The sequence below is a fragment of the Dicentrarchus labrax genome, unplaced genomic scaffold, assembly GCF_905237075.1.
Source record: "Dicentrarchus labrax unplaced genomic scaffold, dlabrax2021, whole genome shotgun sequence".
NCBI lineage: Eukaryota > Metazoa > Chordata > Actinopteri > Moronidae > Dicentrarchus > Dicentrarchus labrax.
The window spans coordinates 319,759-390,602 of record NW_026136702.1 but is presented as its reverse complement, the minus strand read 5'-3'; the positions used below and the strand labels follow the sequence as shown (position 1 = coordinate 390,602).

Below are 70,844 nucleotides of genomic sequence, written 5' to 3'. Positions count from 1 at the left end.
GGGCTGTTGCTCTGAACACAGGATAAAAGGTCAGAGTTCACCAACATCATTACTCCCTCTCCCATTACTGACCATCAATAAGCTACGATGGAGCCACACAGCGGTTCTGTCAGACCAGGAGCGGCTGATATACAGTGTGTTGAGAGCTCTCACCTTTAGGGGCGAGGTTGAGCATGTCTCCAGCTCGCACAGAAATCTCCTCCTCAGACGCAGCGGAGAAGTCGTACTCTGCTCTGGCCACCACGTGGTCGTCCTCCCCGCTGGCCCAGTTAGTGGCTGAAGAGAGAAACACAAACCAGCTTTTAGAGTTAAAGACTGCATTCATTCACCTTTATTGTTACAGCTGTACGTCTGAGGGTCTGATGACACTTCACTCTTCAGATGCTCCATCAAAACTAAAAGCAATAAAAAGCCAAAAAGAATTATATATAGTGTCCACTCAGTGTGAATTATACATATATATATAAATAATCTGACACTACAGCGATGCAGTCTTTGTCGAGGAAGAACTACAGACTGTTTGAGAACAAACTGCAGGAATTAATTCACATAAAATATAAAGTTCACAAGTAGAAAGTCCCGAGTGTTCGTCCCACCGTTCTCTTCGGCGCCGGGGTTGGAGCTCAGCAGCTTCCAGATAAGGTAGGGCCCCCCCAGGACCACAGCGAAGAACAGAAAGATGGGCCAGGACTTCACGGTCTGCTCCTCCATCCCCGCCCCCGACCCTCTGGACGCTCCCGTAGCCAGAGCGTCACTCGCACTGTCGGCCCACAAGTCCTCCGCCTCGCCGTCCGACCTCCGGCCCAGCAGCCTCTGCAACCGTCGGTACAGGTAGCGCAGAGTGCGTACCAGAGCGAAGGCCGACAGAACCCGGGTGAGGTGAGAGCGCAGCCGCGTCAGGTGGTTGGCGACGTCCAGCACGGCGCGGAAACTGTTGTACACGGCGGAAAAAGTGGCGTCCAACATCATACTGACGGAGGCGAAGGCCTGGACGATGCTCTCGATGGACTGGAAGGCGCCGCGGCTGCTTTCCTCGGCCTGCTGCACGAACCGGCTGGGGGCCACTTCCTCCGTGTGGGGGAGCCGGCCGTACCCTCCCAGGCCGTAGCCGCCGCCGCCGTAGCCGCCGCCGCCGTAGGGGCTGTACCCCCCGTACATGGAGCTCCCATAGGGGCTGTAAGAGGAGGCGAAAGAGCTGTAGGGCGGACGGTAGGTCTGCTGGACGGGGCGAGGAGGCACTGGGGGCGCCATCCGGGTCAGAACCGGAGGGCCCGCGGGAGCAGAGGGGCCGGCAGGCGGGCCGAAGTTCACAGACCTGTTCGGTGACAAAGTCCAGACAAGACAAGACGGGTCAGAACCTCTTCAGTGACTCTAATGATTCTGGTTTATCATTTCTCTCTTAAAATAGAGTTAAAACAGATTTTTATATTGTTCTATTTTCTATATTTATTGTTAAATATTGTAATAAAACACATATTTGTAACGTTATCATTATTATTATTTCTGTTTCTTTAATGTCTTGTGAGCAAGTATTTCATATATCAGCCAATAAAGAAACATATGGATCAATCCCTAACCAGGAAACGATTAAAACTTCATTTATTGGTATTTAATTACTAACAACAGCAATCAGTGATAACACATCAGTGAAACAACACTTTAAGTTATCAGTGTGGAGCAGAAAACGGAGAGAAGGAGCCCGTTTTATTTAGTATTTAATCGTTTTATTTAGTATTTAATCGTTTTAACCACAATAACAATCACTGTGAGCACACTGCGCATGCGCATAGGGCTGGGCCTCAACGTTAGCTCGGTGGCTAACGACTTTATCCTGCTGCTACGTCATTAAAATGTCAGTCTGACGCGGCTGACGCGGACTCACCTGTAGTTCCCAGGTGCAGTCATCGGCCCCGCGACCCGCCGCTCCCACGGTTTCATCGGAGGTTGTGAATCCATGGCGGGAATCGAACAAACAGCGAAAACTGAAGCGGAGCTCGCCTCCTGCTGCTCCTGCTGCCTTCCGGGACGCCTCGTAATTTACTGCTTCCGATAGCGCCGCCCGTGTGTCCGTGGTCGGATTCATCCGCACCCAGAGCGACTGAACGCGATATTAAACGCTGTTTGGGTTTATTAAGAACGTATCTCTTTGTTTATAAGTTGGCAAGGCCTCTGTGATATTTATCTGCAAACAGATTTCATAGAATTTGTTTAGTTTAAAAATTTCCCGACAGATCGTAAAGGCACCAAATGTCCTCAGACCAGAATAATTGATCGAAGATCGATTGAGCTCTAAATGATCCACAATCAGCAATATATAATCGATTGGCTCATTAGTTTAGATAAATATGAAGTTCATAAAATAAAATGTTCTTCTTCTTGAAGATCTGAACATATATTATTATTATTTATATTTACAAATAAAAACTAAAACAATCAATTTATGAAAACTCATATTTCATATTAAAACTGTTGAGTTCGTGTTTCTTTATTTTATATTTTATTTTTGTAAAATAACTAAATCTGAAAACCTCTTGTAAACAACATTCATGAGATATTTTGCGGATGCGACTGGTAAAAAGATTCTGTAAGTTATTATTGAGAAACTTTCCTGAAATATTGATTTAGTATCTTAAAATAATGACTTTGTGATATTAAGTCTTTATTTTGAGATAAAACAACAAACTTGTGCTCAGACCAGAATAATTGAGAGAAGATAGATTTGGTTCATTCAACAAAATCAATCTAAAGACTTTAATAAAACATTAACATTCAGGATAAACATTTGAATTAGTTTCTTTATCTTTATAATCTTCACTCTCCTGAGTGTTAAACAGTTAAACGCACTGTTTCTGTGCAGCAGGGGGAGCTGTGACTCATCACAACACAAGAGTTCGCTGCAATATTACTGGAAAAAGGGGAATTTCCCTCCTCAGTAGCACATTGTGGTTAAACAAAGAACACAGATTGTAATTAGTATTTGATTAATTTACGTCCAGTCGCATTGTTAACGCTCATTTTAAATCGTTAGCTGTTGGAGCAAACAGAAACATTACAGCGTGTCTCTGCTCCACCTGCAGCAGCAAGTTCACATTTCAAATGTCAGCTGAATAAACAAACTGTTATCAAGTAAACATGACAAACAAGAAAAGCCTGTGCTCTTCTTTTTACGAGAACACGGTTTGCACATTGCACGGTTTCCTCCTTTAACACTCGACTGTGAGGCGCTGACTGCTTCTCTGAATTCTGAGCTATCTCAAACAGAATCAGTCACACAATCAGATCGCTGGCAGCAGACAGAAAGCTGCTCACAAAGCATCAAAACTATGAAAGCGACGCAGTGACATCAGCCGGGGCCGAGCAGGGGGGGGGGCGCTGTCACTGCTCCTTACGTCAGTCTGCTTTATTGCTGACATAGCAGCTCTCACATTTTACTTACATTTGACATGTATGACTTTTGTTTTGAGGATGGATTCCCCTCTGAGCTTTCACTAGCTGTCAGACTCAGGCCTCATTGAGTTAACCCTGTAGGGGAGGAGGGGGTTGGTGACTACGCATGTGAGAGTGAGGGAAAGCTGCTGTGGAGCTGTGATGTGGGTGTGTGAGACTGAGGCTGCCGTTTGTGACGTGGCGTCGAGGATCCCGGGCCACAGAGTGTCGCACTGTGTGGGCAGACGCCTGAGCTGATGATGGTCCTGGTATTTGAGGGTTTGTGCTGAGTACCTGTGACCTTTAAGGCTGTGATGTCGTAGGAAGGTCACAATAAAGCAAATGTAGGAAAAATGAGCATTTCGATTAGAGAATATGGTTAAAAGTAATGTGACTCTAGCTTCATTTGATCCCATTTCATCCTATAATCAGACTTTCTGCTGCGATTGAAGCAACTCAAATGAAATATGACTCTTTGGTTGGACTGTTGGAAGCTCATACAGATGTTTCCTCTCACGTCTGTCCGTTAAATACGGTTAGCCTGGCTCTTCCTAAAGGTTGAAGGGAAAAGCTCACTAATTAACACATTATATAACATTATAAACATATTTCCCAAATGTTGAACTATTCCTTTAATTGAAACAAAGGCAGCGTTCACACTGAAGGCCCAAATCTGATGTTTTTTATGTGTGTGTGTGTGTGTGTGTGTGTGTGTGTGTGCGTGTGTGTGTGTGTGTGTGCGTGTGTGTGACTCTGATTTAGCTGCTCTGTAATCCAGATCAGATTTCAGGTCTGAGTGTGTGAACAGTCATATCAGAATTCATGTGACTTTGACGTCACTCTAGATCGTCATCACTTCAGGACCGTATCCTGCTCATACTGGAACCTGACACGGGCCACTACCACACAGAATTACTAATATAACAAATAGATAAATAAATTACTAATATAACAAATAAAGTGAGATCTGAGCTTTAAGGCTGGATGAGACTTTATTGATCCCATACTGAGGATATTGACTCTCTACAGCAGCTCCAGATACAACACAATGTACAACTCTTTTATTCAAATAATGGTTATATTGCACATATTGTCTCTATATTTATCTTTATTTATATTGTCTCTATATTTATTGTAATGCACCATGTCAATAAACCAGATTCTGACATTGAGCAGTACAGTATATATACAGTATATAAAGCACATTAAAGCTTGTGGACATTGTTGTGGTCGAACAGTTTATGATATTAAGATAAGATGAGGCACTGAAATTGACCTTTAACAGATCGACGTGCAAGACGTCGCTCACAATAAAGACACGGATGAGTTCTTCAGCATTACATCAGCACTTCAAACTGTTGTTCATTAGATATAAATTTGCCGGGGCTGCCACAAACGTCCCCGGTATATTCCGGCCTTACACAGCCACGGTAGGTTGGTCATCATAAGATAGCTCAAACAATCCCTCAACAGACCTGCTTCTGTTTCTGAGGACAGATTTAGCCTCCAGCTCCAGTCGGACCCACCAGCAGCATTCCTGCACTCGCTCTGAAATTCCAGCGTTCCTGACTGGCTGTACGCCGTGTTTTTGGCGGGAAGCACGCGGGATTGGCCAGAAAGTGTTATGTGTACTTTTCACAGACTCTAGCTTCCTCCTTGCTGTGCGGTGTGTGTGTGTGTGTGTGTGTGTGTGTGTGTTCATAGCGGACAGGAAGATGGAGGCCGATACAAAAGTGGAACTGCTGAGAGAAAATATTGGTGGAAGATACAGAAGTTCAATATGTTTCATGGCTGCTTTTAAAAAAGGGAAATACACCGGAGTTATTCTGGGCTTAGGGTCAATATTATTAACTATTAACTACTTCAGTTAATAACAGTTATATACGTTGTAAATAACTTTTTTAATATGATTATATTAGGATTAAATACTGGACAACCTAAAGAGCAGCTAGGCTAATGAGCTTATCTGGTGCTTTGTGTATAACAAAGTTAATTAATAAGATAATTAACATATTGGAGCATCAACATTTATTTTTCAACTATAAGTAGGAAACATATTGAATCAGTGAATTAGATTTAGCCAAAGCTAGCTGTGATTCTACTGCAGCTGCTGGTTCAAGCTGCAAAAATGTTCATTTCATACATTTATATGACATAATATATAATAATAAAGTCAAATATCAGCTCAAGTTTGACCAAATACGTAGGTACGGTGGTAATACGGTGGTTCCCAACCAGGGGTTACCAAAGCTTCATGGGGGGGTCGCGATGGCATTTTGACTTTATGGGGTTACAGTAGACACATTTTATAGATTATTATTTATGTCTAAACCTTAAAGACCTGAACATAAAGTATATTAACAGAACCTCAACGATCAACAGCCTCGTCCTGCGAGTTCAAACAACCAAAGAGCCGAATCAAAGAGTGAATTAGTCACAAAGAAACCTTTTAAGTCTGTAAAAAATAATAATAATACAAACAGAATTGTATTAAAAGTTCACTAAAATGAGCAGAAAAACTGTAATAATCTGCTCAACATAATCTCAGATTTTAACATCCGACAGTTACTGAGTTCACTGTTTGGGTCTTTCTGTTCTGTTATTGTTATGCATTAAATATAATAAGAAATATCCATAAAATATGTCAGTTTACTCGATGATAGAAAAGAGATTCCTTGAGGAAAAAGGTTGTGAACCTCTGATGTGGGTGAAGTTTGTAGTTGTTTCTTTCCACTAAATATGTCTGTGTGTCTTTTTTCCTTTATAGACAGCTGAAGGTGGACAGGAGAGGGTCACAGGTGGGGCTTGAACCAATAACCACCGCAGTACGGAGCTCAACCAGGTCTCTAAATCTCTGCCTGGAGCACACAGGTATACGCCGTCCTGGTCAAAGATTACACACACAGAGAGCTGCGTGGGATTTTCCCTGCTCTGAAACATGAGTTAGGTCTTGCATGAGGAGCCTTTCTAGCTACACAGAAGGTGCAATACCTATAATTAAAATGTGCTGCAGGAAGTTTGCAAATTGTAGGATCAGGAAAATTGCTCGCAGAGAATGGAAGTAATAACCGTTCTCTGTGTTTCATTGAGAGGCCTCAGTGATTTTACAGGTGGAAAAGATGACTATATGTACGTGTGTGGTTATGACATTGTTTGGGCTTCGTTCCATGAGTCGATTCAGGAGGAGATTGTTTTAAAAAGGTATTTATAAAATTCACTCAAGTTTTGGAGCCTTTTTGTTCCTATAAAAGTGAATTACTGTATTGATATTAATCATTCATTTAAAAAATGTATAATTTTATAGCCTCTGTGGGGCAGATAGACAAATACAATGAGACAGACAGACAGTAATGTTTGTGTTCATATTTATGGTCACACTGTCAAAAGAAACAACATTATTTTTAAGGTAAAACACTTATTTAGATTTAGATATTAGTACTGTTGATTGTAAGTTTTATATAAAAATAACTGTATAAATTCCGTATAAATAAAGTTTTTTGACTGTTACAGAAACTTTAACCTCTCTAGAGTTTACGGTCTTTTACTGTAACAGTGTATATGCTGTAATTTGAAACCCACAGATCTGATTTAGATTAGATTTAATGTGAATATCTACATATAGCTGACAATGGGCTGAATATGTGATATCAGATAAATCACCATAGTTTTAAGGGAAGTGGATAAATATCAGTTAAATCTGTTTTCAGTCCTCAGCTCTGTTGGCTGTGACGGCCGTACAAACCCTCTGTGAGATAAAGGCGGGTTCATTCGAGTGGAGCGTGACCGGATGCCGCCGTTGTCAGCAACCATTTGCAGTGAGCGACTGTGTGTGTGTGTGTGTGTGTGTGTGTGTGTGTGTGTGCGAGCTTCAAAGGAAGGGGGGAGGGTGGAGGGAGGAGGGGAGTCGATGGTTAGGGGGGAGGAGACAGCGCAGCAGAGGAGAGGCCTTACTGGAAACAGGTGGCTAAACAGGTCTAGCTTGTCTCTTCCAGGACATGGTTAGGAAACACTGAACATACTTTCACTCTGTCTGCGCAGACATGGCTGCACACACACACAACATACAGCACATGCAATGTGTGCACACACACTTCATGCAATGTTCGAACAGCGAGATCTTTCTGCTCTCGAGGTCCCGACGCGGCTCCTTGCAGAAATGAAATGTCCTGACTGTCAAAAGCATTGCTTCATCTGTGTCTGTGAGGACATGAGGTTCTCTTATTTGAGCTATTTACCAATAAAGTGGATCTGATGTTGCAATATCTTTATTACACAGCCCAGTTCTTCGTGTTACCTCTTTCCACATGTGTGTCTGATACCTCTGGACCACCGAGTGCTGCGTTCAGGTCTCACACCTAAACATTGGAGACTGCTCCCCCCTCCCCCTTTGTGAGCCCCAGAGTTAAAACAGCAGGTTTAATTGCTCTCTTTTACTTTTAAAGATCTTTATTCATCGATATCAAAGCTTGATATTGTCATTATTGGTCTTAAAGTGAGGTGAACAATGTCATTTAAAGGTCCAGTGTGTAACATTTATGAGGCTCTACTGGGAGAAATGAATGAATAAGGAATAAAGGAATCATCGTGGGTTTGTGACCCTACACACCTTTCTCATTGTGTGTTGATTCTGGCGGACAGAAGCAGAAGTGTTTCCAGCTCCTTGTTTCATTGATTTCAAGGGGAAACCGACCCGGGTGGCAGACGTTAAGAATAACTGCACTGTAACTTAAATTAATCCTCCAAAAACAAAACAAAAGAACATTAATTAAACAAACTCAAAAAGGAATTGTTGAAGCAACTCAGTTGTTTTGAGTGAACTTAAATTTGTGCCGTATTTTAAGTATTTAGTGATATAATTCCAGTTTTGTTCCATTGACTTATTTTGTCCAAGTATGTATATAAAATGTATGTAATTATAATTCTGTACAGCTCAGGATTCTTCAGCTTTTGTATTTATTTCATATCATCAATGTGCATTGAAATAATTCTTAATTATCCCCCAAAGTGTAAAGATTTGATGTTAGTCACATAAAAAAAACTTGTTTTAATTGTACGTAAGCTGTTGCTTCAGTGGAAGGAAACTAAGTACATTTAAACTCTGTGGTAACATTTGTATAAAGAAGATGAATTTAAGGGACTTTATTCAGATAATTAAGATGTTAAATAAGTTTGGAGAAATGCTGCATATGAGCATAACTTCAATTAACTGAATGGAATTTGTACAATTAACTAAATAAACCCAAAGTTACCTGAACAATAAATATTTTCATAGTTTCATTGTGTATATAAAAAACAATCTTCTCTCTGCTGGTTTTGTTAGTTTATGGAGGTAATATATTAAACTGAGACTGTTAAAATCTCCTTTAATTGAAGGTGTAGTGATGCCACAGCGCTACATTTTGTGCTTGAGCCTTCAGACAAAGAGAAGTCTACGTACAGTAAGAGTGCTTTACCTCAAGTGAACTCCGACGTGACCTCTGACCAACGTAAAGAGAGAAATTTCACCAGTTCAGATGTCAAAACATCAGGGTTGTGTCAAAAGGTCAATGTAGTAACAAATGTTACAGGAACAAACACATTACCATCATTTCATCTACAGATTAAAAGAAAGAAAAGAAACACACACTGACCTGAAACTTACCCACTGTTCCCACAAACGTTCTTACACAAAACCTGAGACGCACCTGCATCGGTCGGCTCCCCCTGGCACACCACACTGACATCGAACATCTGACGTCATATTAAGATCTCTTTCCTAGATCTCTAATAAACTCAGTATCTCAGAATAATGACTTTGTGATACTAGGTCATTAAATATTGAGAAAGTTTCTCATTATAGTGACTTAAAGAATCTTTTTTCCTGCTCACATTGGCAGAAAATCTCTTCCAAACAAACATGTTCTTTTTATTTATCTTTAAGATTTAAGATTTTTGAATTAAAAACTGCGTGAGTCAAAACAACAAATGTAGATTATATTGAAAGTGTAAACGTCTGTCTGCAAATGAACTGGGACCAGAGAACCAAAACCAAAAGCCTGTGAGCAGACTGTTGTTAGTATCCTGTGCGCTGAGGTTAAATCAAGGGTTCACTGCGGTTCAGAAAGGAAGCTACATTCAGCATTTCACCTCAGTTCTCCTAATACGAGAGAAAACAAACATCTCCAATGTAGCACATCCTCAATTCCTCGGTAATGACGCTTCAGGACACTCTGCTTGTAAAAGTACCTTGCCAATAACGAACGCAGAATTTTTCAAGAAACAAGATTACAATCACGATGTTGATTTCTCACCAAATCGAGATCCATCGCATATTTATGATGAAAATGTGAGCAGCACTGATGTAAATATGAAACTGTACAAACTGAGCAAACTCACAGCTATCATGACTGGCATCACCAGCAGTATGTACTGACATACAGAGGGGGGGGGGGACAAGAACCTGCAGACTTAATGTGCATTATGGAGTTTTTATTGGCAGTGCTGGTCGGTCACCACTTCTTCACGGTCCCCAGAGGATGAAGGCTAATGATTTGGGTGATATCGCTTCCTCTAGCATCATAGTATTTCATTCAGGTTGCTCAATAAGGTGGAACTTTATCTCTAAAGTGGGTGTGATATCATGTTTATATGAATAGGTCTTAATAAGCTTTGTGGAACACTATCTATTACTGTGTCTTCCCTGTTTGCATCATTACTGAGCAGTTAGAGTCCATAAGGCCCCGTATTAAAGCGTCTCTCTTCGGGGACGTCACGGAGACTACGTCCATTTTGAATTATACAGTCTGTGGTCTTAACTTGAGGATTAGATGTGTGAGAATGCGTGACAGGAAATTATGTGATAGGTGTGAGTGGAAACGTCTATTATAGGAAGCATTCTTTATTATCTTGTAGCGGAGAGATTCATGTTGTGGCTTCCTTTTTAAAGATGTTCTATTCTATATTTAATTAAATTTACTATTATTCATTTTTAGTTATTTCGTTTTATTTTGTAGTATTTTGTAAGTATTTCCACTTCCTGTCTTACACAGCTATATGTAAGTGTATTTATATAATATGTATAATCCATTAACTGTATTTTACATGCTGGCTATACATGTATATGTCGTTATAAGTGTCTTTTATTGTTCATCTGTTGCTGAACTCAAATACAATACGAATCATAAAAAATGTTCAAATACTTTTGTTTATGATCAATAATAAAACTAATGACATTGCCATCAACCTCAACTGCACCTTTGTGTTTAGTGCTTGAAAATGTTCCACGCTAACATGCTAAGCTAAGATGGTAACCCCAGTAAACATTACACCTGCCATTTATTTAGCATTTAGATGTTTGTGAAGTTTAGAGTCTGTCCTTCAATCTGTGCCCTGCTGAAGTGCCACTGAGCAGCACACTGAATATCCAGAAGCTCCAGCGGTTGACTGAAGATTTTACACATTTCCTTCGTGCCACCTGATCATTGAAGCTTTGAGGTAAACAGTTTCACATGTGTCAGAATTGCACGTCATTTCACGTAAAATATGTACAAAACAAAACTTAATTTGAAAAGTTTAAAGTGTTGTACACAAAGTGACTTCACCATCCTATACGTTTATCTGATGTAAGTCATAACAAAGGCAAGAGACAGATTAACATCTGTTTTCGCTTGCAAACACGAGGTAATTAGAAACAAATACAAAAGGGAAACGATAGATTTCAAGAACCACATATTGAATTATTATAAGTGGAATTAAAAGTGGGCTCTAAAACAGAGTAATGAGTAATGATTAAAAGAAACCTTTAATACGCTGTTAGTGAAAACAGAAGTGTATGCATGTGTGAAACTAACAAATTCAACCACAATTTGTATGCAAACTTAATATTAATATATTGGATACTCGATATGCACAATACATGATTAATATATAATGCCATATTATCCACTACAGCAGTAGTGTAATTACAGTCTCTACAGTTCCTTTCTTGGGCAGCTGGTGACTTCTAAAGTCGACCGTATTCTGTACAGAAAGCTGATCATTTACAGTATTTAATAAAAGACACACAGCGTTCTCCAAGTATCCAGTCGGCTGTGTGCTCAAACAACATTTACTGAGCATATCTGAAAGTTAGATACGAATATCGATACCACTCTCGTGTCTGTACGATGAATATAAAGCCAGGAGACGGTTAGCTTATCTCTGGTTAAAGACTTATAGCTGGGAGGAACAGTTAGCCTACCAGCACCTCTAAAACTCACTAATTAATATTTTGTTTGTTTAATCCATTAAAAAAAGTGCACGACAAGTCAGATTGTCAGACATGAGTCATGCTGACAGAAAAAAGATGCATTCCCCAAAATGTCAAACTGTTCCTTTGACTGACAAATAATATAGAAAGTAATGCATTACCTAATGAGCACCTGGTCATGCTTTATGACGATGTATAATTGTTATGCATGCCTGCAGGTGAAGATCATGTATAGAGTATATAGAGATATATATAATATATAAAGAGATAATATAAAGATGATCATTAAATGACAAAAGATGTGGAATTAGACAGCGTCTGTTTATTAAGAACTGATCCTTTAGAAAAATCCAAAAATAGCAAATCTTACACATTAGTCATCAAAATATTTAATTTCATTTAACACCACAAAGCTTTGAAAGGCATACAAGTAAAAACAAATCAAAAGGATGGGCTAGGCTGTATCGGCACAAAGAGCCAGTGTTTGTTCATTATCAGCCACGTGTCCTCGAGCAAGACGCTCTGTGAAGGTAAGAGCCTCAGCTGAATGAATAAAACACAACATTTCCATCTGTCTTTATAAAAACATCTGGTACAAATACTCTGAGAACTCTGAATAACACATGTGATCACTGGTATGACATAGTCATTACAAAGGAAAGACAACACTGAATGTGCTTCCTCCCACTTCCTCAATGGAAATTTCAGTACCTTGCCAGTTCTTGAGTGTTTCAGCGCGATTGTTGCTTTCACTCTCAACTATGGCTAACATGTATGTACAGAGTGCACTTAATAAACTAATCAATAAATCAATAAAACAGTATGTGAAGGAATGCTTTACAAAGCAATAAAAAGTCATAAAAAGTCATAAAAAGCAAATTCTTTTTCTGCTGTACTTTCAAAAATGCGAAAAATCCATTTACCCTTGTTTATTTTTAAGATCAAACAACTTATAAAAACATTGATTACTATACAGTATGTTGACAGTGAATCCAACTTCACCTGAGAAAGACAAAGAAAGAAAGTAGTACATTCACTTTTTCGGAAATCAACTGCGGCTTGGGAACCGTCAGGATGTCGTCTGATCACCATTACAACCTCGGCCGTGGTTCAACCACATACACGTCTTAGTCTTGCAGAAGCCAGCTGAACACAGGTGAGCTCAGTTTTACTGTCTAATCATGGGGGATATCCCCTGAGGTCCATAACACCTGTAACTGGAAACAGGTGTTCAGAACGTCGATGCAACCTACAACACCTCAGTTTAAAGGTCGGGGTTGAACTTGTAAACTGGGGCTTTGAACAAGGTGCTCTTAAAATTAAAGGTTCTGAAACAGGTTCTGCATTGTTTATTTCATGTGTCAAATTTATCAAGAAATCAAATTGGATTGATCATTTTCAGGAGAAACTTCTTTCTAGATTAATACCAAAGACCAATGGCACACTGGGCCAATCAGGCCAAGGAATAACTCTTGGTTAAGTATTAGCTAAAGAAGGAACTAGTCTGAAATCAAGCGTATTGACAGAAACAATGCCTTTTGTCTGGCTATGGATCCAATTGGCTAACGTACACTAATGTTATAGCCCAAGCAAATGCCCACTGACCCGAACTGGGCCAGAAGGAGTGATACATTTCTGGCTTTGCAAGACTAAAACAAGACCAAAGCGTTCCTTCGGTGCTTTCTCTGCTTATTTCTTGCTACCAAAAATGTTAGTCCTTTTAGTCACTTTGCCGAGTTGCTTTGATCCAGTCAGCCAAGGTTGGAAAGTGGTTGTCGGAGGCCATGCCGTTGTTTGAGTAAGGATTTTGCAGGTTTTTAAGAGCCTGGGTGTTGCCGCTAGCATCTTGTCTCATTGGATCCATGTTGGTGCCATTGCTCATTGGACGAGGAAGCAAGTTGGTGTAAGTATTTCCTTGGTTTTCCCTTGGGGATTGCATGAGGGGAGCATGGCTCTCTTGTCCCACTGTGATCTGGGGCTCCTGCTTCAGCTGGAAGCCAGTCTGAGACATTCCCACCAGGCCCTTCACAAAAGCTTCATCTTCATTTATTCCCTCTAGTAATGGGAAAGAGCCTAGCCCTTGTGACCCCCCTCCGCCTCCAGGTACCGACCCGTTAAAGGTGTTCTGGATTGGATTGAGGTTATTGAAATTCAGCCACGCAGTCTGGAGACCCTGGTTCTGGTTGCCAAGTTGGTTCTGGGCCCGGGTGTCAGAGGCAAGCTCCTCCCTTTGGTGCTGCATGTGGAAGAGCTGCTGGGACTCTGACTGGCTCATTCCTGGGACCTGGGTGGCTGTATCCAAGCACTGCAAGTCCCGAATGGAGAGCTGAGGGAGGATGTTACTGTCAAAGTTGTTGGGCTCCACTCTCTGGGGATAACCGGATCCACGGTTTGGCTGCTGTTGCCTGCTATTAGGACGTGACAGATTGCCCATGCCACCAGACGGGTTTATGGTGACTGTTTCCATTGAGAGTGCTGGGTTGGGATTTGCCCATGAATGGCTGACTGGTACATTGGAAGCCTGTGACGTCATCATCACATTTTGTGGGCCCGGCTGGTAGGACTGGTTGAACACAGCAGGTTGTTGATGCATCGTCGCTGTGGGCTGTTGCCTCAGGTACATGTTGCTGAGGTCTGGAAAACATATAGTGACTTTGAGTGCATTATCTTGATCTGGATGGAAATGTTGGCTTAACATCTAATCACTGCTATTTGAGGGAAATCAATTTAAACCAGTTACCTTTCCGCATGTGACTCAAGGTGCTCTGCGACACTGCTTTTGGCCTGTTCATAGCCAGGCAAGAAAAAGCACCACCTAGAGAAAGGCAAGAAACCTTTGTTGAGATACAAACATGTAGACTTGTATACATGCACATGTGGAGTCATATCAGATGGGTTGTACTGTATATACTGTATAGACCCTTACCTGACAATCCTGGTATCCTCATCAAGTTCTCTCTCTTGCGCTTCTTCTCATTGTAGCCGTAAGGATCTACAGCAAACACAACATGTTCACATATATCATCTGAGTCTAACTGGGCCCCAGTTCTTGGACACAGAATATAGCAATAGTTTGAGTTTAATAACAGAAAGAAAGCAATCACTGCTCACCTTTGTCGTCGGGCAGATATCTGAAATCCATCGGTTCACTGACTTCCTGATCGGAAGGTCGGCGCAACTGCATGTGCACAGTGACTGACTCTATTATGGAGGTGTTATAGTAAGGCGGAGTCTTGAAGACGATGGCTACTTGGCGATGAACGTCGGCCTGGGAGAAGGAGCCTTTGGCCTCCCAGCCGTCGGAGGAGAAGAATCGCACCTCGATGTCATCTGGAGGAAAGGGAGATGATGGGATGACAGGAATGGAAGACTGAGTGAACATGCAAAGGGATGAGCACTACAGCTATAGGAAGCTAAATGGATTAATGGATTAAATGAAGACGATTGGAGAGAAAATAGATGCAAGCTGGATGAAACACATGCAGAATACTGTAATAAAATGCTGATCAATTCTTCACAAAGGCCTACAGGACATTGATAGTTTGTACCTTTCTGTACTTTGTCACACAGCAAGAAGATTTCATCCCCTCCCTTGACGCTGCCACTGTTCCTGTTGACCCGACAGATCCTCAGCTCGGCTGTGTTTGGGGCCCCTGATGAAGCAGGAACACGTTGTAAACAGACGCAACAAATCTAACAAGTCTGTATACTAACTGCGTACTACAAGTAAGACATGATATCAAGAATGAGGATGCCAGAATCTGCCTTTCTTGATCTATTTGATGCATTGTTGTGAAAACCCAGCTCTAGTGGCTCAGTGTAAATCAGTTTTAGAAAAAGACCACATTCTGTTCACAGTTGAAGTCTCACCAGGTTGAGTCACATGTCACATGCCTTGCTGTCAGAAGAGGAAGTGCTCCATGGTAACAGTGTTGTTTGAGGGTTAGTGTGTATAAAGAACTTCCTCTTTCTCAATGTGTGTGAGGAACATTGAACCGGTTCACTTAGTGCAACGCTTGAAACGGCGTTGAGTGAACGTCCACTGGACACAAGTCTTGTAACAAACAGTTGCGTGCAGCTACATACTGTATGAAGTGTATGTGCACACACAGGTACTTGTGTAACCTCTCAGTTCTTTTCATTCAAGTATTATTCTTTAGATCACTAGGACATAAAATTATAGGCAATGCTATGAAATGACAGGAGTATTAGAGCTCTTGAATTCCACTATCAGTCAAAGCGGGACACACCTAACATCAGGCAGCTTGTTTTCCCGTAAGTACAATTATCTGACAATTGCATAATGTTTTAATTGCCCCATGTGACGTCAGCCTGAGCTGAAGAGGACGGAGCTCAGCCACTCACTGTTGTCGTAGATGGGGTTTGTGACGATGGGGTTGAGTGGGCGGGTGTAGTGGCCGTTCTCGTCCTGCAGGGTAACCTGGATGCACAGACGGACCACGTTCAAGTCGTACTCCTCCGTCTGCAGCAGCTGCTCACGTGGCACTGGGGGCACACACACACACACACACACACACACTCAGTAAGACAAACAACCAGCAGCATGAGCAAAGGATCACACAGGTTTCATCAGGTTTCACTCTGATACTACACAGAGCACACAGTTGTCATTAAATAACAAAGAGATTAGCTTCAGGTTTTCACTGAAATAAAAGTAGGAACACTATGAACTATGAAAATACTCGGTTACATATTAAAAAATGATACTAAGAAGTATTATCAGTAAAAATTTACTAATTAACAACTCATAATGCAAACGTAAGGCCCTTTTTACACTATTATACTCTATTATATTATTGGATTACTATTCAATTCAATTCAATTCAATCTTATTTGTATAGCGCCAATTCATAACAGAAGTTATCTCAGGACACTTTTCAAATAGAGCAGGTCTAGACCGACTTGTTATAACATTTACAGAGACCCAACAGTACCACCATGAGCAACACTTGGCGATGGGGGCAAGGAAAAACTGCCTGTTAAAAGGCAGAAGCCTAGGACAGATCCTTCAGCTCTAGGTGGTCGTCTGTCTCGACCAGTTGGGGTGAGGTACTATTATTATTATTGATGCATTTGAATGTGCAAGTAGCATTTCACAGTTGTAATTAGTTGAGGTGGAGCTAATTTGAACTGTTCTTACTATATACTGACTAGTTTAATCTATGACTCTATATGACTCTCTATGAATCTATATTTTATAAACTCATAATATGTTTTGCTTGAAAAATCTTCTAAAATTATCCAACTTTAGGACTTTTCCATAAACTCAGCTCTGGTTAGATAATCCACAGATTTAGTTGAAAGAAATTTTCACCGGAACTACTTTCTACTGACAAAATAGTCCCCTTTGAAAACTGTTAATAGCACGGTCTGTGGACAATCTTGTGTAACCAGGACTTTGTTTATGACACTACACTTTGAATATAAAAGGTGGATTTATATCTCACAATGACTCCAGACACCAATAAAAGCAAAAGGAAACAATGTCTTTCTGTAATTTGGATGAAGTGACCTTTAAAGATCTCTTCTGAAATGCAAATAGTTTTTCTCTCCTCTACTTCCCTTTTTATGGGGCTATATACCGACAATATAAGCCTGCTGCAATTGCATCGTCATTAATATAATCACAGAATCGTTTAACAAAGCAAAGCTACAATAAAACTGAACAATTACTGACATAAACAAATGGATAGATGGTCTGTAATGTTCTTCTTTAAACCTGTAGGCTGCCCTCAAAACCTCAACTTTGGATCAACACTAACACGTCACAGATAAGCTTTTTCATCCACAACCTACACACTCATCTGCACACACACACACACACACACGCAAGCGTCACACATATACCGCCCTCAGAGGCAACACACAAACACACACACACACCTTGCAGGGAGAGCTTTACTGTGAGACGCCAACGCATAGACACACACACACTCACACACACACACACACACACACCAGGCTTTCACATCGGCCTACTTTCGGTTCCTCCATCTCTCAATTTCTATCTGTTACCCTCATGTCGAGGCCATCCCCGCCTACAATTTGTTGCCACGGTGACGCTCGCCACCTCACCTCAGAGTGGAAGAAGTGTGTGTGTTAGTGCGCCTATGTGTGTGTGAGTGTCTCCCTGAGTGACCACGATGGCTCCTGACGTGTGTGAAAGTGGTGGGACAGGAGCCAAAGTCAAATCTTAACAACGTTTTAAGCTTTTTGAATCCTTCGTCTGTGTCTCTCAACCATTTTAGTGCCATCACTGCCACGCTGTGCTGCTCTGAACACTTTCCATAGCCATAACACAAACGTTATACAACAAAAAAAGTGCAGTGCAGTAACACGTGAGATGTAGGGGAAACTCCTCATCCTCCTGAATGTGTCACTGGACATGCTCAGTGCAAACAGCCGGCTAGGTGTTTTTCCTGCTCTGTCTCTGCATGTACTGCTGGCAGCAGCCATTGTTCCCTCTTTCCCTCTCAAGGCTCGAGTCCAAGTGAAGTCACAGGTCATCAGTGCAGTCGGTTTGGATTTTGCTTAGTCAGAAGTCATTAAATGTGTAACTTGAGTCTGGATGGAGTCCACGGCTGTGCAATTAACAAGCAGAGAATAAGAGCAAAGCAACTGCTAACATGTCTCTCCAAGAGCTTTAGCCCCCGCTGGAGCATTTTTGTAAGAAATGATACACGTCGGCGTCAACGTGAAGCTTCGATCTTTGTTCAAACAGTCTGATATTAGATATCCGATGCAGCCATAACATGTCAGGTGGCTCTGACTTTTATTACACAGTTCTGTATTAGATGGCAGACTGTCTGACCTGCTTCAGATCAGCGGCGGTTCTGTTTGGATGCAGCCAGAAATAGTTTGACATCTTGGGAAATCCATTAATTTGAGATTTTTACCTGGTAAATGTCTGTTAAATATGAGCCTGCCTACAAGTGACGGAGCCCTGCTAGCTGTTTCCCACCTGCTTCCAGTCTTAATGCTAAGCTAAGCTAACTGCCTGCTAGCTTTACATATTTGTTGAGAGTGGTATCAATGTGCTAGTCTAAAACGCAGAACTATCATTTACCATCGAGCATCTGACGGCTGTAAACGTCTCAGAAGTCAAATAAATTTAGAGTTTATAAATGAAGAGAGACGTCACAGAGCATATTTAGAGTTATGAGGTCTTCACTTTCAGTTCCTTCTGTTTATAAAAAGAAGAGCAGCAGTTGTTGCTCAGATAAGAATAATTTACTTAACGCTTAGTTCAAAAGGAAATACTGTGTGTGCTGTTTTACAAGCAGATTTAAAACCATAAGATGTTTATATAATTACAAAAGTATGACATTGGAAATATCATTAACCAGTAGAGTATTAAAGACCCTTACAGAGTAAATATTACTTACAGCGTATCATTTATGATGCCTTTAGGCCATATGAGGACTGGGTAGAGTACTACACAGTTACTACTACAGTTTTAGGTGTAGTATTGTAAGATATGTCAGTTTTTATTATTATTTATTTCAACTTAAAGATCAATCAACCACCCAGTGAGCTCTCGGGTCACTGTTAATACGGCTCTTTTGTCTGGAGTGTCTGCAGTTGCATTAAAATCACACATTGTTGCACTGTAGAACATAAAAGGTATAAAAACTGTAATCTAGTTTCATTTTGAATCGACAGAAACACTTTATGGAACACTTTATGGAACATACTATACGACCTGTATGCTCACTGAGTGGAAGACTTTTAGTATCTCAAACAACTACAATGACACTAAAATTAACTTCGGGGGGCTGAATGGTCTCTTTGTAATGAGACATTAGATTTCTGTTTGGTCATCAGGTTTGTGTGCTGTAGGTGGCACAGACACACACACACACACACACACACACAGTGGAGAAACTGAAGGAGGGAGAAGCTTGTGTATGAAAACGGAACTGCTATAGCAAATATTGATGGAACATACTAAGCTCGTCTGCATGCGTGAGTGTTTGTGAGTGCATTGCTGAGGGAGGAAGACGCCGGACAGGTGCAGGAAAGTGGGTTGGAGGTAAAAGTAGTGGTCTGTCTGTGTGTGTGTGTGTGTGTGTGTGTGTGTGTGTGTGTGTGTGTGTGTGTGGAGTGTGTGTGGTGGAAAGAACCCGGGCCCAGAGGCACCGGGCAGCATCATGGCTGCACGGAGCTGCAGCTGCATGTGGGGAAGAGGTCGGCAGCCGCTGTGGTGTCGGAGGACAGCGATTGGTGGGAGGGTAGGGGGTGACGGTCGGGGTTGGAGAGTGGGAGTGAAATGTGAGAGTGAGAAAGAAGGGGAGGCAGGTGCCAAGTGTCACCACAAACAGCGTCTCCAGTGACTCACAATTTCATGGCATGCATCATCGGTTTGTGTGTCACCGAGGCTGAGGCAATACCTACACAATGTATATCAGTTACATCATATATGCTGCAATGTAGAACGAAACATTGCTTTACATTACAGAGCTACGGAGCCAAAACTTAATGCCAAAAACAAACAACTGTTGTACTGTAATGTATTGTTAAGATAGAAAATCACTAATAATTAGGGATCCTACATATTCAAAGAGCATAAACAGTGATTTTCATAGACTTGAAACGTCTGGCAGCCAAACAGAACCCTTATATATCTTATATATCATGGTTTAAAGTAAAGGTTTTGGCAAAGGCAAATAATATGAAGAGTTTAATCAAGATGGAAAAGCCACTTAAAGCGTGTTAATCCTCTCCAGTAAAACAAACCGAGGAAGAACAAGTGGCGATATCTTTGTGACTAACATCTTAAAGCAGCGTTGTGCTCCTAATTCCAAAAGTTCCTTCTATTATAACAGTAAAACTCTTATAATAACATATCAGTTAATTGATCTATTCATATCTTTACTTTTCGATTACACACATCTTAAGCATTAATCTTAAGGGGATACCCAACAGCAGGTATATATAAATATATACGTAATATGGGTTGTTTGGGCTCAAATAAGATTTTAAGCCTGTGAGAGTCAAACTTTCAAACACATTTACACACAAGCTATATAGCCATGGGAATGTAGTACCATCACCACCACCATTACCACCATCACCACCACCATGATAGGGCGGACTAATACAGAAACATGTTACTACGTCAAAACTTGTACAGGTGAGCCCCCTCGCTGAGTCTGTGATCTCGTTAGGTCTCTCCAAATGACAAACAGCATGTATGAAATGAGCTGAGGTCTTGGGGGTTGCATGTGTTTGTCAGTGTGTACGGTGGTTGTGTGTCGGGGGGTGAGAGAGGGAGATGTCTCCCACCCCGACACAGGAAGCAGCTGAGTTTCACAGCAGAAGTGAGCTGCAGAGAGAGGAAGGGTTGAGCACAAACACCATGCTGCCCATCGTTAGAGACTTTAAACCGCTGTGTGTCGCATCTCAATCTAGATATGATTAGTTCAATTAACAGCAGGTCTCCTTTACTGGCCTGGTGTCGCTTCGTGTTCTGACTATATAACAGCAGGTCTCAATTAGAGGCCTGGTCTGGTTTTACAGATTTTGGATGTATAAAACCTCTTAAATCCCACCAGGTCGCGGTGAGTGACTTCTAAGCTGCTTAGATTGACGAGCATCAAAGTATCAAATGATCAAATTAATAATTTATAATTCATAGTTCTCATAAAACTAATGTTCATACGGGTTTAAATAAACAGTCTGATAGTATTTTTCATATTTGCTGAGCAAGAGTTTTGTGCAAAAGGAATTAAATTACTGTTAAACAAACTCAATGGTGAACAGGACATTCCCAGGTCCCGATAAATGATGGCTGATACCTCGTATCAGAGGAATACTGGTATCAAAACAACTCTAACTATAAATCTTGTAATCTAGAAATGAAAACCACTCTCGCTGTAAGTCAGCAGCAGTATGAGATGAGAACACAGACCCCTTATAATAAAGTCTCTGCATCAAACAAGACATAAATGAAGTGAACAGGGCGGCAGATTTCTCATGAACGGTTTACTTGTGATCTTATGTGTTAGAGGTCAAAGCCTGGGTCATCCAGTCACCTCCAGCCCCTCCCCACAGTCCACTCACATGTTCCCATCCCTCGTGATGATAAACAAAACTACTAAAAGAGGAATGACACGGAAAAATGGAAAGTTTGCAGAATCCACAAAATCGAGCAGTTTGCTTTAGGAGCAAATTGTTGTATAGTTACTAATATTCACTTAATCCTCAAAGACCACAGCAGTCACACAGTGTACAGCAGGAGGAGGGACACTTCTGTGGGGATATCTGTTGTTCTAGTGTCCACGATCAGCTGGTGTGAACAGTGAAAGAACAGCTGGTGAAGAAACTGTGCAAAACAAAACATATTTCCTTTTGTAAAAGTGAAACTGACTTCTTTGCTCCTTGATACCATCTCACTGCGATTTGAATAGTCACATATATTTATATTTAGGATGTAAATTACTTCCTTAACTTTAACACTAGAAAGCAGGTAGGAGAACAGAGGCTCAGTAGACTCAATAATGTCAGCCATCAGAGGCCAACTGCGCCACTGTTTACCTCCTCAGTCTGAGGGTCAGTGTGCAGTGCTCCGGGCGAAATGTCAAAGCATGTGGAAAGCAACCAGAGAGAGATCAACACCAAACACAAAAACTACAACCACATATGTGGAAATCAAACCTGCACACACACCCTTCCTTCCCTTCATGGTTTGCACAGTCCTGTAAAGCACCATACCCTACTTTTATCATCATCTCTGAGAGCTGGGGAACCCCCTCGGTCCACCCTCCCCCTGTTAATGAATCCTGCATTCCCAGCTCTCACGTGGCATCCTGCACTGTGCTGAATTGAGCAACTGTGACCAAGAATGGGGAAGTAGCTCAACGCCTGTTCATACACGAGAATCGCTGTCTGTCTGCAGCGGAGGACACCGCAGAATGAAAGCACATTGAGGAAACTGCATTACCATAGACGGCGCGGTGACAAGAGAGCGGATTTTTGACTCGATGTTAGGAAAATCTTCTCAAACTGCCTGAGAACTGGGTCAACCAGCATCCGAAAACAATTCTTTCGAATTGTTTTGAACCTGTTTAACAGTAACAACAGCAGGAAAAGCTACAGCAGCAACAGTAACTGTAACCAACCACACTGATAACAGCAACCAGTGCATCTGTATTAGTGTTTCACCTAAATACAGTGACACTGTTTTACTTTGTAAGAGTCTGAATGAGCTCTGATATATGTGTAGATATCAGCTGATATTGTCTTCAGTGCAGAATGATGGCAGATATGCAGAAATATTAGCAGGCCAGGTTATTGGACTTGTATTAGTAAGAATGTGTTAATTCTTCTTTAAAGTAAACTTTCTGTATAGTTTATTAATATATAATTTTGTCCTTTCCTTCATTATCCTTTGTAGCTGGCGTTAGCATTTAGCATTTAGTGTGGCATCACAGAGCTGCTAGCAACAAAAGGCCTCTTAATATTTTCCACCCGTAAGCAGAGTGGCTCTAGGTGGGCAGGCGGCTGCCGGGGGCCACTCGAGGTTTCTGCCTTTTAACAGGCAGTGTTTCCTTGCCCTTGTCTCCAAGGTCTTGCTCATGGTGGTACTGTTGGGTCTCTGTAATTAATGTTATAAAGAGTTCGGTCTAGACCTGCTCTATTTGAAAAGTGTCCTGAGATAACTCCTGTTATGAATTGGCGCTATACAAATAAAATTGAATTAAATTGAATCAATTTAGCAAACGTTACTGAAACAGGAGCAAACAGTGCGTTTGTTGGGGTTCTATTTTCAGCGGCGGATTAACACACATTAGGCGCTCTGTTGATGGTTTCAGGCAGCAGGTTACATTAAGCTCCTTAGTAGGATACATTCATTGTTGGTTTTGGTCTTTTCTTTGAATCTACTGACAATAACTGACTTTCAGTGCTAATACAAGCTAATAGAAGCTACTATATGATGATTTATTTATTAATACCAATATCAATACCAGCTGTAGAAAAAAACAAAAAGAAATTCGGTATGAGTAAAGCTGATTTGAAACCACTGCTGTCATCAGTGTGATGTGTACTCCCCCATGAAACAGATGAAAACAGAAACAGACAACATGAAATATGGAAACTCGGTGCAGGAGGACTCACCATTGAAGGGGTTGATCCCTCTGGTCATCCTCTGTACGATCGCATCTTTCACTTCCCTCCTTCTCACACACTGGATACCCAGATTCTGGAAACTGTGAATAATGACGCAGCAGGTTAAACAGGTTGAACAGGCGCTGGAGGCTGATTACGAGAAACAAAGCAGTCATGTATCTAAATAAACTACAACATAATATGATCATGTTTAACCCGAATCTGTTGGACTGAGAGTCTAAATGAATCTGAATGAGTGAATTACAGACGTCCAGGAGGGATTTGCAAATTATACACACCGAAGAATACTGACTCATTGACACACACACACACACAGACACACACACACACACACACACACACACACACACACTCTCAAACACACAGCAAATACGGGTGATGTCACTCGGGGAATTCCCATATTGCCATCCTCATCACAGACAGGGTTTGACAGTATTTCTCTGTGTGAGTCTGTCTGAGTGTCTTCCTCTGTATCTGAGAGGTCACCGATCTACACTCCTTCCGAAACCGCAGAGTGAAACATGAAATACAGTTAATAGAGAGTAAATTGATTACGTTGTGGTGTGTTTACGTATTTGGATGACTGATTGAGACTGAGACTGAGTGATAGTGAGTGGTAATTGCTCTGGTGGCCCACAGTGAAATCAGTGAACACTACTTGCAGGAAGCCTTTTGGACAGAGGTGCTTTTTGGGGAGGAGGAACTCACGCGATCACTCTGCGGTCTGGACCAAACTCGGCCTCGTAGAATCCGTCTTTGCAGTCCTTCCCCACCAGGTCGTGTGGATGTGGTCGGTAAGGCTCGTTCTTGGTCACCAAGTAGACGCGCACTTTCCCCTTACCGCAGTAATTCAGGATCTGCAGAGGCAGAGGAGGTCGTTAACAGGAACTTATGCTGCATGCGAGGGGTGAAATACCAACACAGACACGTGCTCCAGATGACCGACCTGCAGACTCGGGTAGGTCCTGTTGTTGTCCGAGCTCTTCTCCCCGGGGATGCTTCCGGCTGAGCGACCCTCACACTTGTACCTGAAGCGCATCCCCCTCTGCTTGGGCTGCTCGAAGATCTGGATCTCTGGCTCAGCCACTGGAGACAGACGATGGGAAAGGGTGAATGGAGGGATGCAGAGAGGAAGCTAAGATTCAGACACTGAAGTGGTTTCAAAATGATTTGATGCAGATTACGCAACCATCAACACATCCAATAGGTTTTTAAACATGGCTGCCAAACAGTGACAGAAGTTGCACAATCAATAAGCGCATAATGAAATACTGCCTAATGAAAACCATTATGAAAGAAGTTTTTCCTTGTTTTTTTAATCCAATAAAAAGCTATAAACATTTGTATAAAAAGCAAACACCATGAATGTCATGCATTTAGCATTTAGTATGACGTCATTATATAGACAAACCTCCCTCAGTTAATGTTTGACATTTAAATACCCAGTAAGTGTTGAATTTGCAGGTCAACAGATGTTTAGGTTAAAACTGGGATAAATAGGCCAAAGTTGACATTTAGTTTCTGTATTGTGGAGATTTCTGTGAACCCTTCCACCACAGACAGACATGAGAGAGGATCAGCGTATGAAATGGGATTGAAAGCTGTCAGGGAACCATTTTGCTTTATTTCTGCTTTTTGTTGTTGGTGCCTGAACCTCTGTGTGACGAGCTGTATCTGAGTCATCCTGCTTCTGTTCTGCACCCAGTGTTCACTGATAAATCTAAAATCAACACAGTGTGGTTCAATAAACCAACAAGCACTGGTTCAGTGATTTGCACTCGGCAGTTTGCTCGGCTTACATGAGGCCAAATCTGATTGGAAAGTGAAAGTTTTTCTCATTGAGATAAATATATTCTACGTAACCTGGATGTCTAAAACCCTTCAGCATCAACTGAAGTCAGGTGAGGTGCACGGGCGTCTTTTAAACTGCAAATCAGTGCAGCCATCCTGCTTCTCTGTGCTACTTTGGCCCTTCTGTATGAAACAAGGCCCCACATGATGATTGCGAGAGAGAGGAACTAAAACTGATCCGGGAAGTGTGTCTGTTTTTGGTGTGCAGTGTTTCCATTGATTTAACAACACACACACACACACACAAAAAACGCCTTTTTGTGGACCCACAGCCGAGCTACAGGCGCTCAGTCCAAAGTATGGCGTTCACACACAGATGAGGACCAGAATGAAACAAGTCCCGTTACATTTCTGACATAATTAAGAAATGTAAGTTTGCCAGAAAAAGTTTTAAAAAGTGTCCCGGCCTTGTTCTGCCTTCCTCATTTTGCAGCTACTTTAGAGGAAGCGGCAAACACAGAAGCTGCCACACACATTTCTAACACAATATATAAACTCAGACACCACAAACTATAAAGATGTTGATTACAAGAAGCTCTGGTTCACACACTCACACCGCAGCTCTGAAAAAATGGCAATGCTTACCAATAAAACAAAATGAGGAAGTGAAAGACTGCAATACACTCACACACTGCTAGACACTTTTAAGGCTTGTGGAGACAGGTAGATCATTTTTGACACAAGAGGAATTAAAATGTACTTACTAAGGTGTGGATCCCCTAGCATGGAGGGCACAAGAACTGTAACATGAGGAAACATACACACAAATTAGACTCAAAGCAACCCTGAATTCACTGGTTTGTTGTTTTTGGAGCTCAGTCAGTTCTGCTGAAGCTGTCCTGTAATTACTGACACTGCCTCCAAAAATCATTGCAACAAAGAGGAAGTTTCACTGTGTCGTTAAACAGGCGTATAATCAATACTGCCAACTAGTATTTAACTCCAGAATCGAGCAGTGCTGCTGTTCAACACTCAGGTTTCAAGATATTCATACAAATATGAAAAGTAACAGTTGAGGCAGTAGATGTTTGTGAGCATTATTAGTACATCCTGTCTATAACCTCTCATTCTCCACTCTGCTTGTGTTATTATACAGTAAATAAAGGTACTCACCATCCATAATGCACACACACACTCTCTCTCTCTCTCTCTCTCTCTTCTCTCTCTCTGCAGTATCACAGGTTATTGTCTCCTGGAGAACCCCGAGCTGAATAAGTGACAGTGCACAGGAAAAGTATTATTTGTTGAACAGAGGAGCAGCGGGGGAATTCCCCTGCGTCACCGCCCACTTCATCCGAACTGAGCAATGAGAGGCCGCGCCACTCACAGCTGGCCACTCCTCCCTATAGCACTGCCACAAGAGTGAGTGAGTGTGTGTGTGTGTGTGTGTGTGTGTGTGTGTGTGTGTGTGTGTGTGTTGCCTGGGAGATAAAAGACTTATGACAGTGCACATGACAGCAGCCGTGAGTGCGGCCAGGCCACCGGAGAGAGAGTCACCACACTCCCCCTGCAGCACCATGCACACCTGGGTGTCCGGGCAATAATGACCTATAAGCCTCTCATATGAACTACAACCATCCAGTGGCGGACTCTGCCACTGGTTGGGTCTGTTTGAGGGGCTTCACAAGGGGGGGTCACAAGGCTGTCTTGATTTCATGGGGTGTAAGAAAAGGTAAATATCCACAGTAGGCCTGTAGCTCAGCATTTTCATTTCATTATTTCTCTCAAGAATACGAACTGAAATTGTTTAATAGTTTAAAGTTTAGATTATTATTTAAGATCTTTAAAGACCTGAACACAAACTTTATTCACTGAGCTTCACTGTCTCATGAACGGCTTCATCCTGCATCAGAAAACAACCAAACAACACTGAATCTGTCAGAAAGAAGCCGAGTAAGTCTGTATGATTATTAAATATTATTGTTATTGATATTCAGGGGATAGAATATGAAATATCCATAAAATATGTCACGCAATGATAGAAAGGGTTTATAGTAAACTAAAACATTTTAGTTAAATGAAATAAACTTTATTATGTACTTACACTAAAATAAATATGCAGGAAATCAACAGAGGCACGTCTTTCACATTTTTAAACAATAAAAACTAAACGAGGGAAAACCAAATGAAAAACTATTCCTCTGGAGAACTCAGGGATTCTGGTTTTCTGGTTTAATACCAACAAACTTTGGGCGAGTAACTAACTGCACAAGTTAGAACTTATTAGGAAAATAAATGTCAGGTTTGATCAAAAATGAGGGAACATTTTCATAAAGTTTGGTTTATTAAATGTTTTCCACATGAAATATCTGTTTTACACTTCATATGTCATATATTAATATATATTACTATTATTATGAGTTCATAGATAGCAAATATTTGTTGTGCTCCTTACAGCCAGTTTCTTATCACACTGTATTTTAATAAGCAATAAAAATGACTGGATGTTTATTATTTTCAGTGACAGCCTCCTATCTACATATTCCATATAAAAGTTTCTATTATTAGTGAGCAGGTGATAACGCTCACTGGGTAGGAAGTGTCTGTTTGCGTCTATTAAACCTCAGATTGCTTATTTTGATATAATTTCTAACTCTGATACGTATTAGTACCTCACAGTGAGCGCAGACATTTCCACTGAAGGAAAGTTTAAATTCCACTTGCACAGAATTATTAAAGGTTCAATAAATAAACAAACATTTCCAGTGTTTATTCTCAGTGTAGCAACATGTCTTTATATAGAGGATAAACTAACACCATTTATTGTGTTTCTGTAAAGTTTGAACAAAGTGTGTTTATGAGGTTAAATGACAGTTTTACCCCTGAAGGAGTCGGGTGGACCTTTTGTTTTGGTCTGAGATGCTGGTGCTCTATTGCGCCATCTAGTGGTTAATTGTCGACGTCAGAAACTTTTACGTAGATGCTCTTTAAAGGTCATTAGTGGATTCTGACGAGCGAGATGTACTTTATTTACATCTAATGACATTTCAGGTAAACAAAGTGTGTGTGTGTGTGTGTGTGTGTGTGTGTGTGTGTGTGTGTGTGGTGACGTCCTTCACTACCAACAAATGTGAAAATAAATGCAACAAGAACACAGACACAGGCGTAGTTTTTAGGGGTTTAATGGGTGTACAGATTCATTTAAAGGAAGTGATAAACACATACAAAAATACCCTTTCAATACATTTTAGAAACAAACATCTAAATGACCTGTTTTGTTAAATGTTTCCAAACAGCAAAACATGAGTTGTCTGAAACAGAGCGGCGCAGATTTCCATTCAAAAGAGAATTACCTGCTATGAATGCTATTAAAAAAAAAAAAAGATCACATGGTACAAATATGCAAATATAAATAAAGTGATAAGAAAACCCCCGATAATGAAGAATATGCCTTTTGAAAAAACTGTTCTCTGTACATTAAAGTTGAGGGAAACCGACACCGGGGGACACCTGCGTCCCAACTCTCCGGAGAAGAGGGCGCCGCGTCAGCATCACTTTATACTTTCGTTGTGTACATGTATCTTCTGTGCTGCTGAACTCAAACCAGCTTCAGACCATAAAGATGGAGGGTTGGGGCCCAAGGCAGAAAAAAATTAACAAAACAAGTTGTCTCCTGACCCCCCCCCCCGCCCCACCAGTGGCCCCAGGAGATGCTTTATTTAAGAACCTCCACAGGAGGCGCAGAGCGTTAACACCCTAACGAAGGGAAGTCTGTCTCTCCCCGACACACAAACAACCATCCAACGCATGCACGCACACACAGTCAGCCATGAAGCACACACACACACACACACACACACACACACACAACACACACAGACAAATGCACGCACGCAAAAAAAGCTTCGAACCATTTCTTCACTGAGCTCCACAAACTCATGGACACAAGCGCAACCAGGACCGATCGTGGTGAACTGGTGGAGGGGGGGGGTCAAACAGCAGCCCAGATATATTAGGTTGTTGTTGTTGTTGTTGTTTAGTTGTTTAGCCCTCCTGATGGACCACAGGTACACACAACTGATATCCAAACACTCTGTTGTGACCGTCTGAACTGTCTTTCTCGTGTCGACCTTAAACACACCAGGACAAACAGAAAGAACTCAACCTTTTTTCTTTTAATCCAAGAGGAACAACAAGGCGGTGACAGTGAAGCGACACTGAACAGGGAGGATCAGCTCTGATATGAAACGTTGTTCCGATGTTCGGTGCTAAAATCCTTCCGAGAGAGAAGCTTCATTACATCACATCCAGAAAACGCAGTTTCCTGTTGTTAATGATGGTTTTTTTTTTTTTTTTTTTAATGCTCTTACCGGCACCTGAGAGGCACTGATGTCACCGGACGTCTATGATCGCCTGCAGTCCGATACTAACCTGGAGTCCGGTTCTGGGCGGTCGTGGTGGTCCAAAGAGTCGTGGTTGTCAGATCCGAGCAAACCCCTCAATAAAGCCTCCCTGCAACTGTATCCAAACCTATACAGTGTTTACAAAAAATATCCAGGGCTGGAGACAAACTTCTTTTTGGGACAAGCAATAGAGAAAAAACAAAACAAAAAAGAATTACAATTTTTTAAACTTTTTTTTTTTTCCATTTTTAGATAAAACTACAATATAATGATCAAAAGACTTTAACAGTGATCTTTTGCTTTTTTTTTTTTTTTTAAGACAAAAAAGTTATGTACATCAACATTTACTGTACAGGTTTTTCTGTTTGGGGAGAAAAAGAAAAGAAAAGAAAAACTGGCATACACGGGAAGTGTGCGCAGCGAGCGTCGGTATTCTGGGCTGTTTTTAAAACACGTTAACTGGAAAAAAAACGGAAAATGAAAAAGAACAGCACGTTTTCTGTCTGCACTGTGCACATTTTTAAACACCGAGGGAGAAAGACGAGTAAAAAAAACTGTCGCTTTAGTTCTCATGTCAGATATCTCCGTGACTGGCGTGTTAAATGCCCTCTGGCTGCGAGCGTGACGGAGGGAGCTGACAACATCTGCTTTGACCAAATCACCTATCCGCTGGCAAATCTAGAATCTCTGAAGATTTGAGGTTTGAGGTGTCCCGTCCTGCTGCTTCACACTCGAGACCTGAACGCATTCCCTGTCCCCGTGTGAAGTCATCTTCTCGGTGTTCGACTTAACTGTAAAGCCCCACCTCTGTGTGTGTGTGTGAGTCCGGTCTACAGTCGCGTGGCTCAGGCTATGTGGATTCTGGCCTTCTCTGTTTCTTTCAGCCTCTTGGCCTGCTCCTCCTGAGAGGGGGAGAGGGGTCTCTTGGTGGCGGCTCCGTTCAGCGGGTCAGCTCCTCGGCTCACTAGCGTGGGGATGGAGCTGCCGACGGGGGGCACCGCGTGTTTGGATGCCACGTGTTCTGTAGAGACACACAAACGGCGTTCAGTGAGAAAAATACATCTTACTGTCGGCACAGTTCCATGAGCAGGAGGACCCACGGAGACCCACGTCTCTTTTCTAGGGGTGACAGGTTATTGTCGTACATATACCCCTCTCTATATACACCCCTACCCATATGTGCACACTTATACAGGTATAGTCCTCCAGTAGCTCAGTCAGCAGGTCTTTAAAAGCACCATATGATACCACAGAGGACCACTAATGGGGGCCCCCCATTCAGTCCTTTACCTCGGTATATTTAAATGTCCCCTCCACACATGTATCAGGACATAAACATAAATAGTCTGCTTGAATGTCTTCAGTGTGTGTTGCCTGTGCAACGCTGTTTACTCGTCTATTTTGTCCTTTAAAAAGGAAACGTGGTGTGTGTCTGCGCTTAAAATCTCCTCTAACCGGCGACTGACTGACTGACTCCTGGTGCCACGGTGTTGGGGGGCAGATACGGTTTTAACAATAAGTTGATACTTATTATCCATCTTTTGTCTAGTTTTCATCTTGCTGCACCTTCAGCTGAACACACTGTACAGACCTGATTTCTGACTACAATCAGACACTCACTTGAGCCAATGACAGGAATGGACATGCCCTTCTCTTCACCGGCAGGAGCAGCGTCAGTGGCGAGGGTGCCCTCAAACACTGGGGGCTTGGGAGGTGTGATGCTACAATAAAGGTTCAAACATTAGAATCAAACAGCAGAGAGTTTGAAATGTTGTGAGGGTGCTCGGCAACAGCTGAAGCTCACTTGTGGCGGTTGAGGGCCAGTTTAATGGAATTTTTTACAACGCGACAACTGTTGCTGGCTGGGAGAGGCGAGGAGGCGTCTGGCAGCTCCATGCTGGGAAGTCTCTGAGGCGGGAAACAATGACATCAAATCAGCACCATTTAATAACTGAACCAGAACAAAAGCACACAGACACATAATATAATTATAATTACCAAACACACATTAAAAATGGTTTATGGTTCGTTCTTTCAAAACCAAATCAGAAAAATTAAAAACAAACAAACAGGTTTTTTTTCGAGTTTTTCTGTTTTAAAACCAAACCAGAAAATCTATTTTTATGTTTTATTTGTGTGTTAAACAACCAAATATTTCAGAAACCAAACGCGGATTAAAACAGAGCCGCTGGTTTAAGACGTTACCTGTGTTCTTGAGGTATCAATGGTTGGAATGGGCTTAGCCTTTGATCCAGAATGGGGGGTCTAATGGTGAACAGAGACAAAATGTGAACATTATGTTTCCTCTGGTTTTACAGTGAATAGACACTGAGTAAATAACACCTACAATATTGGCTCCTTCTCCGTGTGTGTGGGATTCAGAGGATGGTGGATATGGCTCTTTAAAAGCAGAGTCGTCACTGGACACCACCTGCAGAAGAAACAGGACAGGGTCACCGCTCAGTTTCATTCAATCTGACATTAAATTGAAATACTTACCGTAACTCTGAGCTGAGAACAGCCTCCTTACCTCTGTGTCTTTGTGCCGCTTGGCCAGCTCCTCTTCTGTGGGCGAGCGCGGTCTCTTGGCCGGAGCTCCGTTGACGGAGTCCTCCAGGCCGTTGGGCTCCTCTCTGGGGCTGCTGGCGGCGTTGGGCAGCACGTCCGTGCTCAGCACGGTGGCGATGGAGCTACTGGCTGGCGGTGAGGGAGGCTTCGCTTTAACTGAAGGCTCTGCAGAAGGAGGAGGAGGAATTAGATGTATCCTGACATCCTGTTAACATTTCCAATATCAACACGACTTTAATTCATTAACATTGTTCCATAGACTGAAAAATTTTGCTGTATGTCTCTTTGTGCAATTAATATATATCAAACATCCTCTCATCTCAGAAAGGAAAAAGCTCTCCAAATACACATCAGTCGACCACTAAAAATGACTCACTTGAGCCAATAACAGGGATGGACATGCCCTGGTCTTGAGCAGCAGTTGCCGTGCTGGGCGCCGTGCTGGGCACCGCGCTGGGCGCCGCACTGGGCACCGCACTGGGCACCGCACTGGGAGCGGCACTGGGCAACGCACTGGGAGCGGCACCGGGAGCAGCACTGGGAGCGGCACCGGGAGCAGCACTGGGAGCGGCGCTGGGAGCGGCGCTGGGTGCTGAGGGGCTCTCCACAAAAAGCTGCTTGGGAGGGCTGACGCTGCAAAATACAGAGGAGACAGAAAACATCCAGTCAGCTTCATATTGTAGATGAAAGCCTGGTTGTTGTAAATAGTAAGAATACAGTACAGACAGGACGTCTGTTATCAATCACAACACTCAAATAAATCAGGTAGAAACAGAAAAAAATGAGCTGCAGAGGTTTAACATACCCGTCGTCTGTGTCCGACGTAGGTTTGAGTGGTTTGCCGGTCGGGGAGCTGAAGGGAGTCCCTGAGTCGGTGTCTCTGGAGCTGTCCAGGTGGCTGCTGTCCAGAGAGATCCGCTTAGAGCTCCCACCGTTAGAGCTCCGGTTCAACTCGGCTATGCTCTGCACGAAGGAAGAAAGGAGGAACATAAACAGACAGACGAGGAGGAAAAATCTTCATACTACATTTTGTTGCACAGGAAGACATCTCACCCTCTTCTTCTTCTGTACCAGTTCAGGAGGAAGGTACTGGTGGAGCTGTTTCTTCTTCACGTGTGTTGCTTCAATCTTCATCCCCTCCTTCAGCATGTTGATGTTGTTGGCTTGTCTGTACACTGCAGAGAACAACGTGTCGGGTTAATGTCTGTGAAACGTCAGCCGAAATTAAAAAGGCAGCGTTTAAAACGTTTTTTTTCCGTTCCACTTTACGTCCGGTTAACCCACTTTGAAGTGCCACACTGTGCAGCTAAACAACTGCACAGTTTCAAACTAAATATGCACCTATAGGTTTATGTAGGTGATCTGCGTGAGGGGCTAAAATACAATAAACATTTTCCAGGACAACATAGATTATTTCCAGGATATTTAATCATTTTAATTAGTTTCCTGGTGTTTCCATTACTGGAAAACTAGTCTCTAAATGTCCAGATTTTCCAGGAAGCGTGGGAACACTGTTAATGTCAAACCTCCACTCGAACATACATACAAGCTAGGAGTATATTTCAATTTACTTATTTCAAAAATACTTGTTTGTATGTATGTATGTGTCTCATACATATTGGAACAGTTAGCCAAAACTATATTAATTTAGAAAAACCCTGTGGATTAATTCGATTTCTTTTATTATGATCAACAAAGAAAAACTGCAGAAATAATCCCTGAGCACTAGAATTTACTGCAGGTATTTAAAATGAGTTATTGTCCCACTTGCATTGTGCAGTTTAGCGAATGTCTGACACCGACAGTCAGGAATACGGCGAGACCTACCGGTGTCTGTGAAGGACTGGATGTCGTACGTCAGGTCGATGTTCACGCTCTCCGCGTTCTCCACTTTCTTGAAGATGATCCCGATGAACCACATGGACACAAAGTCGTTCCTGTTCCAGAAACTATCAGTTAGCTCGTGTTCATTTCATGCTGTGTTAAACATGGTTGTGACGCAAGAGGAAGCCAGTGGGGCAGAAATGCACACACATACAGCACTCTCAGAGCTCTGATTAGCTGACTGTATGTATGGATAGAGGTGGACTCACTCGTTGCGGTTCTCTTTGGACCCCGGGAAGGACTGGGGGTTGACATGAGCCAGGGTGATGTACTCATTCCTCTCAAGGTTTCCCACCAGGACACGGATCTTTGACTCCACCAGACCGATCCTGAGGGAAAAATCAGCAGAATGAGTTCACAGAGGTGGCGGTAAGATAAGTTATTTTCACAGTACTGCAGTACAGCTTCCTCAACTCACACTAAAAACTGAAAAGGGGAACCAGTTGACTGAAATATACAGACTTACTTTACTTAAACAGGCGAGGCTGGTTTTATAAGCTCTCACCATACAGGGAAGTCTGTCAACACTCACCATTCTAGATGGTTTTCTTCTGTGGATGCGCTGGCAGTCAGGACGATGTAATGCCTGCAACACAAAGTGTGTGGGAGGACACTTTCATAAACAAAATGAGTCAACCAAACTATTGACCACAGTTAGGATGAGTCAAATCTGCCCAAACCCAAAAAGTGAAAACAAGTTGGTCGGAAACCCCCCCCCGAAAAAAACAAACCTTGCATCATCCGGTTTTACAGATAGCCTGAAGCCTGTCAACCTGTTTGTTAAAGAACTCTTATCCTAATTAAACAAGGGCACATGCAGACCCGTAAATCTGACAAAAGCAACACCTACTTGTACTTCTGGAAAAAGTTGGGTGGCTCAAAGAGTTTGGACCATTCTGCTTTTCCCTGAAGAATCTCATCTGTGACGCTGAGGCCTGTTCACAGCGAGGGACAGAGACACATCAGAGCTCAAACTACTTCACATTCACAGGGACATTTTAAGTAATGTAGAAGGTGGAAACTAGTTACTACATCCCATTAACTCAAGTGATGCTGATGAACAAGAGATTTAAAGAAGGTGAACGCAGTAAATGTTTCAGTCGTGCAGCGTGCAGTACCGTATTTGAACTCCTCGCTCATGATGGTGCGCGTTGATGTGGAGACGTTGTACGTGGAGTTCTGCTGGGGATACGCAGGTGTGATGATGGGCATCAGGTGGTATCTGTCAGATGGGTTGACCTAAAAAAATATATAAGTAAATACAAAAGAAACACATCACAGGGATTGATTGCTTTCACCTGCAGATATGAGAGCCTTCAGCAACATCGCACTCCACCCACCAAACCGAACGAGTAGGGCAACTTCCCGCCCACACACACACCGAAAGAACATCATAAAACCAAGGCCGCACATCCCACAGGTACATCCCAATTCACTTCACAACATTCACGTTTCCCTCATTTGCATTTGTTCCTCAACTGATGCGAGGAGGGAGCGTGACGTGCTTCCCTCTCAAACATCATGTGAAGTGATGAGTCAGTTACAGACGAAGGCTGCTGCTCAGCTGCAACCTCAATAATTCAGGGACTTAATGTCGCTTTCATTTTAGCCATTTCATTTTGATCACCAACGTGACAAAACACAATTTAAAATATTAAATGTGCACATTAATATCACATGCATAACAAAAACTGAAAGTATACTGCACAGTCTTGGTTAATAATCTCTTCTACACCAGCCACCAGTATTAAAAAGGGGGTACCATGTGAGAATGCCCTCTTACCACCAAGAGCTATTTTGTGGTGAAAATACAAACTGTATTTTGAAGACACACAACTTTTAAAAAGCACCAGTGTGTAGGATTTAGTGGCATCTAGTGGTGAAGTTGTAGATTTGCAACCACTTGTTAGAGCTCAGCCTTCCAGTGGTGAGAAACATGGCTGACTCCATAAAAGAGAGATAAAAACATACCTCTGAATATTATAATCTAGTTCTAGTTCCCCCTAAACGTTCCACATTGGACCTTTAAGGAATTCCTGCCAGCAGCAAAGCCTTTACCATGCAATCATTTGACACCGTCTACATTATGATGATCATGTATCGCTGTAAAGAGGTGATTAAAAAGGAGCCTAAACACTGTAAATGTAAAATGCATGGTGATTGTTGGCCGTACTGTGACTGAACGGAAACGACACCAATAGATAATTAAAATGTGTTTATTGCTGAAGGGACACTACAAACATGACACAGCAATTACAACAGCTAGGATGTTCTCATTTTTAAAGGCTATAGACTGATTAGTTTGAGAGAGATAAATGTTATATATAGATTATAAAAAACAGTAATAAACAAAATATATCAAAGCCCTGGCCAGGTGAAAAAAACAAAGAGCAAATATTCACTGCACTGTATATCTGTTACTGATCTGTCCACACAGGGTTTTGACGGCAGTGTTGGATTTAAACACAAATGTCAGATCTGTTGTGCTGTTCAGCTGCTAATGCATTATTACTGATAAAAAGACGTCCACGTAGGAAGTCTTCCTTGCTCCAAGGTGCTCTGGGAAGCCTCCTCCGAGCAGAGTTAAGGGCTTGGGAACTCATATAGGGGACCCGATCAATTTCCGGGTCACATGAGGACAGAGGAATGAGGAGACAATGAAAAAGGAGGAGAAAAAAAAAAATCTACCTATGCTATCAACTGTTGAGCTAACTTTAAAAAACAAAACAAAAAAACACCAACAAACTTTTATTAACTCTGTCCAGACAGTGTTTCCTGCGTCTGCACATACAAAACGGAGGCAAACGATTACAAACATGTGGAGATAAAACTCTGGTGTCATACTCACTCTAGGATCCCACACAGGTAAATTCAGATTACTGTCCTCAGGCTGTTTCAATAGCACCGGATTTGGCCACTCCCTGCAGAGTGGAAACGACACAGACAGCACAATGTGTGAAAACACGACTGACACTGGCACAAAGCTGTGTAATACTGCCACCAAGTGGAGCAGGGCAAGTTACAAACAGCAGGAGCTCCAATTCTCACCATTTGGAGAACACCAAGAAGAACTTGTGGACCAGCGTGGCAGCCACAGCGTTAGGGTAGAGCTGACAGGTCCGGGCCACCAGCATGGCCCACGACACTCCACCCAGAAAGCCCAGCATGTTGGAGTAGATCCCACGACCTGCAGGCAGAGGACACAATACGAGCAGAGAGAGAAGATACTGCAGTTAGCTGAAAGAGGAGCACACTGACGGTCTGTCAGGTATCCACTGGAGGAGGTAAACAGCTTTAATGTTACACACACAGTTGTTACATTAGCTCTTTCATTGTGGGAACTCCTGAGTTCACTTACGTTTTGCCCACAGTTTGATGGCTCTCAATGTCAGCCTGAAGTTCTCTTTGTTTGGCACCAGGTACAAAATTTCATCAGTCACTCGACAGCCTGTCAGAACAAACCAACATCAGAAGCTGAGTGAAGTATTACGCTCTTATAGCTGAAGTTTAATCCCAGACGGAGAACGTTTGACTTTCAGAAACTTCCATATATCTGCCACAACTCGCTGCTACTTATTAAATGTTACCACAGAAAACAGCATCAGGCCTCGAGTCATTATCAACTCCCCTACTGTATGTTTTCAACCCAACAGAAGCCGTGCAGTGTACCATTAAGGCTGCGGATACACCGAATGTCCAAGTTCCTCAGGATGGAGTCTCCCCTCAGGTCCAGGTTGTCTGGAATGGACTGTAAGGCGAGTCTGGCAAAAAGCAGATCAATCTACTCCGACAGAGACAGACAGATAACAAAGTGAGTGATTGAGCAGAGAATAAAATCTCATCTTCAATAACTGACCGTCCCGTTCAGCAACTTGGTGATTCTGTGAGTCTCAGAGTCAAACACATGAAGGGACAGCAGTTAGAAAAACACTAGGCACAACAAAAGGGCGTCTTTGGTTATAAATTGGGTTAAATTAAAGGGCAACTTTGGTATTTTTTTTTAAACTTTAATTTCTCATGTTTTTGTGTCAAAGCTACTAAAGGAGACAAGTTGTGACTCTGGTCCAGTATTGAGTGAGAGCGCTGCAGCCTTGTGCGCAATGTTAAAATACACCCATTAAAAGCATTTCTGCCACTGACCAGGTCAACAGCCTATCAATCGTTCTGCCAAAGAACTCAAAATATATAACAATAACATAAATTTCCCAATATCAGCCAATAATTTATCTGCACTGATAATTATCATACATCCCTAATAAAGGGGAGAGAGAGAGAGAGAGAGAGAGAGAGAGAGAGAGAGAGAGAGAGAGAGAGAGAGAGAGAGAGAGAGAGAGAGAGAGAGAGAGAGAGAGAGAACAACAGGTTGGAGGGTGAACCGGCTGCTGCGAGGCTGCAAAGCTTTGGAGACGGGTGGTGGTCCTGTGGGTGCTGAACGAGACTCCTCCCCTCCTTTACAGACCAGTTAAAGTGAAATGGTCCAGAAAACGTTTCATTTCTTTGCAGGAATTCTTCCCACAATGTTGTCAGACACACTCCTAAGAATCGGAGCCGGTCAGAGGCAAAAACAAACACTTTTAATAGACGTGTTTTGGCGTTGCTCAATTGCCCGAAGCCTGTTTAATGGCTGCAAGCTGCAGTAGAAGTTTTCCTGGATCAGAGCTACAAACCGGACCACCAACCTGTTCTTAACCCGGCCTGAGAACACCGGTTTTAATCTGGATCCATTTTTGTTTGAGTCCAAACTGGAACTCAAAACCACGATCCTTTTCACGGCTATAAGAGTTCGTATTTAGTTATGTAATACCCCTAAATGTAGTCACTTACCTCTATTCCATCAAATTTGAACTTTATCACTGGTACAAAAGCGTCCTCAACAGCCTTGAAAAAACACCAAGAGAAAATAATATCACCAACAAATCTGAGACGAGGTAGAGTCACATGGTTGACTGACATGAACACCGAGTGAACACGAAAGGAAAATCATAAAGGCAAGAACGCAGAGCTCTCAGACGCTAAAGTAACGCTAACAGAAAGCAGACTACAAGGTTTGGAAACTTTCTGTTTGAAGACCAGAGCTTCAAGATTTAATTAAATTATTAGAAACACAGTAAAAGTGAACTGAAAAACAAACACTATGCACTTTTGGATATAAGAATTCCTTTATTTTATTTATTTTATCGCCAGTAAAAGCTTCAACAAACAGCAGCTGATTTGATAATTACACTACAGGGGATGTACACAGTAGTTTCATCATGTGTACTGGTGTTAATATACACCCTGGGAAATTAACACTGTTTACTAGAAGACCTAAAAAAAAAGGCCATAGCTCCTGGGTGCGCTGCTCTTCTGCTCACAGCTCACAGTTACAGCATTATTACTCACTCTTACTCCTCTACCTATTCAGCTAAAGTGAGCTCATCCATGCAGATGTAATCCAGCGATCTATAACGATGTTAGCTGTCGTTCTGCATTGCCAGTACAGTGAACTCTTCTAGAGGCTGTTCTCCCCCAGGAGCAGTGATGTAAGCCGTCTGATGCTCTTGAACAGGCTGATTTTTTTTAGCTCAGGGATGAAACCGCTCTGTGAACTCTAATATATTATAGAAATATATATATTGATGTTCTTTTTGTGAGTAGCATTAAGCCACTACAGCTCTCATTATACAACCCTGTGTTGTAGAAGCCACAGACACTTACCCTCAGGTCTTTGATCTCTTCGTGCTGTTTCAATTTCTCAAAGAAAGACTGGAAAAAGTCAGTTCTCTCTACGTGGCGTGGGGCCACACATAAGGCATCAATATCAGCTCCTGAAAGAAACAGCAACTGTAATCTGTGTTGACCAGCAGGTTAAAAGGTTGCCGACTACAATAACAATCTGATAAGTACACTGAACAAAGTCGCTGCGTTAAAAGCGAAAGAGACTTCATCTGATAAACCATCAGCTGAAGTGAAGGGCAGCAACTTCTGAATGGTGTTTTCTGTGACTGTCCGACTGAGAACGGCTGCTCTGGACAGTCCAACCGATACGACAACAGATAATTTTGTATTTTAAAAAGGAGTTAATAAGAAGTAGTTTCTGCTCTCTTGAGGGTAAGCAAGGGTAAGATGTAGTGAGAAAGGAGCTCTGATTAACAGGTCTGATTCCTCATGTGTTTATTTTTTCTAATAAAGTTCATTAAACTTTATGTTTTGTAAAAGCCAATCAATTGTGTTGCATAAGAAGTCTAAATAAATTATTATTAATCAGCTGTAATTTAATTATCTTCATTTAATTTACAATAATATAAGCTTCCCATCATCAGCTGATCATTTATTTGTCCTGTTAATCATCGTGTATCCACATAAACACCTGATGTCTTTATCTCCAGCAGTATTTAGCAGGAACTGAAGGAATGTGACCTTTTCTGTTTACTAAATGCTTCAACTCGCTGTAAACTGAAACTTACTGCTTTTTTATGTGTTTTGCTCTTTCGCAGTTCAAATGTAATATGAGGAAGTTCAACTGATTTACCGGAAAATAACGCGGCAGTCACACATTTATTAATAAGTGCAATGGACTGTTATCAACAAAGCACTGAGCATTGATCAGAGGTTATATAACTGACAGCAACTACAAACAAATACACAGCAAGCTAATGTATATTTCTGTTTCTAACCTTTTAAAAGGAGGTACTCTGGCCACACTCACACAGGTGCCTCCAGTCTATAGTAAGCCAGTGTTTAACCTCGCTTTCAGACCCCAAAACTAGTCTTTACAAAAACACTGAACAGCAGAGGAATATGACAATGCCAGCCTCGTGCTTTAGTGTGGTCAGAGTGAACTCAGCTTTTCAGAAACAATGAAACGTGCCTGCTTAGACAGTGTCGAGTGCTGTGTGGCAATAATGTCCCGTCACCTCTGATCTGAACGTAATACAACCAATCACACAGCAGTACAGGTGCTGCCATTAAAGTAAGAGCAATGACCACAATATGAACACAGACATACCTTTTGTGTGCACTCCAAGTCGGTATGAACCAAATGTAAATATCTTGCCTCCAACACAGCTTATAGCTGATGGTGGAAGGTTCTGTGGGGGGGGAAACAAACGCAGGGAAGTCAGGATTTTCTCTTTATTACACAACAATACAAAGCTTTAGTAATAAAGCAGAGAACTCACCTTTAACTCACTGATCTCTGCGATCCATTCCTTAACAAAGTTATTCAACTTCCCAAGAACTGCAAGTCTGAAAGGAGACAGAAGTTCATTCACAATCCACTTTATACACACAGACTCCACACATCACCAAGACTTCAGCTGCTGTATATATGTACGTGTTGTTAAGAAGACCTGCTGCAGTGTGTATATATATATATATATATATATATATATATATATATATATATATATATATATATATACACACACACATACACACAGCTGTTCATGTGTCTGTGTGCATCCTCTGGAAGAGTCGCTGCGATGACACGACGCCCAACAGTGATCGATTGTAAAGTTACACCTGCTGCTTCCTCACCTGTGGTTCAATTCCTCTTCGTCTTCAAACACCCCGAAAGGTTTCATAGCATCGCAGAGCTTCTTGGTGTACTGGTGGTCTATTTCTCGCGGGGGTGCGAGGCTGATGGCAGAGGTGATGCCATAATGTTTCTGAGGCTGCTGCTGCCCACCAGGCATGGTGCTGCGAGGGGAACAAGTAACACTTCACGTTACTACGAGTATTTCTTAAGTCAGGGTTACTCAAAGTCTCTCGTGTGTGTGTGAGATCGTCTGAAGTTTAAATCTCAATGTTGATCAAAATAATTGTGATTATCATTCTGGTCTAGTAGAAGTTGATTTTTAAAAGGATCTTTGTAACATCACAGATAGTTTGGAGGTCAATCCTGGTCCAACTTATAATGTGTGACGCACAAACTGAACAAAATGAGCATTTTTATAGATTCCTTATAGAGATTATTTGTATATATGTTTTAATAAATGTGAACGGGCTCTTTGGACAGTGAACAAGATGTAAACGTACAGTTCGTCACCACGTTAAAGCCAAAAAGACACAAATGTGTTTGCTGAGTCTCTGTTCACTCGCTTCATCATCTGACAGCAATTTAAAGACATCAACCTCAATAACAACAGCAGGTGTAAATCAAAACCTTTAAAGTCTCATTATTCTAATATAACACGTCATTATTGAGACAAACAGTCAGAACATTTAATTATTTTAATTATTTTAAACACAATAAATCAACACAATGAGAAAGTTCCTCATTATATTGACACTAAATCCTCATTTTAATCCCTAAAACAGCTCTTACACAAACATTTCATCATATTCAGGAAGACCTGGTAAAGTTGTTGATAAGTTACACACGCACACACACGCACACGCACACGCACAGGATTAACAGCAGAATAAAACTAGCCGAGAAGCTACAAACAGGTTGGAAGAAATAGGCTAATTTAGCAACATTAGCTCGCCGTTAGCTCGCCGTTAGCCTGCTGCTACGGAAGAATACCTCGCTTTTACCCCCCCCAACAGTCGGTGTCCCGTACAATAAACACCGGGAGCAACCCGCGGGCCTCCGTAAGGCGAATTTACACAATAACAACAAACACAGGAGGGGGGGGTGCTAACCTAGCCTGCTAGCCTGGTGCAGCTAGCGGTGCTGCAGGCCTGCGGTCGGTTGTTGTGACAGTTGGGCTAACGTTAGCTGTTAGCCTATTCTTCGGGACTATTTAACGACAGAAAGCGGCGGCGGAGGGAAACCGCGCGGACTCACCTGGACATTTCTTTCATGACACTCTTACAAGAAGCTCGCGCTGTTTTCTGTGTGCAGCGAGCCCGCGAACAGGAGGAGAAGAAGCCCCGAACAGAGAGGAGGGAGGGGGGGAAAGTGGAGATGATCGCAGCCTCGACCCCGTTACAACAATGGTCACTTTCTGGGGTTCAAACCTTCCCACTTGAACCGGAATCACTTCTTATCACGGCTCGGATCGGCTCGGATCGGCTCGTAACCGCGAAGGACAGTTCATATCTACTGAGTTCGGTGTGTCCCGCAGCTTCGACCCGCGTTTATTCGCCGTTGGGCCTTTTTAAACCTTCAAAACTACAAAGTCTGAAACGGCGTTTAGTCCGGACGACGTCAGCACGCAGCACGCTGAGGCAACCCACAGGCCCCGCCCCCTCCGGTGACACCGCGGACCACGTGATCCGAGCCCCGAGCGCTGCGGAGCCAGAACCGGGCTGCAACCGGGCTCTGGACCTGGGCTGGAACCGGGCTCTGGAACCGGGCTCTGGAACCGGGCTGCAACCGGGCTCTGGACCCGGGACCCGGGCTCTGGAACCTGGAACCTGGCTCTGGAACCGGGCTGGAACCGGGCTCTGGACCCGGGCTCTGGAACCGGGCTCTGGACCCTGGGCTCTGGACCCGGGCTCTGGAACCGGGCTGGAACCGGGCTCTGGACCCGGGCTCTGGAACCGGGCTGCAACCGGGCTCTGGACCCGGGCTCTGGAACCGGGCTGGAACCGGGCTCTGGACCTGGGCTCTGGAACCGGGCTCTGGACCCGGGCTCTGGACCCGGGCTCTGGAACCGGGCTGGAACCGGGCTCTGGAACCGGGCTCTGGACCCGGGCTCTGGAACCGGGCTCTGGAACCGGGCTGGAACCGGACAAATGTGATAGAAAAACATATTATATGAATTATTATTATTAGACATTATAATGAGAAACATTCTCAACATATTCTGAAAGTTAATTATTATTTTAATTATATTAAGTAATAATTTTTTTAAGTTTCTCTTTTTAAAAATGCTAAATTATTATTTTGAGATTATAAATTAAAATATTGAGAACATTTGAGTTTATTTTAATTTATCTTAATAACTTAATATTTTAATGAGTTATTATTTCTTCCTCAAACTATTTTTAAATATTTAATTAAGTTTAATTAAGTTCTGTATTTTCTACACACATTAAAATGATTTATATTCTACGTACTCCTGACTCTGTTATAAACTCATTTAATACAGTAAACACTATAATGCCTTTTATATTACTGAACATGGTTTTATGTTTAAAGTTGGTTCACAGAGTTATTACAATATATTTTTAATGCAGTTAAAACATTAAAAATGTGTTTATTTGTAATTACAATTCTCTAGTAAACAATATTTGAAACATAAAATTATTAACTAATGTTGCTTTTTTAATGATTAATTTAATTAATTTTTAACTTATTACACAAAGTTAATTTTATATTATATCTGAAAGCACTGACACTTTTTGTTCTTTAATCTTATTTATATTGTTTAAATATCAACAGAAACCCTTAAAGTAGATAGAAACTCACTTAAGAATATAATTATATATATATATATAATAATTCCTCAGTTATTATCTGAAGTTATAATCATTATATTATTAATAATAATATAATTGAACAATAACATTAAATTGATTAAAGGTCTCCGATGATGAATCTCTGTAATCAGACCAATGAAAATCCTCTGTTGGTGTCAACAATGGAAACCAGGACACTCCTCATTTGGCGGGAAGACTCAGATTGACCTTCAGGCTCTCTGAAGAACAGCTGTTATCTGCTCTCACCAACAGCGCCACCTAGTGGACAGTGGGGGGGACTACACCTCAGATTAACTCCTCAGTGAGAACATATAATCATAATAATAATAATAATATAATAATAATAATATAATAATAATAATAATATAATAATAATAAAAATATAATAATAATAATAATAATAATAATATAATAATAATAATGATAATAATAATAATAATATAACAATAATAAAATAATAATAATAATAATGATAGTAATAATAAAATAACAATAATAAAATAATATATAATAATAAAATAATAATATAATAATAATAATAACATCATAATAATAATATAATAATATAGTAATAATAAAATAATATAATAATAGTAATATAATATAATAGTAATAATGATAATAATAATAATAATAATAATAATATAATAACTTTATTTGTGTTTGCAAAGTTCTTTACAAAAATAAACCCCAGTAGCAATAAAAAATACAATTAAAAGCGACATATGAGGTGGACAGAATACAACAATCAGAGATATTATTAAAGGTATTAAAGGTATTAAAAACATAACACACAGGGAAAACAAACAAAAACAAACAAACAAACATAATACATAGCAGTGTGTGCATAAACTAAAATAAAATAAATCAATAAAAAATAAAATAAATCACCAGGATTCAGTACAAATAGTTTTATATTGTTTTAAATATTGATGACAAACATGACAAGAACTAATATAACTGTAATGTAGTTGTTTAATGTGTGTACGGGCAGATTTGGGGGGTAACAGATTACATGTAATAGAGTAATATTATCAGGATACACACAAAAGGTTGTAATCAGATTACAGTTACATTTAATAAAAATGGAAATACATTTTAAAATAAAGAATAATAAAATAATGCAGATGTGAGTTGGTTCATTCGTTATTGACAACAATTAAATTTAGATAAAGTTCCCTTTATGCTGCTTTTAAAAACAAAATAACACATCAAACATTAATAATGAGTCATAAAAATGAACAAAATACTTATTTATATGAGGAGGAAGAACAGTGACTCATACGTCTCACATTTACCCTCTAAACAAACATTATAGTCGAACTGGAACAAGTTTCCTTCAATTTTTAATGAATTAAACAAAAGAGACACAATTTTCACTTTCTCCCACAATTTTATTGAAAAAGAAAAATGTCTTCAAACTTTACAACATGCATCAATCAGACATTTTACCCTCGGGAGAAACCTCAAGCTGCTGTCCTCAGTGTGACTTCAGTAAGTCTACAGAGTCACTGCAGGACGGCACTATATGTTACTTATTATGTCACCAACAGGAACTCCTCCCCCACTTCTGCATTTTGGACTTTCAGTATCAGTCAGACTGTTTGAGCTGCTCTGACCAGCGGAGAGACTTCACACTGCAGCGACAAACCACGTCCGTTTGAAACAATGAGCAACACGACTGTGCTGGTGAACGTGGAAAAATGGATCACAGAGAACCAGAATGCTTTTCTGCCACCGGTGTGCAACAAACTCATGTAAGTACTCGGATATCAGCCACATTGTTGGGAATCTGTGTGTAATTACAGTTGAACCTGTCAGTAAAGAGTGTTTGAGTTCCTGGGAGCACACTATCATTCCTCTGTCTCTCAGGCACTTTTCCCAGTTGATCATCATGTTTGTTGGAGGTCCAAACACCAGGAAGGATTATCATATTGAGGAAGGGGAGGAGGTAAGAGATCCGTCTGCATAAAGTCTGACTTCCACTTCCAATAAATGTATTAAAGTGCAAACTTGGATTTAAAGTTTCAGTTCCCAGCATAATGACTGTGTCAAAGAAACTCTCTCCCACTAAAAAAGGGCAAACTCCAGCACAATGTTGCAATAGTTGGTTAAATTATTTTGGCCGGCTGCCACGATTTGATTTTTCTAGGTCCTGTTTGCATTCACAGTACCAAAGCACAGCGACGGACCTCGAGGGGCGGCAGTGGATAAACCTGGGAAACGCCCAGCCAACATTAATTTGTAGAAATAACATTAATTTAATGATCTGTTATGACCACATTTTAGTGATTGGTTTTATTTTAAAGTTTTATTTGGAAAAATGTAAGAAATAAAACAATTTACTGATTTCTAACGGCACCTTTACATATTTCTAATGTATTTTAGTTCAAATATCTTCATTTGGGGGCTTGTTCTGTAGCAAAATAAGCATATATATACTTCTATACCACCCCTTAAAGTCTCGATGCCACCCTCTGGCCCCCCTGAGAACAGATCCGCCCCTACCAAACTATAAACAACGGTCAGGTGACAAGCTCTTACTCAATAGTGATACTTGAGCACTGTCATAAAGACAATATTTAAACTGTAGCAGTCCTCTACATGTACACAGTCTGTCGTGTATAAAATCAGTGCAGTTTCCCTTTAATTTAATAATATTTTTTCTCTCTTCTTCCACTCTCTCAAACAGTTGTTCTACCAGCTGAAGGGGGACATGTGTCTGAAGGTGATTGAAAATGGCAAACACAAGGACGTGCACATCAAGGAGGGAGAGGTGAGCTCAGTTATAATCAATCATTCCTGCACATTGATTCACTGTCAGTGGGTTAAAATAAACGGGGGATTTCCTCCACGTCTGTAGATGTTCCTGCTGCCGGCTCGGATCCCGCACTCCCCCCAGAGACAGGCCGACACTGTGGGACTGGTGGTGGAGAGGAGACGGCTGCTGACTGAGACTGACTGTCTGAGGTTATCTCTCCTTTTATCTCCTCTTCCCCCTCATCCCTTCTTCTTAATTATATCAGAGGATGCAGGACAGATAAGAAAACTAACATTACAGTGACAGCAGAATCTAAACTTTAGAGCGGGGGACTCAAACTCACATTGGCTCGGGGCCACAGCTGGCTTTATCATCTCATAGGAGGAGGGCCACAATGTTCAAGTACTTTGCAGCGAACTTTGATATGAAATCTTAACCACAAACCTTGTTTTCTATGTGATGATTGTGTGAAATCATTAAGAGTTATGTGAAAGCTTGTGAGCACTGCCTAACTGGTCTTAAAACACTGCTGGCAGAAATGACTCTGGGAAGAGAAAGACTTCCTATTTGTATCCCAGATGTCCAAATAAACGGTAGGATTCAGAGAGAAGGTAACAAACAGACGTTCCAAGCAGCACTGACGCCAGCGTGTGTTGGTGCTTTCAGGTACTACGTGGACAACACCACCAACACGCTGTTTGAGAGATGGTTTTACTGCCAGGACCTCGGAACCCAACTGGTGCCAATAATCAAAGGGTAAGACCTTCACTGTTGTTCCACACGTTCACAATCAGTGTCCATCAGGTTGGTTTAACCCAGTTTGTTGTTGTTGGTTGTCTTTATTTGCAGGTTCATGTCATCGAAGCAGTGCAAAACAGGAAAACCTGATCCCAGTGAGTCTCTCGTGTTTCATCTAAAACCTAATCGCTCATCGTCAGTTTTTTAACTTAAATGTGTTTGGATGAACAGATGAAGTCTTCAGGGAGCCTCCGTTCCAGATGAACACCATGAACGTGATGTCCCCCTTCTCCTTCAAAGACTGGCTGGACAAAAAGAGGGCGGCCCTGGCCGGTGGCGGGCCCATCGACATGTTCGGAGTTCAGTTTGAGACCGAGGTACAAGGAATCGTGTTCTTCTTGCAGTATTAAGAGCTGTTAAAGGTCCAGTGTGTAACATTTAGGAGGATCTATTGAGCAGCAGGGAAACATTTTAAATACCCACCGCGAATGAACACTTGCAAAGTCTAGTGTCAACTTTCAAACTACAACCTAAAGTTTAGCTGGAAACATGTCAAAAAGTCAGTGAAGTAAGTAGATACAGTGCTTTGTATCATCATTCTGTGCTGTTACTAGTGATCTTGTGAAATCAGAACACAGAGACTGTAGATCGATGATTCTCATTCCCTTTGAGATATTTTTTCAGCCACCTGACCAGCAACTGCAGAGATCAAACTCTCCTCCTGAGGTTTTTATTGCAGTTAACAATTGAAAATGGGAATATTGAATATAAAATGTGGTTTTACTGACTTTTACAGTTTTTATGGAACCTATAGTATAGGAATTATGCATGACTGATATTTTTTTAAATTAACATATGGATATGGAAGAAATGCAATAATTCTCCGTCTTATGATGACAGGCGATGGTGTTTGGACCGGGCCGTACGGAGACGTCAGTACGCCAAAGCGACGTGTGGATTTGGCAGATGGTACGTTCTCTAAATGTTCAGTTCCTGCTGTAGCGTGCTGCAACAACCAAACTGTCTTCTTCTCATCATCCCATTCTCTCTCTGTCTCTCAGGAGGGCTCTTCAACAGTCACTATGAATCAACAGGAGTTCAGTCTTGCTGCAGGAGACAGTTTACTCATCCCCGAACACACCCAGTGAGTCAATATTAACAATTAATGACAAACTGTTTCAATTACTAGGTAAAAACGTGTTCAGATTTAATGATTAATTTAATTAATTATTAAATTATTACACAAAGTTCATTTTATATTATTATATCTGAAAGCACTGATACTTTTTGTTCTTTAATCTTATTTATATTGTTTAAATATCAACCGATATCAACAGATTTTCAGGAGGTTCTTTGACTCGGCCATTCAAAAAAATTCTAACACAACTTCTTCTTCTTCTGTAGCTACCAGTGGCAGAGAGATGAGGGGACTGTTGCCCTGTTTGTGGTCCAAAACCCTGAGCGGAAGAGACCCTGAACGTCACACACACACACACACACAAACTAAATATACAGTATTCTTTATATGTGGGGAGGTTGCAGGTTTGCACAGGTTAAATGTAGGACTTTAAGACCTTTTCAGGACCATTATTAATGCAATTTAAGACCTATTTCACACCATACTGGCAATGAAGTACAGTGGATAGGATATGGATATGGATGGAGAGAGGGGGGGGGGACACACAGCAAAGAGCCACAGGTCAGATCTGAACACTGTGCTGCTGCAGCAAGGAATCAGCCTTGGTACACTACAGGTGAGCTATCAGGGAGCTCCTGTAGCTTTACTCATGAGAGGAATCAAACAAATAAATATCTGAGATTAAATTGTGAGTCGTGATCATTTAGGAGTTTTTAACTTATAATAAAATAGTCTCAATTGAATGTCTCTATATGAGTGGTTCCCAACATTTCCCTTCCTTTTCTATCATTGAGTAAACTGACTGAATGACATATTTTATGCATATTTCATCTTATATTCAATGCATAACAGTAACAGTACATAACAGCTGATGAACTGTACAATGATCCCAAACAGTAACTGCAGGAAGTTTGTGTAAAACCAGAGATTTGGATTAATTCTTCTGATATTTTTAGGAACTTTTTTTAACATTTTGTCAGCATTATGTCATTTTAATGGTATCTTTTTAACAATCATACATACTTAAAAGGCTGCTCTTTCAGAAATGATATAACAATTTCATTTAGTAACGAAATCTTAAGATATAGGCTTACTGAGTAAAATCAAGAAGACCTTGCGACCCCCCTGTGAAGCATGGGCGACCCTAAGTGGGGGTGCTGAGCCCCAGGTTGGGAACCACTGCTCTTTATAACCTACATAAACAAACAAGACAATCAGGAAAAAGGTTGGCTATTTCTATATGATTATTATTATTATTATGGTTGGATTCCCCTTGAAAACAATGAAATGAGGCTTTCACACAGGAACTGCGTCACAAAGCTTCCCATAATCCAACCGCCTTAAAACTCATTTTCTCTGGAAGTTGAGCAGGAAAATGACTACCACTGTTATCAACCCCCTAAAAATGTCAATACACCACAGTCCACGCATTCAATGCAGGCTTCAACAAGTTAACAAGCAGTTGATGATATTCAAACACTGGATGCCAAGTTCCTCTCGCCAGATTGTTATTTGATCAACACAATGTAATTGTGACGGTAGAATCCCAGAACCGACGGGGCATGACTTAACACTGCTTACATGTATTTTCCCACAGACTGTGGCGTGGCTGCAGTTTCTTCACAGCCAGCTTTAATATTATAATATATTGCAGGGATTTCCTGTGTTTCTGTAGACGCTGGGATGCTTTTTGGTTTAGTTTTAAGGTCTGTTATAAAGAATGTAGGAATAATGTGCACCTTTGTGTTACAGTACATTTATGATTTAATCAAACAACCCTTTTTGTTTTCAGCGTCAGTGAAGTTTAAAGGTTACAGTGACACATTTCTGCTGCAATACGTCGTTTTACTAAATGTCTGTTATTTAATGAATTCCATCAAATTTAAACCTCTTGAAGGAACAGTACAACATTTTGTAAAAAAACAAACTTTGTTAGAGTTAGATGAGAAGATTAATACCACTCTCGTGTCTTTACAGTAAACATGAGACAACAGTCAGAGGCCGGTTGTCTTATCTTAGCATAAAGAGTGGATAGAGGGGCAAACAGCCTGACAGCTACAGCTGGTAGGTGGACAGAGCTAGGCTAGCTGTTTCACCCCGTTTCCAGTCTTTATGCTAAGCTAAGCTAACAGGTTGCTGGCTGCAGCTACACATTTACAACAGACACCAGAGAGAAGAAAGCAAACGATGAATTTAAAGCTGTCAGTTGCATTAAGCTACCAAACTGAGAGCTCAAAGGTAGAAATGAGATAAGGAGGGTGCAGCAACTTTATGAAGTCAAAAACTCACACTGGTGTTGTTCCTAAACAAAAATGTCCATAAATGCTCTGTAGTTGCCTTTGGAAGCACATGATTCCAGATTCAGTTCAGTCTGATCCTCAGAGTGTTCCTGATCACATGCTGCTCTGCTATAAATGCTGCCACAGCCCAGGGCACAGCGTACTCCAGCGTCACCAGTCCTCCCAGGTTGTACCTGAACCCGGAGTAGTCCCAGGGACAGGCCCCCAGCAGCCTCAGCCCCGCCCCCCAGCTGAACTCCCATAGGTAGATGAACCCGGTGTAGGCCACCAGACGCACTGGCAGTGGGAGATGATGAGCCAGCAGCCGGCCTCTCAGCCTCTCAATGAGGTAGATTGCAGTGGCGTACATAGGCAGCGCCCACAGGCTGCTGTGCCCTGCCAGCCTCTTGTCCTGGGTGCTGCACCAGTCCCACACAGCGGTGAAGGCCACCTCACAGAGGCAGCCGTGCAGCGCGTACACGTAGAGACGAACTACAGCCGAGAGAGGGCGACCCAAGAGGCTCCCACGTGGCTCTGCTGGGGCTTCATCCTCAACCCCAGTCCCTGTCACAGAGAAACATCATTACTGTACGATTCTGGCCCGTTTGGAGAGTTTTATAGGATATCTAAACGTGGCCAAAGTGAAACACAAAAACAAACGTGTGACTGCTTGAAAATCAAACATGCTGTGAGGTACAATACAGCGATGCACCATCAGTGTCTGATTTATTAAGAAAAACACTTAAATGCTTGATTTCAAGGAGAGAATCCATCACTAAATTTTTTTTTATTTACTATGCAAATCAGCACATCTCCCAAAGTGTGGAACTATTTCTTTCAGTTAAAACACACTTAAGTTAAAGTAAAATCAGCGACTACGTCAGGAAGTACAGAACTGTGTTGCCCTATCAATATATTTATCACCATATTTAATCGGAGATAAAAACTGTTGCACATGAAGGCAGAGGTGGCAAAAGTACACACATTCTTTAAAAAGGACTGACGTAAAAGTAGAACTACTGATTCAACTTCTTTACTCGAGTAAAAGTGTAAATGTACAGGCTCTGAAATAAAGTATAAAAGTACTCTGTTGGTCTCTTTGTGTAAAGCCGACTGGAACCTCAAACAGGATCCAGTCTGTTGTCTGTTGTTAGTTCCTACATTAAAAACCTGTCAGTTATTTTGGAGTGATAGCAGCGAGCAGGCCCGTGCTTTGGACCACAGGTTTGTTTACACTGGGATTATGAATTGTTCCTTCCACCGACTACAAATGAAGCGAAGCATTGTGATTAAAACGGGCGCTTAAGAGAGAATAATTACTGTAATAATGAGATGCAGTTTGTTATAGAAATGATTTGGATAAAGGGGGTAATGTTTTCAATATCTTTCTTACTTAGAGTTGTATTATTGACACTGTTGATCATTAAATTCTCCAGTCTAAAGAATTAATCTTTTCCTTTTAATTGCTTTTAAATGGGTGAAATTGTACCAAACTCTATAAAGAAAACTGTGTTTTTAGCATTATTTTTCACTATCTTCAAATTAAACAAACACAGGATACACTGTAACTGTACTAACAGTATTAAACTTCAGTTTAACAGTTTAATCTATTAAATAAACAGCCAAAAAATGACAGATTTGCAAATTTATTTAAAAAACGTTATGTATAAAAGGACATTTTCTTTAAATAAATAGTCATTTTATAATTATTTACAATTTCAAACAATTTTTCCAGGTAATAATATTTATTTTTTGAAGACTTTTTTCCCCCTAGATATTCTCCTCCACATTATAATCCCTCTAATGCAGTTCTGTGTCAACCCTCCTCCACAGGACACACAGTGTAAAGGCTCTAATGTGGATTAACAGCTCAGCTTGACAAACTAAAGACTTGGACAATCTCACAATCAACAGGTTTTCACTCTACACTTGAAAAGAGTGACGTTAGTTGAAGCTAAATCAACTCACTGACCGTCATTTAATGATTTTCTCCTCAAAATAAAAGAGCCAACAAATCTCACAGCAGCACTGAATCCATCACTCAACCAACTTCAACTGAGATTAGGATGCAGTGACAACAAATACTCCATTACACCTCAAAGTGTGTGATGTCCTACAGTCATTAAACACAACAAACATTAATAAACTGTAATAATTCTCACCTCGGTCATTGCTACCTCGCGTTCTCTGTCTCGCCTCCATCCGTGGGCAGCATATGGGTCTCTGTACCTTTGTAATCCTACTGCTTCCCTGTGTGTGTGTGTGTGTGTGTGTGTGTGTGTGTGTGGATCTTGGGCTAAACATTAAGCGGCTCCATGTTATCAGAGTGAGACAGTGATGTCTCTGTCACAGGCTGAGGTTGTGAACCAATAAGGGACAGACCCAGGTAGCAGACCTGGACCACCTGAGGAAGAGAAGCAGTGTGTGGGTGTGTGCATGTAGTATCAATAAAAGTATTGATCCCACAGTGGGAAAGTGTGGCTGCATGAATGGTTTCTTTTACACGTAAAGAAAGAGTGCAAATATGTTTCTTATGGAGGGCGAGCGCTGGGGTTATCAGTGAGGCACAGTGGGAAGGTGTGTCGGGGAAGCTACCTAAAATATACACTTAATGATAGATGGAAGAACAGCTTTCAAATGTTTGTTCCCGGCACACCAGCAGTCTATGTTTTGTACATTTGCACGGACATATTTGAGACTTATGATTTATGTCATTGTTTGTACTAAATTGTTTAAGTTTGTCTTGTAAAAAACTGAATATTTTTGGCTTTTGAATCTGTTTTGATAATAAAAAGTAAGTTAGATCACCACATTAGTGAGTCATGTTGCAGGTCAGCATGTTGAGACATACAGCTATACGACCTGTTTTTTTTAATTGAATTGCATTTCCATAGTCATATTATATGTGAGCTTTGCATGGTGCCATATTTGATTACTGTAATATTGAAATATCGTTATATAATAACGTGTTAACGTTAACGCCTCTCTGTAAATGTTTTGAAGCAGATGACCGTTTTGGCCACAGTAAAGAGATTTATGACACCTAATAAAGACTGCTATTAGTCATTTATCTGCAATTATAAAAATGAGTAACTAGGACTCACTCAATAAGCAGCAACAGCCAGACTCGTGCAGAGAAAGCCGCCAACACACACATACTGTATAATATAAACATGGATGCAGAGCTCTGCCGGTAGTCTGACACATGCACAGCGCACACTGTACCCATAAAGAGTCTCTGGGAGCAGATGTCGGTCCTCACATGGTGCCACTGCAGGGTCCTGTGTGTTTGTTTTGCCTGTACTCTGATAAAACAGTTTGATGAATGGCGGACCTTTAGATCAGAGTCCAGTGATACTAGCAAACACACCTTTAGGGCTGGGAAGGGGGACCGCTTCACTGTATAGGAGTCACTGACCATAAAGTTATCGAGCTGACAAAGGTCGGACTGTTCACACACCGGTGAGCTGGGCTGACTCTGTGTGTGTGTGTGTGTGTGTGTGTTTTGCATTGCTGTGTAATGAATTAACACCAAACAAAGTTTAGTTAGGGAAATTAGCGTTCTGTCTCTCAGGAAGCACAGTGAGCCTTCACTCGTTGCCCTTTTACAGGTCCCTCATCATCAGCGTGGAGTCGGTCAGCTGTGGTGAACTGAAGGAACCCGAACAGGAACTGAGATGAACAAAGATTTGATGAATTGAGATGTGATGAGTTTAGTTGAGAGAAGATCAGATGTGATGAGCTTCCTGCCTCCTCCGTCATTTTTATCCCGTGCTGATCTAAAGAAAGTAATTCATGCTTTTATTTCATCACATCTGAAATACTGCAGCTCTCTCTCTACCTGCCTCAGTCAAAAGAAAAAACAATCTCACGTCTCCAACTATAGAACTAAACATAGAGACCATCTGCACCGACTACCAGCAGGATTTAGAATTGATCTTACGGATTCCTTTTAGAGCTCAGACAGGTCTAGCCCCCAGTTATATTTCTAACCTTTTAACTCTTTATGAGCCAAAACACAACCTAAGATCCTCAGGAAAGGACCCTTTGGTGGTTCCACAGTCCAGGATCAAGTCTAAAGGAGACTGTCTCTATTAGAGCACCTGTACTTTGGAACGGCCTACCTGAGGAAATTAGGCTGAATCTGTTTTATCCTTTAAAACACCATTACCCATGTTGCCTGTTTTTTTAACCTCATATATTGCTTTTCTTATTCTTTATTGTAAATTCTTTGTAAGACTGTGCTTTACAAATAAAGTTAATGAGATGAGATGAGATGAGATGAGATGAGAGAGAATCTGAGCAGATGAGATGGACCTGGACGAGGACTCGAGGTGAGAAGTTAAACTATCAGTAACTCCAATGCCAATGCCTAAAATGTCTGATTTCACAGATTTTAATTGGGATGCAAAAACTGCATGTTGTTTGGATATTTTTGGGAGAAAACTGCAAAGTGTAGTTTGCTCTTTTGGTGAAATTGCGGAAAGGTTGTGCAGAATTCACGGGGGATTGGCTGACATTGCCTTAATCGCAACTTCCTGGAGGAAGTGAAATATGATCAGGAGGAATGTGATAAGGTCCGTTAAAACTGGGTAAAAAGAGCTGAGCTGAGGTAGAAGAGGAATATTTAAATGAAATGAGAGGATTCAAGAGTAGATGAAGTGAAATGTCATAAAATCAGTCCAGAAATTCGATGTGACGAACTGATTTGAGACAGAAAGGGACCAGACCACTGCAGACTGTATTTATATTTTAAACTGCAATACAAGTGACCAACGTGAGGACACACGTGACACGACACAAGACAATGGAGGGAACTTGCATGCAAATGAACCTAATCAAAACAAGAACCATGAACCAAAAATAATAGGACAATGAATAAAGGTACTTAAGCCTAACATTTAGCAAAAGAATGTGATAAAGTGATGAAGATGATTCTATGGGTGGTTACATAAACTCTGATAAACTAAGATACCAGAAGTGACTGTGTCAGAGACTCTCTGGAACCATCATTACCCTCATGTTGTGACAAGCCCTCGGAGGACGCCAGCTTTTATACTGCGGGTGGATCTCATCCCATCAGATCACTTTTCACTATTTGAGGAATTTGTTTGCGTTTTTGTCCTCGTTTGCAGAATGAACAATGAGACGACTCTGACCTCTCAAAAAGAAGGTGTTCAGATCTTTAAGAGGAGATCGAGGGTTTCAGTGTTGACTTCAGGTGAGTGCTGAAATTTTAACTTTTTCAGTTTTCTGTATGGCTGAACTGATCTTCTTCCACTGGTGTATCTCAGCACTAACAATGCATTAGGAAGGCAGTTGCACTATACAGTGTTTCATAATATATAAACAGACACGAGACAGCAAACTTCAGTCAGCTACAGTTTCACACCTTTAATTAAATATTGTAAAAGTCCTGAACGAACGTGTTTTGGCTTAAATGTCACTTTATGTTTTCTCAGTTGGAAAATGACACACTATCATTTGTTTTTAAGGTATAGCACATGGGCAACATCCTTATTTTCAAGGGCTGTGAAACCGGTAGAGCCCGTAGTATGAAGCTATTATTGTAGCATAACTATTCATAAATGTGTATGGAGAGTTGTGTCACTGTGTCTCAATCTGTGTGTGCGTAATCAGATTTGTAAATGTGGACAAATCTCTCTACACACACACAAATCTGCACACGCATCCGCAGATCTGCCACAGCAGAAGTGTCGCAAAAGTCACAAACTGTCTGAATTTTCAAACTTTTGGAGCAAATACTTGAGACTGCTCAGCCATTAATATGTATGTCTGCATTTACACAACTCATATACAACTCAACGCATATATGGGAAGATTGATACCACTCTCATGTCTGTCTCCTAAATACGAAGCTGCAGCCAGAAGCCTGTTAGCATAGGGTAGCAGAAAGACTGGAGATACGTGGAAACAGCCGTCCAAACTAACTCTGCTGACCAGCCACTCTGGAGCTGGACTCTGGAGCTGGACTCAGACTGCAGGTGTTTTAAAATCGTAACCAATTTTGAGATTAGGTTGCACTTTTCAGATTTTCTTGGATAATCTCAAGCATGCACACACTTACAGCATTTGAAAATAATGATGCATCACACCCAGAGAGAGCAATACTCCACCTCATGCCCCCAAAACTCCTGCAGTCTGAGCCTGGCTTTAAGCTGGTAGGTGGATTTCTGCTGGCCGTTTGGCAACCTCACAGTAATGACAAGAATGACAAGGAGAAGGTCCAAAGAGTCCTGCACATAAACTGTAGTAACTTGCTGTTTTTACACTGAAATATTGAATGTTAACTAATGAAGCAATGTACAGATGACATATCACAGTAGATCAGAGAGAAGCCTTTGGGAATAAGTGCTGCAACACACAGGCTGCCTTTATTAAAAGTTCCAGTTCTTGTATTCCAGATAAACAGGCCACTAAAGTATGTTTCTGAAGAGAAATAGTCAACGCAGTAACACAGTCTGGATCCATATCTGATCAGCACTGCCTAGTTTGACAACTTGATCTGAGTTTGGTGTCTGAGTTTGACAATTAGCTCATTAACTCTGGCACAATTACACTAATGTGTTGTTAGGAAGTCACAATGAATGCATATTGAGCGACTACTGAAACGCAGCATCGGTTACATGCATTCACCAAAATGTCACACTTTTGCTTTAGCTGTTTGATCTATAAAATAACATTTTCCTCTCTCCTTCTCTTCTCTTGAACAAAGGATCTTCTTAAAATAAGGAGCAGTTGATTAACCAGAGAGATCGGACTGCGTTCACAGCTGAAATGAATTCGACTGGTGCCACCGAGATGATGAATAAAACTTTGATGCACTGCTCAATGCTGCCCACGCAAGATCTTGGAACTCTGTTCCAGCGTATTTTGATGATCCTGGAGATTGTCGTGGGCCTGCCAGCAAACATCGTGGCTTTGTGCATTTTCTGTTTCCACATGAAATATTGGAAACCCCACACTCTCTTCCTCTTCAACCTGGTTCTGGCTGACTTCCTGCTCCTCATGAGTGTGCCTTTCCGCATCGACGCCAACCTCCGAGGGGAGAACTGGGTGTTTGGACCAACCTGGTGCCGCATCAACCTCTTCATGCTGTCTGTCAATCGCTCTGCCAGCATTGCATTCATGACAGCCGTGGCAGTGGATCGCTACTTCAAAGTGGTCCATCCACTTCACTGCGTCAGCCGGATTACTTTAACTCAGTCGGCCTTGCTCTCAGGCCTGATGTGGATGGCTGTGATCGCCCTTCGGACTCCGCTGTTGACCATCAACCTCCTACGCCAGCATGGCAACATCTCCCTGTGTCGCAGCTTCAGCTCCTACACCGTAGTCCCTTTGGTGATAAAACTGCACTACGTGGCCTTCACTGTGGAGTTCTTGCTGCCCTGGTTCTTGTTGCTGTTCTGCTCAGCCCGGATTACCTGCTTTCTGCTCAAGCGGCAGGTGGGCGGGCAGAAGAAGGTACGGAGGGCCATCCTAGCAGTTGGGGTGATCACTTTGGTGTTCACCTTCTGCTTCATGCCCAGCGTCCTCACAGGCCTCGGCGGCGTGTACATCAAATATTTCCACCCAAAGGACTGCATGTCCTACAATCAGATCACCCGGGTATTTGTCCTGTGCATCGGCTTCACCTACTTCAACAGCGCTCTGGACCCTATCGTCTACGCTTTCTGTAGCTCCATGTTTCGTGATGCCTTCAAGAGCTTCTTTAGCCACCTGGGCTATGTGAAGAACAATGCCAGAGCAGACAACACAGTGACTGCTGAACAGCACAAACTATCAGATTACTGATGCCTTGAGGAAGATGCTGAGCCACTCTGACGGTAACTCACAACAAGTGTTCAGAAGGTTACTGAAAAACAGTAATTACTTACAGTTACTGGTTACTTCTCTCAAAAGTAATTGAAGAACTTTACTACTTACTGTATATAAAAGTAATCAGTTACTAAAGAAACGTTTCTCTGCTGCACGTCTGCTTCTGTGCTCTTGCACTGTTATATTATATATATTATTTAGTTGTTAATACTCCCGACCACCAGGGGGCAGCAACCAAAACCCATACCGATGTAAACCAAGCCCCCAGGAAGAGCGCCAGGCTTTGACATAGTGGCCGAACCATGTAAGTACAGCCCATAAAGTTACAGTGTGAAAGAAGAGCAGCACAACCGCCTGTAAAATGACATTTTAAAAGTCTAGAATATCTGAAAGATTAAGTTATTTATCTCTAAACAGGCTAAACAGGAAGTTAGGGCCACTGTAGCCCATAGAGCCCGCGCAGTAGAGGCTTTCCAACACTGCCTCCACTTCTCTTTATACAACCCACAATTTAAATAATCACTAATGATTTAGATCATAAACTGGAAAATCAGCGAGATGCACTCGGTGTTTGTCTGCCGTCTTCTGCAGTTCTTCACTATGTAAACGTTAATTAATTAGTTACATTACTAGTTGACACCAAAAGTAGTGGAATTACAGTAACATGTTACTTTATAATGGTTTAATCCTAACACTGCCACCAACCTGTTTAATGGTCCAGTGTGGAGGAGAAACAGTGATGAAATTCCCTATCTCGATCCAGTGTTTGTGCAACATGGCGAACTCTCTGTAGATAATAACAGCTTATTGTAAAGAAATGATACACTAATGAAAACATACATAAGAATATTATGTTAATTTTCTTTCAAATGTTAAACATTTAAACTCCAGTAAGTGCTTTATACTTCAGTCTGAGTGTGTTGATGAATGTTGCAGGAGTGTGTATAACAGTGTAATAAATACAGTGGAGTCACTGCAATGTACAATATTTATGTTCAAACTGTATAAAATGGATGTGAATGTGAATAAAAGCAGGAAAACTTAAATGTTTGTTAATTTGTTGGCTGTTTTTCTCTATATATAATATCTATCTGATGCTGTTCTCAGAGATGTTTATGATAATGAAGGGATAAGATGTTTATTCTTTTTTATTTTCATTGTTTGTTTGTGGACAGTTGAAAGGTAAAGTTATGTGGAAATGTGCAGAACTTTTACAAACTGTGTAAGTCAGAGATGTTTAATTTGAAAATATCATAAATGTTAATTAGAGATACTTTATCGCCTTCTAAGACTAAAAACAACCATGAACACATTACAGTTGTTCTCCTTTGGCTCATTTCTTGAAACAGAAATTACATTCTCAAAACAACATGGACAAACCTCCAAACCACTGGGCAATTGTTCACAACAGAATTTCTCATTGATTTCATCACATTGCAAATGTCTTAGTACAGTTAGCCTACAGTTAGTACAATTTCCAATTGAATAGATCCTGTTGATCTAAACTGATTGATTGATTCTCAGTCTAATGGTTGTTCTCTCCAAAACATGTCAGCATCATTGCATTCTATAAGTCATCACATAGTCTGTTCAATGGTCAGAATGAGTCAACATAAAACCATGAATACCATATACTGTATTTATTTACAGCACTGTAGGCTACATTGTCCTTGTTTTTGTTTATGTGTTTATATAACAGTATATTATGCTTTATACATCTTTACTCTGATATGGAGGTTACTGTGTGAGTGCAATGTGTGATGTCAAACCTTAGAGGCTACTCTTACCCTAAAATCCTGTTTTTTTATTTTTATTTTTTCAGTTTTATACACAATTGTATTCTGTTAGCTAGACAAAAACACTAGTCCAGTAACCATTGTGAATGAAGGACTGGGCTGAGACTGAGAGGTGGACATGAGGGATATTTCAATGGTCCTCTGCCATAGTGACAAAACATCTAAACATTTTGACTTGCAGTGCTCACACAATGCCAAAGGGACGATGCATTTTGTTTCTGCATAGTGAACTTCAGCTGTACACTGGGCACATGAACACAACAACCATAACACATTAACAAAGCAGAAGAAAACAGACACACACAGTCAGGACAGTGAATATATGTGGAAGTATACCCATGAAAACAGATAGATAGATAGATAGATAGATAGATAGATAGATAGATAGATAGATAGATAGATAGATAGATAGATAGATAGATAGATAGATAGATAGATAGTAGTTATTATTGTTCTTTTTTTTTTTTTTTTTTTTTTTTTTATTATATTTTATTATTTTTATATTATTATTATTATTATTATTATTATTATTATTATTATTATTATTATTATTATTATTATTATTATTCAGTATTATTATTATTATTATTATTATTATTATTCATTATTATTTTTCTTATTATATTATTATTATTATTATTATTATTATTCAGTATTATTATTATATTATATTATATTATTATTATTCAGTATTATTATTATTATTATTCATTATTATTATTGTTATTATTATTATTCAGTATTATTATTATATTATATTATATTATTATTATTATTCAGTATTATTATTATTCAGTATATTATATTATTCTATTATTATATTATATTATTATTATATTATATTATATCAGTGTTATTATTCATTATTATTATTATTATTATTATTATTATTATTATTCAGTATTATTATTATTATTATTATTATTCATTATTATTATTATTATATTATTATTATTAATATTATTATTATTATTATTATTATTATTATTATTATATTATTTATTATTATTATTATTATTATTATTAATATTATATTATTATTATTAATATTATTATTATTATTATTATTATTATTATTATTAATATTATATTATTATTATTATTATTATTAATATTATTATTATTATTATTATTATTATTATATTATTGTTATTATTATTATTATTATTATTATTATTATTATTAATATTATTATTATTATTATTAATATTATTATTATTATTATTATTATTATTATTATATTATTATTATTATTATTATTGTATTATTATTATTATTATTATTATATTATTATTATTAATATTAATATTAATATTATTATTATTATTATTATTATTATTATTATTATATTATTATTGTGGTAGATAAACATCCCCAGCAGGGGGAACTGAGCTGTCGGTACTTCCTCTTGCGGTCCTTCCTCGTGCCTCTCGGTGTCTGTAATAATGACATCACCGACCCTCCCTCCAGTCCCCGCTGTCTGTAGCTGGGAGGACGAGGACAGACACTACAGACAGACTATGAGTCCATTAACTGAGTCCATTACGGCGCTGTTTGTCATTTTATTGGCGTTTTTCTGCTCGATAACTTCCTGTTTTGATACGCTGCCATGTTTGTTTTATTTATTTTTTTGTAACAAAATATCTGTAATTCCATTATTATGGTCTGTTGGTGCTGTGATATCACAGAGAAACGTTAGTGTGAAGAAGTTAAACGACGTTAAAGAATAAATAAAACAGAAACAATAAGGTCCAGTCGGTTCGGTGCTGACGGTTTATAAACCCAACTGTAGCGGGAAGGCAGTGAGCTCCAGTGGCGCAATCGGTTAGCGCGCGGTACTTATATGACAGTACACTGTAGAGCAATGCCGAGGTTGTGAGTTCGAGCCTCACCTGGAGCAGTCTTTTGATACTGAGCTACTGTATGTTTACCCACAAGTTTTATTACAGTTAAATATTAACAACAGAAGACTTATGATGTAAACTGTGACCAGATGAGTCCTTTACTAAAATAATTACACTTCAACATCTTTAAATTTAAAGTTAAATACATTACAACTCAATACGTTTAATATAGAGTCACCATAGAAACATACAATAAAACAGACTATAGTAAGGTCCCTTACATTCACAATAGACACACAGAAAGTAAATACTGGGAACAATGGGATACATTAGGTTATTTTCACATTTTAAACCCACATTTTTTATTACCAAGAAAGACATATTATCCATAATTTACTTATCAAATATCATATCCCACATTAAAGCAGAAATAAAGATGAAAATAATACTATAAGTCAGACAAACGTCTGCCTTTTTTCTGTCTTCAAGCTGTTTTCAGGAGACTTGAATTTTACCCTGGGACCAATTTCAGTTAAAAAGAGCGATATCATGTGGTCAAATTCATCTTAAAAACACCACAACGTGGTTCAATCATCATGGGAGGAATGCAAAAATAAATAGATTAGCTCATGAGTCAAGTGTTAATTATGTTCAATAAATTATCAGCAGACGTGACCCTCTGTTGTTCTGCCACTAGGTGTCGTTGTTGTCCACCGTTTGGACCGTGCAGATGTGACTGGCTGGATCTGCTGTTTGAATGAAAACAGTTGGTCCGGCTTTGCTCTTCCCATTCTGTGTATTCTGTGTGTGTTCTCATCTCTCTCACACACACAGTCACATTTTACACAACTTAATTATCTAGTGGGAACTGCTGCAAAGACCTGCACATGTGATTTTATTTAAAAGGAACAAAACATATTGATGAAACTGTGTCTTTTGGAGGGTGTCTGTGTCTGGTTGCATATATATAAAAGTTTAAACGAGTCATTCGTCATCCTGCCGTGCTGTGCGTTGTGCAGATATGATTGGTAATATGTATGTATGAATGGAAAGATGGATGGATACGGGTAAATATGACGTGATGCAAACCTCAATTCATCACACACACACATGAACGTTAAACTCTGAAAGGTCTTAACACCACGGTGGATGAGTAAGACGCATATTACTGACTGTCACAAGCTCAAGCAAAAAGGGCTAATGTAGAAAACATGGTCTGCCTGGAGACTTGCTCCATTATGACCACTTGAGGCCAGATGCAATGTGCATGAGATCACCGTTCTGCAGAGAAGTTGGGATCTGTGTGTGTGTGTGTGTGTGTGTGTGTGTGTGTGTGTGTTGGTTTGGGGTTTAAAGAGTACTTGATTACCCACCCAAGTAAAGAGTATTTATAGTTTACTCGAGTTTCAATGGAGGAGCTCACAGTCATGATACAACCAACCTTCTCCTCTCGTTCTTTATTAGTGTACGTTAGAATAAATAGGGTATAGGGTTAGGGTTAGGCATTGTCTCTCTCAGTGTATGCATAAGTGTTTGCATATTCTGTCTGTCAATGTAGTGTAGAGCACATGAACACATGAAGTGAATGCTACAACAACAATTTATTGAATATAATATGAGGATAAAATGATTTAATGGTGCAGCTCTTGTAGCGTTTATAAATGTTTTCAGACTCAATGGATCAAATTCTGATAGTTTAAGTAATTCAATCACATTATTTTTGGGCCAGTGTTGTCAACCAGCTCTGTGAGTCATTGTGTGTTTAGCTTCAGTCTGTATACAGCTCACTTTATTCCACGTGTGTGTGTGTGTTTGATTAAGAGAGACTGTGTGACACAAACAAACAGAACCTGAAGGCACCAGAACTACGAGTCAGTTCTCTTATCTGTGCCCTGATGTGGCCCGCAGCGTTCACCCTGTCATTATCCGGCCGTGTTCATGCACACAGACTGTAAATCAGTGCAGTATCACATTCATCAACAACGGGTTTAATTTGATGAACACACTAATGATGAACGCGGTTATAAAGAAGCTGTTATTTGCCCGTTAGCGAGTACAACATTTAGGTGAATTGCTTCCCGCAGGCGCACTTTATATAAAAATGTAGCTGCACAACTTCGAGCTCTGACGCAGATTTCAGCTCTTGGAAAAGGAGTCCTGCAACAGCATATTAAGATCTTTAGACCCCCGGCCGCCCCCGGCCTGTTACTAACCGCGCAGCTATGTGTCACAAGCTATAATTCACATCTGCCTTTGGTTAGCAGCGAGCGCTCACTCACTATCTCGCCGTCTGACAGCTCCCAGGCCCAGCTGTTACACACCGCGGCCCGTAGGCTCTGCTCATTACGTGTGAAGGTATAATTATTATCATTATTGTATTTCTCTCTTTCCTTCCACTGCTCTCTCGGAGCCCGGAGCGACTCCACTGATGAAGCGCCTGTCAAGTCGCCAAGAGGAAGTGATGTCACTTTGCCAGCAAACTCTGAGGTCAAAGGTGAGTCGTGTCAGAGGGGGAGAAGTGTGTGTGTGTGTGTGTGTGTGTGTGTGTGTGTGTGTGATGGCGTTCTTTATGGGAAGTGTGTGATATTCAGGGGTCACCTGGTGAAGAATTCCCAGATGTGCCGTTTACATTTCTCAAGGTAAAACCTGTGAATGTCTCTCACACTTCATCATCATCATCATCATCATCATCATCACCTAACCTTTAACCCCTAACCCTGACCCAAGTGCCACTTCTGCCTCGTTGTGCAGTTCCTCACATGACCACTAGAGGCAGAAGTGAGTCTCCATAGGGCAGCAGAGATAAACATGTTTACAGTGTGGTACAAACCCAGTTTTGGTCTCCAGAGCTCGTTGACCTGTACTGGGGGATTTTTAAATAAAATAATGGTGCATGATTTCAGTAACCAGGCTTCTTACAGCTCCACCTCTTCCCCCGTGTTTGGATTAGCCGGGAGCCGGCGGAGTCAGGAGGGCGACAATGTAAGGGTGACCAGATGAGGATGGGCGTGGCCGTGGTCATGATGACGCAGCCTATTCATATATAAGCAATGTCCAGTCTCACAGTTATAGAAGCTCATTTCCACCAATGTGACTCTGATTCTGTAAAACTTAATAATGAGAAACCTTCTGAAAATACTGACTTAGTATCTCAGTATTTTTCACTATTATTTTGAGACACTAAGTCAATATATTGAGAAAGTTTCTCAGATTCATTCATTCATTTCTTCAGATTTTATACATTAACAGAATCCTTTTTATTCGTCACATTGGCTGGATGTGTTAATATGCTAAGTTTGGTGTATTTATGGAGGTTATAGTTATCCTATTATGTGTAGGCAGATGTCTCCATGCGAGGTTACATATGAAGCTATCTGGGACGAGATGACTGCGGTCCATGCAGGATGATTCACTTTAAGGTTAGAGAAACAGTAGTTTAAGAGACTGCACAGTGTTACAGTAAATCAAAGGAACAGTCTTTATTGTGTGTGAGAAGAGAAACAGGAAGCTAAATACTACAGCTCAACGGGTAAATAAAGGCCCTCAGTGTTTTCCACGTCGGTTTGCTTTGTCAGAGAAACACAGGAGCCAGAAATAAATGAAAGGTCGCTGTAATTTGTGCTGTGCGTTCTCACTCAGGAGTAATGAAAAGTGAGTGCAGCAGCAGCAGGTGGCAACTGGAAACTTCTATAGTTCTCCAGGTTTTTACATGCACACACTCTGCTGAGCCCGAGGAGCCAGATACACTTATGGCGTGTCTACGAGTGTGTGTGTGTGTGTGTGTGTGTGTGTGTGTGTGTGTGTGTGTGGAGGACAAGGGTGTGTAACTCCAGTTGGCTGTCGTCCCTGCTGCACCTCCTTAACCTAATTAAACATCCCTCCAACAGCCTGGCTCCTCTGCCAATCACACACACACACACACACACACACACACACACACACACACACACACACACACATACACACTCTTCCTGGAAATTACAGTGGATTTTAAAGGATTTGCAGCACTTCACTCTTCATTTACGGAGTCTTGGGTCAGATACGCAGCATGCTGTATGAATCAGTGTTTGTGTGCTGTATACGTCCACATGAATGTACTTCCCTTGTTTTATATCCAGGGAACTTGTAGTTAAAACTTTACAACAAACTACATAACTTCCAGGAAACTTGGACTTCTGTAGCTTCCTATATCTTCCCAGCAAGGTTTAAGGCTTTCATTTGTCAAAGGAAAAAGCAGCATTGGGGAGTATTATCATCCCAGCCAGACATTTTGTTTGTATCCCAGCCTCCGCCCCTCTCCCCTGGCCCGGGATTCTGGCCTGGCGGGGCTTTTGTGAACGACCACATCCTCTGCAACGCGCCTGCCCATCCAGATAGATGTCACAAATAATGGTGGGGAGCGCTGGGAGCGTGTTTGATTTATGTGTGCGCCGAGCCCTCTGGAAGAGGAAGAGTGTGTGACCTGATGGAGGGCCAGGATCCCTAAAAGGGTCCTTCCTGAGAGTCTGAGCCAAGCAGGAATTCTTGGCTGGACCGACCAGAACTCATCACAGAAAGAGAGAGGAGAGTTTTTGTATGTTGTTAATGCTTTCACATTCGTCCCCTCTGTCTTTTCCCATTAAAAGTTCGACAGGATTGAACATCTCGGAGTCTGAAAATTCCTTCAAACATCTGCTTCTGCCACAACAGACGCTCACGCCCTTTCCCCTCCGGTCACCATGACATTTGTTGTTGCTACAACAAACATAATCTTCATTTTGGCACGAGCCAGGTGTATTTCATCAACCCTCCACATACTTAATATGGACTCAATGATTTATAATGCGACCATTGTTTCCGCTTTGCTCGCTGCGTAACAATCCCAGTGTGAGTCAGATATGGATGGTGTAATTAACAGAGTGATGACCTTTGATAGAGGAAGCGAGCTGTCTGATCCTGAGCCAGTCTGATTGTGTACTCTACCTGCTCGGCCAGCTTAACGTCACCGCGGCCGGAAAAAGGAGGGAAGGTCGCCTGATTAGTCTGCTTGTGTATTTAGAGTGTGTGTGTGTGTCTGTGTGTGTGTGTGTGTGTACATGAGTGTTTGTCTGGGCAAAGGGGCTTGGCGTGTCTGAGAATATTTGAACATGTGTTTTTATGAATGAGTGCATTTTCTCTGATTTCTCTCTGATGTTTGTGCATTTTTGTGTGTTTGTGTATTAAAGGTGACAGCAGGACTTATATACTTTATCCAGGAGGGGTCATTGAGTCGTAGTATGACAACTGAGCTCTTCAAGCATCAAGAAAACTGACCTATTTACATTTAATAGCTTCATTACTTTCATATATAATTGGACTTTTTGGACAATTAAAGACAAAGATATCAGATATTTCTCCCTTTAGCTGCTGAGCTAACGTAATAACGTCACAGACTAAGGTGATTTATATATTAAAGTGAAGTTCTTGAAGTGGTGATAATCAGTATCTTTATGATAACATCAGGACACAATGTGAAAGGTGTCGCTCATACAGAGAATCTGCAGCTCCTTTCAGTTCATTGTTTGGCCGTCCGGTTCACTCTTACAGCTCTGAGATCACAGAGACGCATCAAGCTTAAAAAATGACAAAACAACCAGCTGCTAACTAGCTAACCTATTTTAACTGGTATATTAAGTGACATCAAAACAGGAAGGAAGTGGTAAAGTAGTAAAGCCCGCCTCCTGCTTCATTTGATTGCTTTGATTGTCCTCTTATATCCCACAGTGCACTGCCTGCTCAGCACCAAACAGCACACCAAGGTAGCAACCAGCAGGTGAACATAGTGGAGCGTTTAGTCTGTGCAAATAACTGTTTGCTAACAAGTTGCAACTTCATCATATGTCAGTGTTACTGCAGGTTTAAAGCTTTGGCCAGCGTTAGCTGCCGGTCAGCTTCAGGAGTTTGGCTAACTGGGGGCAGCCGGGCACAGAGATGTTGTAATGACGGGATATTTTATGTTGTAATAGCGCACTTTGTTTGTGTAACTGAATTCAAGCTAAATGCAAACATACAGGCAATGGCCCACATCCCTCCTCCCTCTCTGTCTTATGTTCTGCACATGCCTGTATCGGCGTCTCCTGTATGCAGACAGGGCACCACCGTGTGTGTGTGTGTGTGTGTGTGCGTGCGTGCATGCATTAGACCCGGGTGTTGTGTGGATCTGTCGGCGCCCAGCCTATCGCTCCCCGTGGGCACATGAAGGGCGGTATGGTGGCTGGGGGCTGGGAGCTGCTGACATGACCGCCCAGTTCAAAGAGATGGAGCAGGAGATGCAGGCCGACAGCGAACAGAGCGGCCTTTATATTCACCTTGGCTGAGCCTGGGAAAGCTCTGCAGCCCCCGTCTGCGCCTGCGGTTACAGCCAGGGAGGCAAGTGGACTTACAGGTGCTGCATAGTGCTGCTCAGGCCTCCGTGATACGCCAGAATCTGTGATCTGTAGTAACAATATCCCAATGAGAGCTGACGGACGGGCCAGTAAATATCACCAGCCGGTCGATGCCGTCTCCTGACTCCACCTCGCCACCTGACCTCTGACCTCCTATTTTAACACAATAACTGTATGAATATTATTTACCCTCTGACTTTGAAGAGACTTTAAAACTGTCACAACAACCAGGACGGTGTCTACAAGTTCTTGCCTTAGACCAATACTTTTGTCCATTACTGCTGCTTAAAGGAAAAGGTTTATTAAAGGACCAGTGTGTAGGATCTAGTGACATCTAGAGGTGAAGTTGCAGATTGCAACTAACTGAACACCGCTCGCGTCAGTATTTGACAACCTGAGAATGAGAACGGGCTGCAAAGTGTGTAGGAGAAACTACGGTGGCCGTGAAAGGCCCTCTGTATAGTATCTCACTGAGAATGAGCTGTCAATCACAAGGTAGCCCCGCCCTAAAGCATACCCTGCTTTATGGTCTGTTTTACTCTAAATGGGACCATCAGTTACTAAATGAACATCATGCTGTATGGAAGAAGACTGAAACTAGAGACTGAGACCAGAAACTCATCAGGAAACTGTTTACTGAGCTCATAAATCAACTGAGAAGTCGACTCATTTCTCCATAAGACTGAATGGTATCAGTTTATATTGCAACCAATGGAGCTGCCCCCTGCTGGCCGTTACATAGAACGCTCACACCATTATATATACTATATAACTCACCGCCCTGATCTCTCTCAAACCCCCACAAGTCCTCCATCCTCCTGCGCTCCCATTGGCTCTCCGTTCTTTGGCTATCACAGTGTCGGACACTCCACACTTGGTGTTTACAACCTGCCGTCCATGCACTCACGCCTGGCTCCAGATACTGTTATACTTGTTGCTCTGCCATCCTGCCCTGCCCCAAAGCTGCAGCCACACACACACACACACACACACACACACACACACACACACACACACACACACACACACACACACACACACTCCAGGATCTTTATATTTTTAACATATTTTTTACGACACCTTCCTTAGGGGCTGACTATGATAACACTTGTTGCCAGAGCGGGCTTACGTGTACATTGGCAGAGCCAGGCAGGTGTCACTCAGCAGCCCCTTGCTGTTTTATTAATAGTGTTTTATGTTTCGCCGCAGACGGCCATGAATGTGGCCATTCAGCGGAGGATGC

The 70,844-nt window shown here is 41.2% G+C and overlaps 6 protein-coding genes and 1 non-coding gene across 9 annotated transcripts in view; 3 read left to right on the top strand and 4 right to left on the bottom strand.

Moving 5' to 3' along the window:
* Positions 1 to 2,033, bottom strand: part of pex13 (peroxisomal biogenesis factor 13) — a 2,902-nt gene extending 869 nt beyond the window's left edge. Inside the window, exons 1-4 of the mRNA XM_051377492.1 lie at positions 1,883 to 2,033; positions 597 to 1,315; positions 154 to 276; positions 1 to 11 (exon numbers count right to left, since the gene is read on the bottom strand). The exon at positions 1 to 11 is cut by the window's left edge and continues 869 nt beyond it. Coding sequence (XP_051233452.1) covers positions 1 to 11; positions 154 to 276; positions 597 to 1,315; positions 1,883 to 1,956 — 927 coding nt within the window. The 5' untranslated portion in view covers positions 1,957 to 2,033. The remainder of the gene's footprint in view (positions 12 to 153; positions 277 to 596; positions 1,316 to 1,882) is intronic.
* A 9,922-nt stretch (positions 2,034 to 11,955) lies between these two features.
* On the bottom strand, positions 11,956 to 26,923 carry rel (v-rel avian reticuloendotheliosis viral oncogene homolog). The gene is made up of 11 exons (XM_051414663.1): positions 26,768 to 26,923; positions 26,359 to 26,394; positions 24,750 to 24,889; positions 24,512 to 24,660; positions 23,792 to 23,883; positions 16,019 to 16,159; positions 15,202 to 15,306; positions 14,765 to 14,983; positions 14,580 to 14,645; positions 14,394 to 14,468; positions 11,956 to 14,287 (listed from the first exon to the last, which is right to left on the bottom strand). Exons 1-11 carry the CDS (start codon positions 26,772 to 26,774, stop codon positions 13,374 to 13,376), a joined length of 1,944 nt encoding a protein of 647 aa, XP_051270623.1. The 5' UTR covers positions 26,775 to 26,923; the 3' UTR covers positions 11,956 to 13,373.
* Positions 26,924 to 28,760: 1,837 nt separating this feature from the next.
* On the bottom strand, positions 28,761 to 43,638 carry papolg (poly(A) polymerase gamma). 3 transcript variants are annotated; one of them, XM_051414637.1, is made up of 24 exons: positions 43,223 to 43,634; positions 41,968 to 42,129; positions 41,610 to 41,676; positions 41,438 to 41,519; positions 40,147 to 40,256; positions 39,274 to 39,327; positions 38,119 to 38,230; positions 37,808 to 37,897; positions 37,498 to 37,636; positions 37,298 to 37,370; positions 35,568 to 35,688; positions 35,300 to 35,384; positions 34,982 to 35,035; positions 34,659 to 34,778; positions 34,393 to 34,502; positions 33,619 to 33,740; positions 33,371 to 33,528; positions 32,942 to 33,198; positions 32,528 to 32,730; positions 32,345 to 32,428; positions 32,203 to 32,262; positions 31,802 to 31,905; positions 31,618 to 31,718; positions 28,761 to 31,018 (listed from the first exon to the last, which is right to left on the bottom strand). In XM_051414637.1, exons 1-24 carry the CDS (start codon positions 43,237 to 43,239, stop codon positions 30,843 to 30,845), a joined length of 2,661 nt encoding a protein of 886 aa, XP_051270597.1. In that variant the 5' UTR covers positions 43,240 to 43,634; the 3' UTR covers positions 28,761 to 30,842. The 3 variants fall into 3 exon arrangements, with proteins under 3 accessions (XP_051270597.1, XP_051270606.1, XP_051270614.1); XM_051414646.1 differs by lacking the exons at positions 28,761 to 31,018; positions 31,618 to 31,718 and having other exon boundaries at positions 31,798 to 31,905; positions 43,223 to 43,635; XM_051414654.1 differs by lacking the exons at positions 28,761 to 31,018; positions 31,618 to 31,718; positions 31,802 to 31,905; ... (10 more) ...; positions 35,568 to 35,688; positions 37,298 to 37,370 and having other exon boundaries at positions 37,494 to 37,636; positions 43,223 to 43,638.
* A 2,741-nt stretch (positions 43,639 to 46,379) lies between these two features.
* Positions 46,380 to 50,125, top strand: haao (3-hydroxyanthranilate 3,4-dioxygenase). Its single transcript, XM_051414688.1, has 10 exons — positions 46,380 to 46,559; positions 46,675 to 46,753; positions 47,495 to 47,578; positions 47,666 to 47,772; positions 48,230 to 48,319; positions 48,413 to 48,456; positions 48,533 to 48,678; positions 49,202 to 49,270; positions 49,363 to 49,445; positions 49,706 to 50,125. The coding sequence occupies exons 1-10, from the start codon at positions 46,471 to 46,473 to the stop codon at positions 49,776 to 49,778; spliced, it is 864 nt and encodes a 287-aa protein (XP_051270648.1). The 5' UTR covers positions 46,380 to 46,470; the 3' UTR covers positions 49,779 to 50,125.
* A 1,154-nt stretch (positions 50,126 to 51,279) lies between these two features.
* LOC127371717 (transmembrane protein 229B-like) lies at positions 51,280 to 54,981 on the bottom strand. Its single transcript, XM_051414701.1, has 3 exons — positions 54,823 to 54,981; positions 53,881 to 54,122; positions 51,280 to 52,282 (listed from the first exon to the last, which is right to left on the bottom strand). Exons 2-3 carry the CDS (start codon positions 54,020 to 54,022, stop codon positions 51,801 to 51,803), a joined length of 624 nt encoding a protein of 207 aa, XP_051270661.1. The 5' UTR covers positions 54,023 to 54,122; positions 54,823 to 54,981; the 3' UTR covers positions 51,280 to 51,800.
* A 1,441-nt stretch (positions 54,982 to 56,422) lies between these two features.
* On the top strand, positions 56,423 to 60,603 carry hcar1-3 (hydroxycarboxylic acid receptor 1-3). The gene is made up of 2 exons (XM_051414674.1): positions 56,423 to 56,939; positions 58,455 to 60,603. The coding sequence occupies exon 2, from the start codon at positions 58,517 to 58,519 to the stop codon at positions 59,531 to 59,533; it is 1,017 nt and encodes a 338-aa protein (XP_051270634.1). The 5' UTR covers positions 56,423 to 56,939; positions 58,455 to 58,516; the 3' UTR covers positions 59,534 to 60,603.
* Positions 60,604 to 63,159: 2,556 nt separating this feature from the next.
* trnai-uau (transfer RNA isoleucine (anticodon UAU)) lies at positions 63,160 to 63,253 on the top strand. The gene is made up of 2 exons: positions 63,160 to 63,197; positions 63,218 to 63,253. It is a non-coding gene; the product is annotated as a tRNA-Ile (tRNA).
* Positions 63,254 to 70,844: the final 7,591 nt, after the last annotated feature.

Bases quoted from the DNA above. Each gene is read 5' to 3' on its own strand.
- haao (XM_051414688.1), top strand. From the start codon at position 46,471: ATGAGCAACACGACTGTGCTGGTGAACGTGGAAAAATGGATCACAGAG. The intron at 48,320-48,412 runs GTAAGACCTTCA...CTTTATTTGCAG, and splicing joins CTGGTGCCAATAATCAAAGG to GTTCATGTCATCGAAGCAGT. The intron at 48,457-48,532 runs GTGAGTCTCTCG...TTGGATGAACAG, and splicing joins AACAGGAAAACCTGATCCCA to ATGAAGTCTTCAGGGAGCCT.
- hcar1-3 (XM_051414674.1), top strand. From the start codon at position 58,517: ATGAATTCGACTGGTGCCACCGAGATGATGAATAAAACTTTGATGCAC.
- papolg (XM_051414637.1), bottom strand. The intron at 35,385-35,567 runs GTACTGCACGCT...CGCTGTGAACAG, and splicing joins GAGCGAGGAGTTCAAATACG to GCCTCAGCGTCACAGATGAG. The intron at 31,906-32,202 runs GTAACGTCTTAA...TTCCCGCCTCAG, and splicing joins TTGATACCTCAAGAACACAG to AGACTTCCCAGCATGGAGCT.
- LOC127371717 (XM_051414701.1), bottom strand. From the start codon at position 54,022: ATGTTTAGCCCAAGATCCACACACACACACACACACACACACACACAC. The intron at 52,283-53,880 runs GTGAGAATTATT...TCTCTGTGACAG, and splicing joins GCGAGGTAGCAATGACCGAG to GGACTGGGGTTGAGGATGAA.
- rel (XM_051414663.1), bottom strand. The intron at 24,661-24,749 runs GTCGGTCATCTG...CTGCCTCTGCAG, and splicing joins GGACCTACCCGAGTCTGCAG to ATCCTGAATTACTGCGGTAA. The intron at 14,469-14,579 runs GTAAGGGTCTAT...GCCTTTCTCTAG, and splicing joins GAGGATACCAGGATTGTCAG to GTGGTGCTTTTTCTTGCCTG.